General features: G+C 38.1%; 2 protein-coding genes across 2 annotated transcripts; both read right to left on the bottom strand.

Annotated features, from left to right (window-relative positions):
* Nucleotides 1-34,883: 34,883 nt before the first annotated feature.
* Nucleotides 34,884-59,553, bottom strand: CXXC4 (CXXC finger protein 4). Its single transcript, XM_055434974.2, has 2 exons — nucleotides 58,414-59,553; nucleotides 34,884-38,924 (listed from the first exon to the last, which is right to left on the bottom strand). Exons 1-2 carry the CDS (start codon nucleotides 59,482-59,484, stop codon nucleotides 38,880-38,882), a joined length of 1,116 nt encoding a protein of 371 aa, XP_055290949.2. The 5' UTR covers nucleotides 59,485-59,553; the 3' UTR covers nucleotides 34,884-38,879.
* Nucleotides 59,554-59,604: 51 nt separating this feature from the next.
* On the bottom strand, nucleotides 59,605-70,976 carry LOC129561710 (uncharacterized). Its single transcript, XM_088836119.1, has 4 exons — nucleotides 70,880-70,976; nucleotides 62,383-62,976; nucleotides 62,184-62,259; nucleotides 59,605-59,741 (listed from the first exon to the last, which is right to left on the bottom strand). Exons 1-4 carry the CDS (start codon nucleotides 70,974-70,976, stop codon nucleotides 59,660-59,662), a joined length of 849 nt encoding a protein of 282 aa, XP_088692245.1. The 3' UTR covers nucleotides 59,605-59,659.
* Nucleotides 70,977-72,089: the final 1,113 nt, after the last annotated feature.

Raw genomic sequence — 72,089 nt, 5'->3', positions numbered from 1 at the left:
CAGATCCTAATTGCTTAAAAAGTGTATTTTGAGTGAAAATTCATTGACGGATTATTCACATAGCTTTGCCTCTTATACAAAATGGACAGTAAAGAGTTACACAAATTCTCTGAAATAGCATTTCTGCCAGCTTTATACAGGATTATGTTGTGCAGCCACTTAGCTGCTTCAGCAGAGAAATGCTTTAAAGGGAAAGAACGGAAAGCATTGGAGAGAAAGGTTTTTGTCGTATTTCCTGGGGGAGAAATGTATTCCTGATGGTGTTAACCAGAAGGTGGTCCTTTCTGACTAAACGGTGATGCTTATGGAGGACAGATGGAAAAAGAAAAAATAGGAAGGCCTGCATATACCACTACAAATAAGCAGGTAGATATAGCAAGACGGATGTCTAAATGAGAATGCCCACAGCACAGGGATAAAGAGAAGTGAGTGGAGAGAAGCTGCAGCAGTATGGCTAGAAAGAAAGGAGACAATGGAGAAATAAAGTGAGATGATAAGGATTTACAGCAAGGGAAGCAAGCAGTAGTATCAGCAGGAAAATGAGATATCTGTGGAAGGAATCTGTAAATCTCCCATGAAACTCATAACAACTGTGAGAGCCTTGGAATATCACGTCGGCCAGCTTGGAAAGATTGTCCAAGAAATGACAGGCTGCTCAGCCAGCAGGATCTGAAAGAACAATGTAGGTTCTTAAGGAAGATGAGGAAATAAGACCAAAAGATGAGATGATCAGGACCCAAGCCCGTCTGGATAGAATGAATGCTTTCCCAACAATGAGAGATAGCTTTCACTAACTGTACGTGTAAAAATTAATTCTTTGCTAAGCTGATAATTTTTACACTCTGTGTATAAGGAACTACTTTCAAATGAATCATATAGTTGATTAAGGTTGGAATCATGTGGTGTCAAAATAGCCTAACCAGTCACTGTTTTTGAAAGAAATGAGTGACTTCATCAAGGATAGCAAGGAAAAATTATAGGAGGCCGTGTGACATTATGCTTAAGAGTGAGGACTCCACATCAGACATATGTTTGTGTCAATTGTTCTTCTATTAGGAAGTAGTTATGTTAACTTGGTTTCCATCTTAGTTCCTTTTTATGTAAAATGAGGATAATGTTAGTCCCTCATCAGAGGTTTCTTATGAGGATTAGAAGAGTTGTGCTTGTGTGCTAAGTCACTTCAGTCATGTCCAACTCTTAGAGACCCTATGTATTTTGGCCAGCAAGTTTCCTCTGTCCATGAGATTAGAAGAGTTAAGACATTTTAAATTTTACATAGTCAATGCACATTAACACAATGTCTCACATATATTATGTGCTCTAATCCTAAACTACTATTCCTTCCGATGGAGGCTACTTTTTTACTTGATTTGCATGAAGTTGAAAGAAAACTTTAAAAATTGTTATATTTTGAAGACTGCAAAATAGTGCACTGAAAGTAGCAATTTGTAACACATCAAAATGCCACACCTACACTGAATTGTTGCATCATCATACTGCATTATAATATCCCTTGTTATCCTTGGGGATTTGGTTTCAGGACTTGCTGCAGATACCAAAATCCAAGGATGTTCAAGTCCCATAGTTGGGTCTCAAGATCCACAGTTCAGCATGAATAGATTTAACCAACCACAGACTGTGTACTGCTGTATATTTATTGAAAAAAAGAAACAACACCTCAAATATAAATGGACCCACAAAGTTAAAACTCATGTTGTTCAAGGGTCAACTGTAATTATAGTGATGGATGAATGCAGAATATTATTTTATGAATTAACTATATGTTAGTCACTAAACTACAATGTCATAAGATGTCCCAGGTTTTAAATTACAATTTCTATTGAGTTACATAGTTTTAAAAAACAAAATAGAGCATAGCATCCTGTATTTGTATCATCTAAATCTTAGTTTCAAGAGTTATTTCACTTTACAAGTAAAGCAACAACCTTTGTTTAACACATAGTGGGTTTTCATGACCAAATAGGTAAGACTTCTTTTGATTAAAATTGTGGTATAAGTCAGGAATAAAACATGTGGAAAAAAATCTTAATGATTAATCACTTTTAGCTAAATGAAAATCTTTGTAAATGTGACTGATGAATCTAAGTGAAAAATGAAAAGGTTTTAAATACTTTGGAGCCAAGAAAACATTGCAACACACTCCACATTCCCCCATCACACTTTTCAACTACTTCCTCCAGCAAATGAAAACTACAGGTGAGCCAAAATCCATCCTTGCACAAAGTAATATTTATCATGTGGAACTTCTTTGCCATAACTTAAAAATTACGATTTTTGAATCAAAACATTGAAAAGTTTTCTGTTCATTTCTATTTTATCTTGAATCATCGTAGAAAAATGTTCAAAAATATATTTCCATCAGAAGAAAACAATGAAATGTGTTGGTTGTGGTGTACTTACTAGAAGTCACTGAGGCTTTGATATGTCCAGAATAAGTGTACCTTCTTGGTATTTTCCTAGTCCTGGGACCAACACAAATCGGTAAAATATGAAGAGACCTGACATCAGCTATTTCAACTATTTTAATCTAGAACTGTCTTGATTCTGAATCTAGAATGTCTATAAAATTAAGTTCAAAGTCATTCTTCAGTCCCAACATCCCGGAATAAAAGTCACAGTGCACTCTTCCCCTTCCCATAACAGTGATTGACTAAAGAGGTGACAGTACTTCTGAAATTGGGCGGAAGGAGGGAAGCCAAATAGATATGTGATTTTATTTATTTATTTATTTTGGTTGTACACTAAGATCTTTTATTTCATTTTATTTTTTTACTTTACAATACTGTAGTGGGTTTCGCCATACATTGACATGAATCTGCCCAGGGTGTACATATGTTCCCCATCCTGAACCCCCTCCTACTTCCCTCCCCATCCCATCCCTCTGGGTCATGCCAGTGCACCAGCCCCAAGCATCCTGTATCATGCATTGAACCTGGACTGGCGATTCGATTCACGTATGATAATATACAAATTTCAATGCCATTCTCCCAAATCATCCCACCCTTGCCCTCTCCCACAGAGTCCCAAAAACTATTCTATACATCCGTGTCTCTTTTGCTGTCTCGTATACAGGGAGACCCAGGTTCGATCCCCTGGAGAAGGAAACGGTAACCCACTCCAGTATTCTTGCCTGGAGAATCCCATGGACAGAGAAGCCTGGTAGGCTACAGTCCACAGGGTCACAAAGAGTCGGACACGACTGAGCGATGGAACAGAACAGATACAGGGTTATCGTTACCATCTTTCTAAATTCCATATATATGTGTTGGTATACTGTATGGGTGTTTTTCTTTCTGGCTTACCTCACTCTGTATAACAGAGTTTCATCCGCCTCATTAGAACTAATTCAAATGTATTCTTTTTAATGGCTGAGTAATATTCCATTGTGTATATGTACCAGAGCTTTCTTATTGATTTGCCTGCAGATGGACATCTAGGCTGCTTCCATGTCCTGGCTATTATAAACAGTGCTGCGATGAACATTGGAGTACATGTGTCTCTTTCAATTCTGGTTTCCTCAGTGTGTATGCCCAGCAATGGGATTACTGGGTCATATGGCAGTTCTCTTTCCAGTTTTTTAAGGAATCTCCACACTGTTCTCCATAGTGGCTGCACTAGTTTGCATTCCCACCAACAGTGTAAGGGGGTTCCCATTTCTCCACACCCTCTCCAGCATTTATTGCTTGTAGACTTTTGGATAGCAGCCATTCTGACTGGTGTGAAATGGTATCTCATTGTGGGTTTGATTTGCATTTCTCTGATAATGAGTGATGTTGAGCATCTTTTAATGTGTTTGTTAGCCATCTGTATCTCTTCTTTGGCAAAATGTCTGTTTAGTCCTTTGACCCATATTTTGATTGGGTCATTTATTTGTCTGGAATTGAGCTGCAGGAGCTGCTTGTATATTTTGGAGATTAATCCCTTATCAGTTGCTTTATTTGCTATTATTTTCTCCCATTCTGAAGGCTGTCTTTTCACCTTGCTTATAGTTCTTTTGCTGTGCAGAAGCTTTTAATTTTAATTAGGTCCCATTTGTTTATTTTTGCTTTTATTTCCAATATTCTGGGAGGTGGGTCATAGAGGATCCTGCTGTGATTTTTCAGAGAGTGTTTTGCCTATGTTCTCCTCTAGGAGTTTTATAGTTTCTGGTCTTACATTTAGATCTTTAATCCATTTTGAGTTTATTTTTGTGTATGGTGTTAGGGAGTGTTCTAGTTTCATTCTTTTACAAGTGGTTGACCAGTTTTCCCAGCACCACTTGTTAAAGAGTTTGTCTTTTCTCCATTTTATATTCTTGCCTCCTTTGTCAAAGATAAGGTGTCCATAGGTGCATGGATTTATCTCTGGGCATTCTATTTTGTTCCATTGATCTATATTTCTGTCTTTATTCCAGTACCGTACTGTCTTGATGACTGTGGCTTTGTAGTAGAGCCTGAAGTCAGGCAGGCTGATTCCCCCAGTTCCATTCTTCTTTCTCAAGATTGCTTTGGCTATGCAAGGTTTTTTGTATTTCCATACAAATTGTGAAATTATTTGTTCTAGCTCTGTGTAAAACACCGTTGGTAGCTTGATAGGGATTGCATTGAATCTATAAATTACTTTGGTTAGTATACTCATTTTCATTATATTGATTCTTCTGATCCATGAAAACGGCATATTTCTCCATCTATTAGTGTCCTCTTTGATTTCTTTCACCAGTGTTTTATATATATATAGAAAATGTTTTGTTTCTTTAGGTAGATATATTCCTATTTTACTATTTTCGTTGCAATCGTGAATGGAATTGTTTCCTTAATTTCTCTTTCCATTTTCTCATTATTAGTATATAGGAATGCAAGGGATTTCTGTGTGTTGATTTTATATCCTGCAACTTTACTATATTCATTGATTAGCTCCAGTAATTTTCTGGTGGAGTCTTTAGGGTTTTATATGTAGAGGATCATGTCATCTGCAAACAGTGAGAGTTTTACTTCTTTTCCAATTTGGATTCCTTTTATGCCTTTTTCTGCTCTGATTGCTGTGGCCAAAACTTCCAAAACTAAGTTGAATAGTAGTGGTGAGAGTGGGCACCCTTGTCTTGTTCCTGACTTTAGGGGAAACAGTTTCAATTTTTCACCATTGAGGATAATGTTTGCTGTGGGTTTGTCATATATAGCTTTTATTATGTTGAGGTATGTTCTATTCCCACCTTCTGGAGGGTTTTGATCATAAATGGATGTTGAATTTTGTCAAAGGTTTTCTCTGCATCTATTGAGATAATCATATGGTTTTTATTTTTCATTTTGTTAATGTAGTGTATTACATTGATTGATTTGTGGATATTAAAGAATCCTTGCATCCCTGGGATAAAGTCCACGTGGTCATGATGTAAAATCTTTTTAATGTGCTGTTGGATTCTGACTGCTAGAATTTTGTTAAGGATTTTTGCATCTATGTTCAACAGTGATATTGGCCTGTAGTTTTCTTTTTTTGTGGCATCTTTGTCAGGTTTAGGGATTAGGGTGATGGTGGCCTCATAGAATAAGTTTGGAAGTTAACCTTCCTCTGCAATTTTCTGGAAGAGTTTGAGTAGGATAGATGTTAGCTCTTCTCTAAATTTTTGGTAGAATTCAGCTGTGAAGCCATGTGAACTTGTACTTTTGTTTGCTGGAAGATTTCTGATTACAGTTTCAATTTCCATGCTTGTGATGGGTCTGTTAAGATTTTCTATTTCTTCCTGGTTCAATTTTGGAAAGTTGTACTTTTCTAAGAATTTGTCCATTTCCTGCAAGTTGTCCATTTTATTGGCATATACTTGCTGACAGTAGTCTCTTATGATCCTTTGTATTTCTGTGTTGTTGGTTGTGATCTCTCCATTTTCATTTCTAATTTTATTGATTTGGTTTTTCTCCCTTTGTTTCTTGATGAGTCTGGCTAATGGTTTATCAATTTTATTTATCCTCTCAAAGAACCAGCTTTGGCTTTGTTGATTTTTTCAATAGTCTCTTTTGTTTCTTTTGCATTTATTTCTGCCATAATTTTTAAGAATTCTTTCCTTCTACTAACCCTGGGGTACTTCATTTCTTCCTTTCCTAGTTGCTTTAGTTGTAGCTGCTGCTGCTGCTGCTAAGTCATTTCAGTAGTGTCCGACTCTGTGTGACCCCATAGATGGAAGCCCACCAGGCTCCCCCGTTCTCCAGGCAAGAACACTGGAGTGGGTTGCCATTTCCTTCTCCAATGTGTGAAAGTGAAAAGTGAAAGTGAAGTCACTCATTCATGTCTGACTCATAGCGACCCCATGGACTGGGGCCTACCAGGCTCCTCCGTCCATGGGATTTTTTAGGCAAGAGTACTGGAGTGGCTTGCCATTGCCTTCTCCGTTAGTTGTAGAGTTAGGTTATTTAGTTGACTTTTTTCTTGTTTCTTTTCTTTTTTTTTTTAATTTAATAAATGGTACAAAGCACAATGCCAAAAACATTAACAGTTAAAATTTCACCAAATAAAAAAATACTATAGAATACACAGTTGTAAAAAGCTACATTAAGTTATTTTACAACTGCCTCAAGCTGCAAAAAGAAAAAAAAAATCCAATACCATACCTAAGTTATCCCTCTCTCAAAATAATGCCACTTGTTATAAACCATGAGCATCCCATCAAAAGACGGGAACTGCTTTTGTTAATTTATATATATATATATATATATATATATATATAACTGTATCACTTTGCTATACACCTGAAACAAACACAACACTGTAAATAAAATATAAAAATAAGTAACAGACCTTTGGGGCTTTACACCGAGTTAGAGTTCCTATCAGAGGGATAACAGCACCACAGCGTACTGAATATACGTGAAGGAGACACATGAATGACTGGATTACAAGAGTTACAGGAATGAGAGCTGCTCACTTCCCAGAAACTACAGCTCACAGAAAACCAACAAAGGCACGAGATACAGACCATTTACTTATGAATGTGTAAAACTCAAGAAAGCCCACATTATTCCTACAACATGTTGAAAGTGCTTCAGAATTCACACAATACTAATTTTCTTATGGTTCTGGTTAAATTATATATACCAGTTTATAATAAATGGTAAAATCTGTAACTCTTTTCAAAGATTTAAAAGATAACTTAAGAATAGTTTCTTGTATTTTGTTGCCACCTTTATAGTTCTGGTTTCTCATTTCTTAATTAGTAAATTCAGCGTGCAGGTTCTATCCCGGGCTAACTGATACACTTCCAGAAGGAACGGGCTCTTAAATCCACAGTGTTGAGGTGGGGAACCCCCAACCACGTCAGATTCGTTTCATATATGATAATATACATGTTTCAATCCATTCTCCCAAATTATCCCACCCTCGCCCTCTTCCACAGAGTCCGAAAGATTGCTCCACACATCCGAGTCTAGGCTGTTGTCTCGTATACAGGGTTATCGTTGTCCTCTTGCTATATTCCATATATATGTGTTAATATACTGTATTGGTGTTTTTCTTTCTGGCTTAATTCACTCTGTATAATAGGCTCCAGTTTCATCCACCTCATTCGAACTGATTCAAATGTATTCTTTTTAATTGCTGAGTAGTACTCCACTGTGTAAATGTACCACAGGTTTCTTATCCATTCGTCTGCTGATGGACATCTAGGTTGCTTCCATGTCCTGGCTATTATAAACAGTGCTACAATGAACATTGGAGTACATGTGTCTGTTTCAATTCTTGTTTCCTCGGTGTGTATGCCCAAGAGTGGGATTGCTGGGACGGGGTAGCCTGGTGGGCTGCCGTCTATGGGGTCACACAGAGTCAGACACGACTGAAGTGACTTAGCAGCAGCAGCAGCAGGCAATTTTATATCCAGTTTTTTAAGGAATCTCCACACTGTTCTCTATAGTAGTTGTACTAGTTTGCATTCCCACCAACAGTGTAAGGGGGTTCCCTTTTCTCCACACCCTCTCCAGCATTTATTGCTTGTAGACTTTTGGATAGCAGCCATTCTGACTGGTGTGAAATGGTATCTCATTGTTGGTTTGATTTGCGTTTCTCTGATTGTGAGGGATGTTGAGCATTTTTTCATGTGTTTGTTAGCCATCTTTATGTCTTCTTTGGAGAAATGTCTGTTTAGTTCTTTGGCCCATTTTTTGATTGGGTCATTTATTTGTCTGGAATTGAGCTGCAGGAGCTGCTTGTATATTTTGGAGATTAATCCTTTATCAGTTGCTTCATTTGCTATTATTTTCTCCCATTCTGAAGGCTATCTTTTCACCTTGCTTATAGTTCTTTTGCTGTGCAGAAGCTTTTAATTTTAATTAGGTCCCATTTGTTTATTTTTGCTTTTATTTCCAATATTCTGGGAGGTGGGTCATAGAGGATCCTGCTGTGATTTTTCAGAAAGTGTTTTGCCTATGTTCTCCTCTAGGAGTTTTATAGTTTCTGGTCTTACATTTAGATCTTTAATCCATTTTGAGTTTATTTTTGTGTATGGTGTTAGGGAGTGTTCTAGTTTCATTCTTTTACAAGTGGTTGGCCAGTTTTCCCAGCACCACTTGTTAAAGAGTTTGTCTTTTCTCCATTTTATATTCTTGCCTCCCTTGTCAAAGATAAGGTGTCCATAGGTGCATGAATTTATCTCTGGGCATTCTATTTTGTTCCATTGATCTCTATTTCTGTCTTTATGCCAGTACCATACTGTCTTGATGACTGTGGCTTTGTAGCAGAGCCTGAAGTCTGGCAGGTTGATTTCCCCAGTTCCATTCTTCTTTCTCAAGATTGCTTTGGCTATGCGAGGTTTTTTGTATTTCCATACAAATTGTGAAATTATTTGTTCTAGCTCTGTGAAAAACACCATTGGTAGCTTGATAGGGATTGCATTGAACTTATAAATTACTTTGGGTAATATATTCATTTTCACAATATTTATTCTTCCAATCCATGAACATGGTATATTTCTCCATCTATTACTGTCCTCTCTGATTTCTTTCACCAATGTTTTATAGTTTTCTACATATAGGTCTTTTGTTCCTTTGGGTAGATATATTCCTAAGTATTTTATTCTTTTCATTGCAACTGTGAATAGAATTGTTTCCTTAATTTCTCTTTCTATTTTCTCATTACTGTATAGGAATGCAAGGGATTTCTGTGTGTTGATTTTATATCCTGCAACTTTACTATATTCATTGATTAGCTCTAGTAATTTTCTAGTAGAGTCTTTAGGGTTTTCTGTATAGAGGATCATGTTATCAGCGAACAGTGAGAGTTTTACTTCTTCTTTTCCAATTTGAATTCCTTTTATGTCTTTTTCTGCTCTGACTGCTGTGGTCAAAACTTCCAGAACTATGTTGAAGAGTAGTGGTGAGAGTGGGCACCCTTGTCTTGTTCCTGACTTTAGGGGAAACGCTTTCAGTTTTTCACCATTGAGGATAATGTTTGCTGTTGGTTTGTCATATATAGCTTTTATTATGTTTAGGAATGTTCCTTCTATTCCCGCCTTCTGGAGGGTTTTGATCATAAATGGATGTTGAATTTTGTCAAAGGCTTTCTCTGCATCTACTGAAATAATCATATGGTTTTTATTTTTCAATTTGTTAATGTGGTGTATTACATTGATTGATTGATTTGTGAATATTGAGGAATCCATGCATTCCTGGGACAAAGCCCACGTGGTCATGATGTATGATCTTTTTAATGTGTTGTTGGATTCTGTTTGCTAGAATTATGTTAAAGATTTTTGCATCTATGTTCATCAGTGATATTGGCCTGAAGTTCTCTTTTTTTGTGGCATCTTTGTCAGGTTTTGGTATTAGGGTAATGGTGGCCTCATAAAATGAGTTAGGAAGTTTACCTTCCTCTGCAATTTTCTGGAAGAGTTTGAGTAGGACAGGTGTTAGCTCTTCTCTAAATTTTTGGTAGAATTCAGCTGTGAAGCTGTCTGGACCTGGGCTTTTGTGTTCTGGAAGATTTCTGATTACAGTTTCAATTTCCATGCTTGTGATGGGTCTATTAAGATTTTCTATTTCTTCCTGGTTCAGTTTTGGAAAGTTATAATTTTCTAAGATTTGTCCATTTCTTGCAAGTTGTCCATTTTAATGGCATATAATTGCTGATAATAGTCTCTTATGATCCTTTGTATTTCTGTGTTGTTGGTTGTGATCTCTCCATTTTCATTTCTAATTTTATTGATTTGGGTTTCTCCCTTTGTTTCTTGATGAGTCTGGCTAGTGGTTTGTCAATTTTATTTACCCTCTCAAAGAACCAGCTTTTGGCTTTGTTGATTTTTGCTATGGTCTCTTTTGTTTCTTTTGTATTTATTTCTGCCCTAATTTTTAAGATCTTTTTCCTTCTAGTGACCCTAGGGTTCTTCATTTCTTCCTTTTCTAGTTTATATAGGTGTAGAGTTAGAATATTTAGTTGGCTTTTTTCTTGTTTCTTGAGGTATGCCTGTATTGCTATGAACTTTCCCCTTAGCACTGGTTTTACAGTGTCCCACAGGTTTTGGGTTGTTCTGTTTTCACTTTCATTCATTTCTATGCATATTTTGATTGATTTTTTGATTTCTTCTATGATTTGTTGGTTATTCAGCAGTGTGCTGTTCAGCCTCCATATGTTGGAATTTTTAATAGTTTTTCTCCTGTAATTGAGATCTAGTCTTACTGCATTGTGATCAGAAAAGATGCTTGGAATGATTTCAATATTTTGGATTTACTTAGGCTAGATTTATGGCCCAGGATGTGATCTATCCTGGAGAAGGTTCTGTGTTCGCTTGAGAAAAAGCTGAAATTCATTGTTTGGGGGTGAAATGTCCTGTAGATATCAATTAAGTCTAACTGGTCTATTGTATCATTAAACCTTTGTGTTTCCTTGTTAATTTTCTGTTTAGTTGATCTATCCATAGGTGTGAGAGGGATATTAAAGTCTCCCACTATTATTGTGTTATTGTTAATTTTCCCTTTCATACTTGTTAGTAATTGTCTTACATATTGCGGTGCTCCTATGTCGGTGCATATATATCTATAATTGTTATATCTTCTTCTTGGATTGATCCTTTGATCATTATGTAATTTCCTTCTTTGTCTCTTTTCACAGCCTTTGTTTTAAAGTCTATTTTATCTGATATGAGTATTGCTACTCCTGCTTTCTTTTGGTCTCTATTTGTGTGAAATATCTTTTTCCAGTCCTTCACTTTCATTCTGTATGTGTCCCTCGTTTTGAGGTGGGTCTCTTGTAGACGACATATATGGGGGTCTTGTTTTTGTATCCATTCAGCCAGTCTTTGTCTTTTGGTTGTGGGCATTCAACCCATTTACATTTAAGGTAATTATTGATAAGTATGATCCCATTGTCATTTACTTTATTGCTTTGGGTTCGAGTTTATACACCCTTTCTGTGTTTCCTATCTAAAGAAGGTCCTTTAGCATTTGTTGGAGAGCTGGTTTGGTGATGCTGAATTCTCTCAGCTTTTGCTTGTCTGTAAAGCTTTTGATTTCTCCTTCATATTTGAATGGGATTCTTGCTGGGTACAGTAACCTGGGCTGTATATTATTTTCTTTCATCACTTTCAGTATGCCCTGCCATTCCCTCCTGGCCTGAAGTGTTTCTATTAAAAGATCAGCTGTTATCCTTATGGGAATCCCCTTGTGTGTTATTTGTTGTTTTTCCCTTGCTGCTTTTAATATTTGTTCTTTGTGTTTGATCTTTGTTAATTTGATTAATATGTGTCTTGTGGTGTTTCACCTTGGGTTTTTCCTGTTTGGGACTCTCTGGGTTTCTTGGACTTGAGTGATTATTTCCTTCTCCATTTTAGGGAAGTTTTCAACTATTTTCTCCTCAAGTATTTTCTCATGGTCTTTCTGTCTTCTTCTTCTGGGACTTCTATGATTCAAATGTTGGGGCATTTAACATTGTCCCGGAGGTCTTTGAGATTGTCTTCATTTCTTTTAATTCTTTTTTCTTTTTTCTTCTCTGTTTCATTTATTTGTACCATTCTATCTTCTACCTCACTTATCCTATCTTCTACCTCACTTATCCTATCTTCTGCCTCTGTTATTCTACTGTTGGTTCCCTCCAGAGTGTTTTTGATCTCATTTATTGCATTTTTCATTATATATTGACTCTTTTTCATTTCTTCTAGGTCCTTGTGAAACCTTTCTTGCATCTTCTTGATCCTTGTCTCCAGGCTATTTATCTGTAACGCCATTTTGTTTTCAAGATTTTGGATCATTTTCACTATCATTATTTGGAATTCTTTATCAGGTAGATTCCCTATCACTTCCTCTTTTGTTTGGGTTGTTGGGCATTTATCCTGTTCCTTTACCTGCTGGGTGTTTCTCTGCCTCTTCATCTTGCTTATATTGCTGTGTTTGGGATGGCCTTTCCATATTCTGGCAGTTTGTGGAGTTCTCTTTATTGTGCAGTTTCCTCACTGTGGGTGGGTTTGGACAGGTGGCTTGTCAAGGATTCCTGGTTAGGAAAGCTTGTGTCGGTGTTCTGGTGGGTGGAGGTGGATTTCTTCTCTCTGGAGTGCAATGAAGTGTCCAGTAATCAGTTATGAGATGTCAGTGGGTTTGGAGTGACTTTGGGCAGCCTGTATATTGAAGTTCAGGGCTATGTTCCTGTGTTGCTGGAGAATTTGCATGGTATGTTTTGCTCTGGAACTTGTTGACCCTTGGGTGGTGCTTGGTTTCAGTGCAGGTCTGGTAGGTGTTTGATGAGCTCCTATAATGTTCCCTGGAGTCAGGTGTTCTCTGGTGTTCTCAGGATTTGGATTTAAGCCTCCTGCCTCTGTTTTTCAGTCTTATTCTTACAGTAACCTCAAGACTTCTCCATCTGTCACTTCCAAGGTGGTTCCCTCTGTTTTAGCTTCTTCTGTTCGCTGGTCTCTTCACTATCTAATTTCCACCCTGACTCAAGGGGGCGGTTGTGGACACTTTTTTAGGCTCACTTTTTCAGTCGTGCTGTGGGGAGGGAGGAACACTGCAAACAAATAACACTGGTGTCTGTGGGGAGCACTCAAAGTGTCTGAGACACATTGGGTTTGCCCCCATTCACAGTGTGTGTGCTTTCCCTGTCTACACTGCTTAGGCTTTAGGTTGCTCTGCTGGGAACTGTCTGAGGCCAGCCCTGGGTTGTATGCACTTCCCAGGTCTAAGCCGCTCAGGTTCAGGTACTTGGGTACTCCATAAAGGCGCAGACTCGGTTGGGCCTGCATTTGTGCCCTTCCCAGGTCTGAGCATTTCAGGTGACCAGGTGTTTGGCAAGCATGGTCGCTGTGACTTATCGCCTCCCCCATCCCTGATGCTCTGTTTTCTGGGTGTAGAACCGGTGCACCTTCTCAGGCTGATGTCAATTGTCCAGAATCCCAAGAATTCTTGGTTAGCAACGAAGCCTGCTTGCAGTTTGGTAGAGGATGCTTCTCTGGGGCCCCGATTGCCCCCTTCCAGCTCTGGCTGCCCTAGCCTGCCTGTATCCGATGGGGGATGGGAGATGGGCCATCCACAGCTGGCTATTTCTAGTCAGTCCTTTGTTCTGTGAGCGGGTCTGGCGGTGTCTTAGGTTAGGGCTTTTTGCAAGGTAGCTATCCCACAGTCTGGTTTGCTATCTCAGGTTAGGTCCCTCAGATTGAACCTCGGGACATTCAGGCCCTGTCCTTACTCTAAGCAATGCAGCCTGTGCTCCCTGCCCAGACCCATCTTGCTAGTGGCGGATGGGGGCAGTTGCGCTGCTTCTCCGCTGGGAGTTACCATTGGGCAGGTAATCTGTGGGTTTTAATTATTTATTTATTTTTCCTCCCGATTATGTTGCCCTCTGAGGTCCCAAGGCTCGCCACAGACTCACCAGTGAGTTTGTCCTAGTGTTTGGAAACCTCTCTTTTTTAAGCCTCCCTTCCCATGATGGATCTCCGTCCCTACCTCTTTTGTCTCTCTTTTTATCGTTTATGTTTTTTCCTACCTCCTTTTGAAGACAATGGGCTGCTTTTCTGGGTGCCTGATGTCCTCTGCCAGCATTCAGAAGTTCTTTTGTGGAATTTACTCAGCATTCAAATGTTCTTTTGATGAATTTGTGGGGGAGAAAGTGGTCTCCCCATCCTATTCCTCCGCCATCTTAGGTCTGCCCCCAGATATGTGATTTTAAATGACCGCACCCCAAAATTATTCTACTGAGTTTCCTAAGAGCATGGACCATTCTTCCTAGTGTCTCCCTATTGAGAATCTCTGGGCAGAAAACAAGGATCACAGTAATGGTAAACAGGAACTACTTCTAATGAAATGTTGCAAAAAAAGAAAATGATATTTAATCTTCATAAACTAAAATGTATCAAGCACTTTTTAGACACTTTTGAAGGTTTTAAATGTATTGCTTCATTTGAAGTTCATGATAACATTAAGAAGTACGATTTCCAAATAAGTGGGGTACCCAGGCAAAAGAGGGTAAAATATTTCACTAAGAGTAAAGAGCAAGTGATAAGTGATAGAACCAAGATTTGCACCTAGGCTGTCTGGCTCCACAGTCCACACTCTAAATCATAATCTTATGTTGCACAGGATGTATTTTTCTAAAATATAAACAAAACTGCTTTTTTTTTTTAACATAAAGGACATAATTTTGTTGCTTTACACCACCATATTCTTGCTTATACTGTCAAGTTTGTCTCTCAACTTTTGCTTTCTTTGTTGTTGTCCATCCTTTAAGACTCAACTTGGTCACAGTCTCCTTCAAGACTTCCTTGGAATAAACAAAAGTTATCTGCTCTGTGCTCTGAAGTAAAGCCATGATTAATTCCATCAGTTTGTTAATTTATTCCATCTCTAATAAAGTTCTCAGGTCTACCATGAGTCAGATATTGTACTAGGTTTGCATGCTTGGTCAGTTGCTAAGTCGTGTCTGACTCTTGTGATTCCATGGACTGTAGCCCAGTAGGTTTCTCTCTGTTCATGGGATTTTTCCAGGCAAGAATACTGGAGTGGGTTGCCATTTCCTCCTCCAGGGGATCTTTCCAACCCAGGGATCAAACCTGCGTCTCCTGCATTGGCAGGGGATTCTTTATTGCTGAGCCACTTGGGATATGTATCATTTAAATTGCTTGTTTTAAGAACCTCTAACTTGGATGGCAAGCCTTATTCAATTTTGCATCTTCCGAGTTTGGTAAAATGGCTGGCACATAGCGTGCTTAATGTTTTTTAACTGGAATAAAGATTAGTCATTGTATCTAGCTATGCTAAGGAACCGTTGACCAAAACCGCCACCTCTGGCCAGTCACGATAATAACCACTTGCCTGAGTTGTCTCACAATAAGAGGTCCTTATAAAGAACGCCATGCTGCTGCCAGAAAACTAGCCGGAGAATTCTGGAGAGGCCAAAACAAGGGAGGAGAGGTCAACCCATGAAGTGTCTCATAAAACTAACTGCAAAGAATTCTGGAGGGACCAGAAGAAGAAGAAGGAGACACCAGCCAATCCCTCCTGTCGATCTCCCAGAAACCCTCACGCTGAAATCTGCTTTGACTAAGAGATGCTCACACTGCCAGAAAGGGCCCTGAGTCAGACCAAACGTGGGGCAAGTAAGATGATTGGCCAGAGACAACCCGGAAACTAACCCCAATACCATAGAACCTGAGACTGCAAGCCACTTGGGCTAGCCCGGTGGCTCAGAGGTAAAGAATAGGCCTACAATGCAGGCGTTGTAAGAGACGAAGATCCCCTGGAAGAAGGCATGGCAACCCACTCCAGTATTCTTGCCCAGAGAATCCCATAGTCAGAGGAACCTGGCAGGCTATAGTCTATAGGGTCTCAAAGAGTAGGGTAAGACTGAAGCGACTTCGCATGGCACAGCACAGCGAGCCTTGTGGTAGAGCAGTTCTCCTGGCTTCCCTCACTCCTCTGCTCTCTGCCCAGTTGCCCTTTCCCAGTAAAGTCTTCTGCTTTGTTAGTATGCATTTCTCCTCCAATGATTCATATCCACCTGTCAGACAAGAGTTCACTCTCAGGCCCTGGAAGGGGTCCCCCTTCCTGCAACAGTTACATAGATATCAAGCCAGGATCCATAGCAACACACAGGCCTGTTCAAAACACCAAGAAAAGGTAGGTAGAAATTCAGAAAGAAATATAAGCCCTTGCATAAAATCTTCTTGTAATTTGTTTAATTGGGTTTCCCTGATGGCTAAGCAGACAAAGAATCCTGCAGTGCAGGAGACACTGGAGACTGGGGTTGGATCTCTGCATCCAGGAAGATCCCCTGGAGGACGAAATGGCAACCCACTCCCATATTCTTGCCTGAAAAATCCCAAAGGATCTCAAAGAGTCGGATGCGACTGAGTGACTAAGCAAGCAATTTGTTTAATTATTCGGTTGGCCAAATAGTTCCTTCGAACTTTTCTGTATGATGTGATGGAAAACCTCGAATGAACTTTTTGGCCAACCCACTATGTTCCCATTTTTAACTACCTCTATTTGTCAAGTTCAGCATGTTAGGTACTAGAGAGAATATAGGTATAAAAAAATGTATAGAGTTTATTCCTAAATTACATATAGTGTAGTGGGGGAAAATAGAATATGTACCAGGCCATTTCAAATTCATGTGGTAACGACTGCATTAATAAAATTAGAAAAAGAAAGCACTTTGGACTGGAGTGATGAAAGAGTGCTTCCAAGAAGAGGAGGCACTCAAATTGCGGCTTGAATATATAAAATTCTAATTGGTAGCAAAAAGGAATTTCAGGAATAGAGAAGAGCCTAAACATAAACATTGTAGAGGAATAATATTTTGAGATATTAACTGAGATTTGCCTCTTGTATTTCCTTTAACTCTTTGTACTGTATTCCTCCTCTCACATTGTGGGAAAGATAGACTACACAAAGAAAAATCTTTTGATTTTCAAAAACTAAAGCTTTTAAACCTCAAAAGTCAAGGCTTTTACACTGAAAGAAACTAAGCCCTGAACCATTCAAGGTATAACGTTTATGCCATAAACAGGGAATAAAGAACTATACCTCCCTACTCAGACTACATGAAGATTGCACAGACTGAGAAAAATGGGAGATAACGCAGGAGGAAGCTAGGGCTTACATGTTGTTAGATTCCTGAAAAGGACCCTGTACTGTGCCCTCCCTTACCTTTGGTAAGCATAATTAAACCCTTAGGATTGAGACACCAAAACTGGGATAGGCCCACATCAAACCCCAGAATAAGAACAATAAGGGCTAGCCGTGATCAAACACTGAATAGGGTCAGGCGTTATTCTGACCAAACCTTGAGTCATAATCAGATTATGAGGGTCTGACCGTTATAGTAACCCCATTTTAAAGGCCACACAACTAAGGGCTTCCCTGGTGATGCAGTGGTAAAGAATCAACCTGCCAATGCAGGAGACACAGGAGTTGTGGGTTCAATCCCTGGGTTAGGAAGATTCCCTGGAAGAAGAAATGGCAACCCACTCCAGTTTCGTGCCTATGAACTGCCATGGGCAGAGGAGCCTGATGGGCTACAGTCCATGGGGTCGCAAAGAGTTTGACACAACTGAAGGACTAAGCATGCACATGCACAACTATGTCACAGAGACTTTAAATAATATATCCAAAGTCATTCCATTAGAAATGGCAGACTTGGTCTTTGGATCCCCATTGTCTGATTCTAAATAGGGCTCACAGTCTTTTTGTGCAATCTAAGGAAGACACATTGTGCTACCTAAGATTTAGCTTCTAACACCGGCTAGGTTGAGGGATCAACATGAAAAACAAGTTCAGTTATAGAAAAAGAAAATGACTCTTTTTTTTTTTGCATGACTGAACTGTGGGCATAATCATCATAATAATGATAGCTCTTACATGAATGATCCATTTTAAATCTTCCAGTGGCTCTATGAGCATATTATTATCAATTTAAACGTGAAAAAATGAAAGATCACATATATTAACATGGCCAAGTCATCATAGTTAGTAGGTGGTCCAGCAGTATTTGAACTCAAGCAATCTGACTCCCAAATCTGTGTTCCCAGTCTATTCCATCATTTTTCAGGAAACAGCAACTGTGGTGTCCACACAAATACACTGCTTACATCTCCTCCAATGGGCAACTTGACTGATGCCCCAACATGACTATTGTCCCTTTAAGTCCACCTCTGCATTTATTCTAATACTATACCTCCTGCTAGTTGCTCCCATTCAATGACAGACCCTGAGGAGGATACATATGGACTCCTCCAAAGGGGATTTTGGCTCAAGGACTCCCATCATCCTCACCAAATCTTATGGGAACTGTGTTGTAATCAGTGATTCTACTTTATTCCCCTTGCTTGTTTCTCTCCTAACACAGCTGCCAAACCTATACCATGATCTGAAGCTTGCCCTCGCCTTCTGCTATTTCTTACTTCAATATATCTCTTGTATGTTGTCTAACCCTCTTTGGGCAACTGCTTCTCTGTGAACCCCAACTATTGCATGTGGTACTAAGAGTAAACAGAGAAAACAGTGGCAAGGTGTAATTATGTCTCACTAACCATCCACTTTGAGTGAAAGATGGGTCACAGAAACACCATGTCACAAAGCCCAATTGCTAAAGATTTCACTCTGGGTAATGATTTGCCTTTCAGGCATAATGGTTCAGACATTTAAAATAGGGTTGTGTTGGCTGGTTACTGCTATATTATACTGATATTGACATCCTACAGAGAATGGGACACTAAGGAGCATTATAAATAGTTAGCATAAGAGCTAAAGAGACTCTTGTGCATGCTCAGTTGCTCAGTCTTGTCCAACTCTTTGTGACCCCATCGATTGTAGCCCACCAGGCTCCTCTGTCCATGGAATTTTCCAGGCAAGAATACCAAAGTGGGTTATCTACTCTAGAGGATTGTCCCAATCCAGAGATGGAACCCGCAACTCTTGCATTTCCTGTATTGGAAGGTGGACTCTTTACCACTGTGCCAACTGGGAAGCCCAGGGAGATTCTTCAGTTCAGTTCAGTTCAATCGCTCAGTTGTGTCCGACTTTTTGCGATCCCGTGAATCACAGCACACCAGGCCTCCCTGTCCATCACCAACTCCCGGAGTTCACTCAAACTCACCTCCATTGAGCAGGTGATGCCATCCAGCCATCTCATTCTCTGTCGTCCCCTTCTCCTCCTGCCCCCAAAGCTACAAAAAGCCCTCATCTCCTTGAATGAAGCACAGATAAGCTAAGTAGCAGACCAAAGATCCAATAAGTCACAGAGTTCCAGAGACCTGAGAATGCTCAGAAGAGGAAGATATATTACACAAAACACAGGGGTCTGTTTGGGAAAACCTGACATCTTAAAATATAAGGTGGGGACATGAAGACAGTTGCCCCTGAAGGTGTTTGCTCTGCACTGACCCCTAAGAACTTGCACTGACCACACAGAAGTGGCCTATAGCTTCACCCCCATGGGTTAGAAGATGGGGCAAAAGTTACTATTCTGCATGGCAACTAATATCCCTTAAATCAGTGGTCCCCAAACTTTTTGGCATCAGGGTCCAATTTCATGTAAGAAATTTTTTCCATGGACCTGGGCAGGGGGGATGCTTTGGGGATGGTTCAATCACGTCATATTTATTGTGTACTTTATTTCTATTATTATTTCATCAGCTCCACTTCAGATCACTAGGCATTCGATCCCAGAGGCTGGGGACTCCTGCCTTAAAGGATCAACCTCCATCTCCTCTCCTGGCTTCCAGGACCTGCAGCTGCTGCTGTTGCTAAGTCGCTTCAGTCCTGTCCGACTCTTTGTGACCCCATAGATGGCAGCCCACCAGGCTCCCCCGTCCCTGGGATTCTCCAGGCAAGAATGCTGGAGTGGCTTGCCATTGCCTTCTCCGGGCTTCCAGGACCTAACTAAAGCTAAATCCCAGGATAACCCAGCTGATTGTTGGGCTTGATAAGGGAGGACGGAGACTCCATGTGAATATACTTGTGAGAATTAGCTCGCCTGTACCAGCAAGAGCCTGGAAAGTAGCCCAGGGTTTGCATTTAGAAAGTGCTTAATCAAGAGGGTTGGAATATAAGACTAGGTAAGGAAAACTTCATTGACTTGGATGAAAGGGGCAATTTCTCCAAATTTAGCTTCCTGACAAAAGCCCTCAGGGAGTGGGCAAGTTCACAACTTGATTGATCCGCCTAAGATCTTTTTTGAAAGAATTCGACATGACCACATTCATGCTACCCAAACTTCAATCCTGCATGCTCCTTCCACACAACTTTTCTGTTCTGAAAGTCCTCCCCTCCTTCTCCTAATCCTTCCCAGAATAAATTTCTTTCACCTCTAATCCTGTTTTATTTTCTGCTTCTAGGTGGACCTGTGTTGTTGTTGTTTAGTCGCTCAGTCATGTCGCCACCAGGCTCATCTGTCCATGGGGTTTCCCAGACAAGAACATTGGAGTGGATTGTTCTATACTGGCACAAGCACTAGAAGCAAGAAGAGAACACAAGATTGGAAACTAAGGTCTAGATCTGATAACACACCTTAAAATCGTATCTCCACCTGCCCAGTGAGGTGTTGTAGTGAGAAAACTGGTTATTTGTAGCAAGTAATTAACATAAACAAAGGTTGCTGGGAGTATCATAATTGGGGATTCAGGGTGAGAAAAAAGGGATTAGGAATCAAACAATTGAAAATCATTTTAACTTTTTAAAAACTTGATATAATAATGGATATATCCTTTATGTGGGTAGGTGATACAGTTATATTAAAATGACTAACCAAGGGCAAATAAGAGGAGGTCAGCAATTCTCTTTTTCAACTTGCCTTGTAGAAGTCTCCAGAACTCCAAGGCCCAGTTAGGAGGTCCTTCATTCACCATGAGCAGAGCTCTGGTGAAGTAAGAGAGGGACTAGGCATTCACGGAAGTTAAGAAAGTGTTACCTGATCAGATATGAAAGGTTAATACATTTATAAATGAATTAGTTCATTTAAAAATGAAACACCACAGTGTTGATGTCTGATAAAAAATCATTAATTAATAATTAAGAAGCAACTATTTGTCATCAGATGAAAGAGCACTTCCATGCCTGAAGGCAGGGCAAGAGAAAAGACCTCAACAGTGCAGGCTTCTTTCAAAGTTGCCTTTGTTTGGTGATTGCTTTTCAGTTATGTCCATTGCTTTACATGTGTTTTTGCTTCCAAAATAATAAAAAATATGGAAGGATATCAATCTTTCCTTTAAAAAAGCAATATAAATGAAAATTAATGTCATGCTGCTACAGACATTAAATATACGTGAAGCTTATTAAAATGTATGTTTGTTTGGAGTCTACTTTAAAGGGCTTCCCTGATAACTCAGCTGGTAAAGAATCCATCTGCAATGCGGGAGACCTGGCTTCAATCCCTGAGTTGGGAAGATCCCCTAGAGAAGGGAAAGGCTACACACTCCAGTATTCTGGCCTGGAGAATCCTCATGGACAGAGGAGCCTGGTGGGCTACAGTCCATGACTGAAGTGACTTAGCACACATGAATGTTTTAGTGGACGCTTTTGAGAAATATATAATATTCATATAATTATTTAAGTTTGTGAGCTATTTGTGATATTAATTCTGAAGAGCTATCTTTTTAGGAATGAACAGAGTACTGGATCCACTTAGGCAATTTCCTTATCCTAAAGAAGAGACCCACAAATAAATAACTGACCGTTTACTTTTGTGAAATGTTACAGAAAAAGTAGCAGTAATTATATTTCAATTATCTAATATCAAATTACATAAGAATCCTTTATGTCAGCTGTCATTTAGGCTTTTACATTGAATTTACAGTGAATTTATCAATATTATCAATGTTGTAAACATAAATGCCTTGTTTTTAGGATGACAACCATCTCTTTTTTTAAAAAAAAATCTAGTGTTAATATGTATGTGTATAATTCTATTGATGATTCAGGAATGACAAATAAATTGGAAATTCATAAATATGGATAGAGAGTCATTATTAAGTCTAACCATTTATTATAAATAAGGTATTCCATATAGATTGAAAGCATTCATCCTCATTAATAAAAGCAAGCATAATTATATTTCTGATAAGCATATTTAAATGTCATACTTAGATTTCACAACAGTTTCCCTGGATCAAACTTTTCATGTTGATATTTGTAGTAAAGGTCTATTTAAATTTAAAAATTTGCCTGTTAACTATGCAGATATAATGAGAATCTTAATTCAGGAGTTTACAAATTATTCTTTCTTAGCATTACCTATTTTAGGTGTTTTATTTTCATACAAATGTATTTTAATCTGATTCAGCTTCTCAAGATCTTGTACTCATCCCTGAATCACTGGTCTATACATTTATTAACCAAAATGGGCTCCCTCGTCCTCTTCAAAGTGAAGGATGTGAAATCAATCCACCTGAACTACGGGGACAGAGAGAAAAGGATGGTCTCTCTCATGTTGGCCACAGAAAGAGTATGGATTCAATTACTTACTGCCTTGTTTCTCCAACAGTATAACAGACTCCACTTCTTCCTTGCCTAGTAAGAGATTTAAGTGCTGGCAATGATGAGAGTGTCCATTTCCCCATGCAGTGGAAAATTACTGCATTTGCCTGCACTGCATCCACTCCCCCTTATTATGGTTTGACTCTGCTTTTCCTCCTACAATGATTCTCCACTCCTTTCAGTAGAGTTGAGGGTGGTACACTTTTGAGCTCCCTATATTCCTAAGTGAAAGTCTGGTGTACAGGATTTAGACTTTCCTTTCCACCAAAGAACCAATATTAAGCTATCACTTCTACCCACAGTTCAGCTTCTTCAATTGTACCATCTTTGTCTTCAGGCTAATCATTTAAGTCTTTTATTATATACACAGTTTTATCATTTGATAAAAATGATAATGATAAAAAATTTTATCATTTCCTAAGAATAGCAAATAAGAATTTTCTCATGAGCATAAAGTAATTGAGATCAAGATGAAAAAATTCAGTGTGCTGAAACTGGATAAATCCTTGGCTTCCATCATACTCATTGGGCTGAATCCAGTGAAATGAAGGTTCAACCATGAGGTAGCAAATACAAGTGAACAATCTGTGTGAAATGCATTAAAGTTGGTGGCGAAAATCTAGTCAGTATTTTGAGATTTTATGATGTTAGTTGCCTGAAACAAATCCTCTCGTGTATAATCCTACAGCTAATCTTCCTTATAACTAACATTTGTACACGTTTCTATAAAGTAATGGGTTAACTATAAGGAATGGAATTTTTCTGGTAAGTCTATCAAACTTGTTGTAAATTGTCTTCTTTATCCCAGAAATAGTGTTGTGCTCATGTAGATCCAATCAGAGACATAATGGCATTGTGTGCACCTGTGTGTTGTGTGTGTGTTTATGCATATACATGACTAATTAATAAAAATGGATCTTTCAAGTTAACCAAATAGAGTTATCATACAATTATACAGAAATTAATTATCCTATTAGAATTCCAGTGAAGATGTTTCTCTGCCTCCTCCCTCCTGCTGCTTCTTTGTCCATTAACCCTTCAATAAAACATGATGCAGTAGGTATTTATCATCATCTTCCCTTCCTTCTTTCTTCCCTCTTTCCCCTTCTCTTCCTCCCTTTCTTCCTTCTTTCCTTCTCTTCTCTCTTTTCTCTCTCTTACTTTCTCTCCTCCTTCTCTTTTCCCTTCTTCAATCTTTCCTTTCTTCCTCCCTTTCATTCATTCCTTTTTTCTGCCCTTGGTACCTATTTCCCTTTTTGTTTCTGATTACCCTGATTTTCCCTGGAGACTACCATTAATTCCTTCTCAGTAAATGTGGTAGGGAGACGCTGATGTCCACCCAGATCTTAAGGATGGGCTAAGATTAAACAGAATTTTTCATATTACATTTGTATAAGACAAACCAGCGCTTCACTCTTTACAGGTACTGGCTAAGTGTTGGGCACAAAATCCGGTATAGGCCAATTGGATCCACCAAGAATTAGCTCCAGGATTTTTTCTAAATTTATCAGGAAAGAAAAGTTTTTCCTTTACACAAATTCCTAGCAATGGAAGGTAAACATTTACAGGCAGCAGGGGCCAAAACATAAATCAATAAGGCCTCAAAATAAGACCAGCTTACAGTACTACAGGCAGAGAGGTCTGAGTCTTTCCTTAGGACTTTCGATTACCTGACATAATAAATTCCTTTCATTGTTTCCTTTCATTCCTACCATTGTGAGTAGTTACAGTTTTTACCTTAAAGTGACTTGCTGAAATAAACTCTCAACAGAATGGTTTTCATAGAAACCAGTACTTCATCTACTCTTCTAGAAAACAGGAAGCTAATTATATTGAATTTAACCATCTGATTTGTGGTTCCAACTTAGCAACTCAAGAAAAGTCTGAGAAATTTGGAAATATACTTATGGAGATATGGATACACTAGATTTTCTATCTGCTATTTATTTTTTCATCCTTTATACAACTCTGCAGTTGTAATTTGGCTAGGAGCATAAAGAGTGGGCTTCCCAGGTGGCACTAGTGGTAAAGAACCTGCCTGCCAATGCAGAAGACTTAAGGGATGTGGATTTGATCCCTGGGTCAGGAAGATTGCCTGGAGGAGGGCATGGCAACCCACTCCAGTATTCTTACCTGGAGAATCCCATGGAGAGAGGAGCCTGGCGGGCTACAGTCCATAGGGTCGCAAAGAGTCAAACATGACTGAAGGGACTTAGCACGGACACATAAAGAGTGACATACTTTACTTCCTTTTAAATGCTTTAGGACTTCTAGTGAAATGCCTTTTTCAAACTATAATCCATCATTTAAGGACCTATTTCCTCAGGAGTCTCTGAATAAACCAGTAAGTAATTTATTAAATAAGGCTCACCTAGGAGTCATTGTTTACTTAATTCTCTTTTTAAAGGTAAGTAGATGAGACAGTCACCTACAATATAAGTATCAAAATGATTGAAAAGGGCTATTCAGAGACACTCCAACAGCAGTGAATAGCCTCACTGTCTCAAAATTCACAAATACATATTAACTTTATGTCATGAATAAAATGCAAATTTATCTTCCAATTACAATTGATATTTTAGAGTTTACTATTGGTGGCAGCTGTAGGGACAATTAAAGAATTCTAATTAAAGCTACTTGAAACACATAAAACCTATGCCAGATTCCTCCATCTAAGGCAGTTTCTGTTAAAGATGGAAAAGGATCAACAGTGATTTTTAATTTAAATCAAGAACAGGTTTGTTTACCTATTACATGCTACTCCCACTAATAACATAAGGAATGCATACATAGATTATGTAATGAAGGATATAAATGTTCAACATTGGCAGAGTTGTGATGATTACGGACAAGAATTAATCAGCATTCCTCATGCCATACACAATGCAGTTAGAATAGAAACAGCAAATCTGTTCAAGTAATGCAAACAAGCTGCATAAAAGGCTAAACAAGTAAAAGTATATCATCAGCCATGACTCAAATTACATCTTCAAATTGTGTGCCAGCTTCCTCTAAATTAGCCATTTAAGAAAGTCTCTGACAGACTTTATAAAGCTGGAAAGTACTGCGTCTTCTCAGGTTTACAACTCTGTCATAGTATGGGAGTGCATTTAATAATTCAGGGTATAAATTAACTCTTACTTGATGCAACAGATAGAGTAGAAACTTATGTAATGTTTTTCTTAGTGATGAATCTGTCGATAACCATAGGGTTAAAGTTGCTCAAGTTGCCAAAGAATATATCAATTGTAGTTTTACCACTAAATTCTTTTCAGTTTTTTTATTCTTCACATTTCATATGTGTCTCAACATTTTCTGTCAAACTGTGAAATCAAGCATTTCAGTTTTTGTTGCAGTCATTGCTTGTTTTCTTATTTTGAAGATATTGAGGGTCCTTGAGATTTTAAAGGACTGAAATAATTACCATTTGTTTCTTTCAGATTTGGAACTACTCATTGTTTAAACATTGTTTAAAAGAAATGCAAAAAGGCAAAATGGTTGTCTGAGGAGACGTTACAAATAGTTGTGAAAAGAAGAGAGGCGAAAGGAGAAAAGGAAAGATAAACCCATTTGAATGCGGAGTTCCAAAGAATAGTAAGGAGAGATAAGTAAGCCTTTCTCAGTGATCGATGCAAAGAAATAGAGGAAAACAATACAATGGGAAACACTAGAGATCTATTCAAGAAAATTAGAGATACCAAGGGAACATTTTATGCACAGATGGGCACAATAAAGGACAGAAATAGTATGTACCTAATAGAAGCAGAATATGTTAAGAATAGGTGGCAAGAACACACAGAACTACACAAAAAAGATCTTCACGACCCAGATAACCACAATGGTGTGATCACGCACCTAGAGCCAGACATCTGAAATGTGAAGTCAAGTGGGCCTTCAGTACAGTTCAGTTCATTTCAGTCACTCAGTTGTGTCCAACTCTTTGCGACCCCATGAATCACAGCACACCAGGCCTCCCTGTCCATCACCAACTCCCGGAGTTCACTCAAACTCATGTCCATCGAGTCGGTGATGCCATCCAGCCATCTCATTCTCTGTCGTCCCCTTCTCCTCCCACCCCCAATTCCTCCCAGCATCAGAGTCCTTTCCAGTGAGTCAACTTTTCGCATGAGGCGGCCAAAGTATTGGAGTTTCAGCTTTAGCATCAGTCCTTCCAACGAACACCTAGGGCTGATCTCCCTTAGAACGGACTGGTTGGATCTCCTTGCAGTCCAAGGGACTCTCAAGAGTTTTCTCCAACACCACAGTTCAAAAGCACCAATTCTTCGGCAATCAGCTTTCTTCATAGTCCAACTCTCACATCCATACATGACCACTGGAAAAACCATAGCCTTGACTAGATGGACCTTTGTTTGCAAAGTAATGTCTCTGCTTTTTTATATGCTATCTAGGTTGGTCATAACTTTCCTTCCAAGGAGTAAGCGTCTTTTAATTTCCTGGCTGTAATCAGCATCTGCAGTGATTTTGGAGCCCAAAAAGATAAAGTCTGACACTGTTTCCACTGTTTCCCCATCTATCTCCCATGAAGTGATAGGACCAGATGCCATGATCTTCGTTTTCTAAATGTTGAGCTTCAAGCCAACTTTTTCACTCTCCTCTTTCACTTTCATCAAAAGGCTTTTTAGTTCCTCTTCACTTAGGAAGCATCAATAAGAAGAAAGCTAGTGAAGGTGATGGCATTCCAGTTGAGCTATTTCAAATCTTAAAAGATGATGATGTGAAAGTGCTGCACTCAGTATGTCAGCAAATTTGGAAAATTCCTCAGTGGCCACAGGACTGGAAAAGGTCAGTTTTCATTCCAATCCCAAAGAAAGGTAATGCCAAAGAATGTTCAAACTATTGCACAATTGTACTCATCTAACACGCTAGCAAAGTAATGCTCAAAATTCTCCAAGTCAGGCCTCAATAGTACGTGAAACAAGAACTTCCAGATATTCAAGGGGGATTTAGAAAGGGCAGAGGAACTAGAGATCAAATTGCCAACAACTCTTGGATCATTGAAGAAGCAAGAGAGTTCCAGAAAAACATCTACTTCTGCTTTATTGACAATGCCAAAGCCTTTGACTGTGTGGAGCACAACAAACTGAAGAAAATTCTTAAAGAGATGGGAATACCAGACCACCTGACCTGCCTCCTGAGAAATCTGTATGCAGGTCAAGAAGTAACAGTTAGAACTGGACATGGAACAACAGACTGGTTCCAGATCTGGAAAGAAGTACATCAAGGCTGCATAATGTCACCCTGCTTATTTAACTTATATGCAGAGTACATCATGCGAAATGCCAGGCTGGGTGAAGCACAAGCTGGAATCAAGTCTGCCAGGAGAAATATCAATAACCTCAGATATGCAGATGACGCCACCCTCATGGCAGAAAGTGAAGAAGAACTAAAAAGTCTCTTGATGAAAGTGAACGAAGAGAGTGAAAAAGTTGGCTTAAAGCTCAACATTCAGAAAACTAAGATCATTGCATCTGGTCCCATCATTTCATGGCAAATATATGGGGAAACAATGGAAACAGTGACAGACTTTATTTTTTGGGCTCCAAAATCACTGCAGATGGTGAGTGCAGCCATGAAATTAAAAGACTCTTGCTCCTTGGAAGGAAAGTTATGACCAACCTAGATAGCATATTAAAAAGCAGAGACATTACTTTGCCAACAAAGGTCCACCTATTCAAAGCTATAGTTTTTCCAGTGGTCATGTATGGATGTGAGAGTTGGACTATAAAGAAAGCTGAGTGCCGAAGAATTGATGCTTTTGAACTGTGGTGTTGGAGAAGACTCTTGTGAATCCCTTGGACTGAAAGGAGAGCCAACCAGTTCATCCTAAAGGAGATCAGTCCTGAAGCTGAAGCTCCAATACTTTAGCCACCTGATAGGAAGAACTGACTCATTTGAAAAGACCCTTTTGCTGGGAAAGATTGAAGGTTGGAGGAGAAGGGGATGACAGAGGATGCGATGGTTGGGTGGCATCACTGACTCAATGGACACGAGTTTGGGTAAACTCCGGGAGTTGGTGATGGACAGGGAGGCCTGGCGTGCTGCAGCCCATGGACTCGCAGAGTCAGATACGATGAGCAACTGAACTGAACTGATTGTTTAATCCTCAGAACTCTGGTGATAAGGATGCAGTGGGAAACCTGTGGTAAACAGAGATTTCTGTCAAATGGTGGGTTTGAAATGGAATCTCGGGTCTAAGGAAATTCTGGTGTAAAATGCTTTCTCTTGTATACAATAATGAAGGAACACTTCTAGTCACACTCTCTGAAGTGCATTTAGGCTATTAATGAAAATAGGCATGACTATCTCTGTAAAGGGAGAAGGAAATGGCAACCCACTCCAGTGTTCATGCCTGCAGAATCCCAGGGACGGGGGAGCCTAGTGGGCTGCCGTCTACGGGGTCGCACAGAGTCGGAGACGACTGAAGTGACTTAGCAGCAGCAGCATCTCTGTAAAGAATCAAGGGCAAAGAAGAAAAATAACAAATACTAAGAAATTTTCACTCTCATTTTTATAGTCATGAGCCAGCTTGCTCTGCATGAAGGGAAGTTTAGACAAGTTTGAAAACCTCATTCCTTTCTTGTGACTGGGAGTCAACTAAACAATCTTAATTTTCAATTTGTAGTTTTTAATATCTATCCACTTTCTGCTCAAACATTTAGGTTCCCAGAGATGTTAAATAAGAGAGAATGATTTTATATCCTTTGATGGAATTTCTAACAAAGAATATAAAAACAGATAAATTATATTATACTGAGTACAGAATTATGCTTAATTTTTTTAACGTACTAATTTTGGTCAGCATTAAACATTGAACTTCATGTATATGTGTTAGGAGAAAAGATTGTCATATATAATTATTGCACTAGAATGTTTGTGAATCAATACAAATAATGAATGTAAGTTTTTGCATGCAGTGGAGATGGGATAAATTGAGGGGGATGAATAATCAGTCACTTGTGGATGAAGGGTAAGCATTGAGGTAACAAAAGGTCAAAAGAATATGGGTCACTGGGAAGAGGGGAAAATGGAAGAATTCACCTGTAGAAGTTTTTCCTGGGTTTCCATTTCTTCTCTGGACTTCCCTGGTGGCTCAGACAGTAAGGAGTCTGCTTGCAATGTGGGAGACCTGGGTTCGATCCCTGGGTTGGGAATATCCCCTGGAGAAGGAAATGGCAACCTACGCCAGTATTCTTGCCTGGAAAATCCCATGGATGGAGGAGTCTGGTGGGGTACAGTCCACAAGGTCTCAAAGAGCTGGACATGACTGAGCGACTTCACTTTCCATTTCTTCTTTACTTTTGTCAGTATAGAAGAAGGGCACTAATCAAATAATGATTAGAATGAAGGTGAACATACAACTGTGGCAGGTGAGTCCCAGATCTCAGTCTTGGCCCTTCCTCTCTTTTATTTATCCACACTCGCTTTGATAATCTCATCCAGGCTCATTATTTTAAAATTTATATCACCAGCCTATAAATCTACCTTGAACTCCAAGTCCATGCTTGACATCTTGAATGTTTGCAAAGCAGCTCAAACTTAGCACATCTAAACCCAAAATTCAACCTTTGCTTCTCAGTTAAGGGAAGGGCAACTTCACTTTTCCAGTTATTCACATCAAAGGCCTTGGAGTTATTAGTAATTTCTCTTATTCTTACATACCTATAGCTCTACCTGTCTACACAAATTCTATTTCCTTTATTTCCAACTATGTGCTGAATTCAAGCTTTTTACAACCTCCAAGGAGGCTGCTCTAGTTCCACTACTTTCTTTCACTTGGATATGGCATGGTCTCCCCAGACTGGTCTCCTTTCTTCCATTCCTGACCTTCTCTAGTCTTTTTCTTAATCCAACCCAGTAGCCAAAGCAGTCCTTTTATAAGTTGGATCATGTCTCCCTCCAATTATGTCCCTTCTCACTCTGAGTAAAGGTCAAAGTCCTGAATGTGACACAGCACAGTCTTGTCTCTGTTCCTCCTCTAATATTGCCTACTATTCTCTTTTACCCGTTGCACCCCAGACACCATGACTTCTGGTCCTTGAAAACTGTGCTGGTCTTTGAAAACTCCAGGCCCTTTCTTGTCACAAGGTCTTGTTACTTGCTATTCCCTTTGCCAGGTAGGCTGTTTCCAAGATATCTACATTGCTTACTCACCTACTTAACTGCCTCCTTCAGCATGCATGCTAACTCACTTTTCATGCCTGACTCTTTGCAACCCTGTGGACTGTAGCCTGCCAGGTTCCTCTGTCCATGGGATTCTCCAGGCAAGAATACTGGAGTAGGTCACCATTTCCTTCTCCAGGGGATCTTCCCAACCCAGGAATCAAACCTATGACTCTTAGATCTCCTACATTGGTGGGCGGGTTCTTTACCACCAGCGCCACCTGGGAAGCCCCTTGCCTCCTTCAGGCCATACCTCAAGTGTTACCTTCTCTGTTAGGCTTTCCCTAACTACTCATTTAAAATTCCAACTATCTTCCACATCCTCTCACCCCATTTGGCATATCTAATCTCATTTTCTCTCATTTGTATTCAAATTATATATTACTATATGACATTTATATTTATTTCTTTGTTTATGACCTTTTCCTTTCCACTAGAATATGAATGATATGAGAGCAGAAATTTCTGTCCTATGTGCTTATGAACATATTCTAGCAGACTAGAAGAGAGAAGAGCACATGATAAATGTGTAATATCTCTTTACTGAATGAATTAATTCATTAATAAGGGCTGTGAAGAGGTACAAGTTACTTTAGAGCCTGTAATAGCTGAATTTATCAAAATCATAAAAGTTGAGAAGTTTCTTGTAAAAGTGAAGTATTAACTAATTTCTGAAGAATAAAGAGGCATTATCCAGGAAAATAGAGAAGAAACAAAAATTCCAGATATTAATAACAAAATGAACAAAATGTCCTGAGGTGAGAGGCAAAACCCATCTTGCAAGTGTGAGGACGGAAGAAAGTCTAAATGGCTGGAGCACTGAGAAAGGGACGACATGAAATGGGATGAGGCTGCAGAGCTAAACTGCAAGATCCTTGCAACCACATTTAGGATCTTATTCTAAGAGCAATGGGAGATCACTGACAATGAGCATGGAACCCCAAGAACTTTGTGTGTATGTGTTTTAAAAGAACTGCTTAGACTGCAACATAGAAAATGTTTGAAAATTGACAGGAATGAATGGAAAGAGAATACTATGGTAGTGATTCAAGTGGCCCCCATGAGAAATGACAGCAGCTCGGACTAGGACTCTGGCATGTCTCAGGTCTTTTGAACCTTCCTCTTTCTGTCTTCTGCCATTCCAGTCTCTTTGGCTCTCTACTTTCACCTCAGGTTTTACAGCCCCAGAGCATTTACTTGAGCCTTGCCCTCTTCTTTCAACAGGGAAAGATTTTAAATGAAAAAGCTTCACTCCACCATTTCTTGCCACGCATTCACGTGATGCCTGTTCCGTTCAACACAAACACTTTCCACTGATTTTGTTTATTCGGGTATTTATTTCAATCACTCGGTTGACTTTCATGATGATGGTAAATGTGTCAGGAGGAACGTTTATTTATTTTGATATCTCCAGTAGTTGGCACATTTAAGATCACAATAATTCTTATTTAATAAATGAAAAATTAAATCAATTGCTGGTTTGCAAACACAAAAATTATTCACAATGTTCTTGCTGCTGCTCCATAGACATCACAAATTTTAGAGGGATAGAGGTCTTTTCCTATGGTCAAAGTATACAAGCTACAGATTAGATAATCTATTAGTGTTTGCATGTGCACTTGAAGCTCAAATATACATATGTATAAGTAGACATCTCAATAATACATAAATATACCTAAAATGTCCAAATTATATGAAGAAAATAATATATTTGGGGAGTAATTTGTGTAAATAATTTTCAAAACAGTTCCAAATGATTGCAAGTGGGACACAATGAAATGTTAAATTATTAAAACACCCCTAAAAGGATTGGGGGCGGGAGGAGAAGGGGACGACAGATAATGAGATGGCTGGATGGCATCACCGACTCGATGGACATGAGTTGGAGTGAACTCCGAGAGTTGGTGATGGACAGGGAGGCCTGGTGTGCTGTGATTCATGGGGTTGCAAAGAGTCGGACATGACTGAGCGACTGAACTGAACTGAAAATGCTCAAAAGATTTCATGTAGACTTTCCCAAATTCCCTGATTCCCAGAGAAGATATGAAGTATTATAAGATGTTGAGTCATTAAATTCAATTGCAACTGTAATAGAATGGTGGCAGAATCTTTTACACAAAAGATGTTTAATAACCTACACTGACCCTTAGCTACTGGAAGCATGAATTGAATTGTGTCAGCTAAAAACAACACACACATATGCACACACAGATTAATCTATCTCCATCTCCCCCCACATTAATTCAATATTAATAAAACTGTAAATATTTATAAATAATTAAAGGTATGAATGAAATTACATGGTAATTCATGAAACATGAGAAAAGGTTTTGATGGGCATAATGAATAAGAATTTTCAGTTACATATGTTTCATGATGGTATCAAAGGTTAAACAGTACCATTTAAATGTTTTTTCTTTTCTAACCTCCCTTCCAACTGTGCAATTTTCCTGAAGCCATATAATTTTAAACAAAAGATCACTTTTCAGAAAAGTTGTAAGCAGAAGATCATAATTCAAACTAAGTGACCAGATTCTCCTAACATCTAATTATTAAAGAAGTCAGTAATTCAGTCCCAGATTAAGAATGCTTTACATGTAGTTTTGTACACGATTAGAATGGCTTTTAAAAGTACTGTTCTTGGAAAGAGACATGGACATTGCTTCCAATTTGTGAAATTACAACACCTGCTAACCAGAATGATTTTGTCATAAGAAACATATTGTAAACAAAGCACAGACTTAGAATGAAAAGACAGTTCAGTTGACATTCCATTTTACATAAATACATGGAAAATAAGAAATATTGACTTAAAAAATAGCCAAAAAATCTGAATTGCAAAGGACATAAAGATATATCTTAAACCAAGTTATTAAAAGATTAGAAACAAAACTTACAAATAAGCAAAAATGTCCTATATACCTATGATACTTATGATATGTATACAAATAAAATCTCAAATTTGTGTTCACTGTGTTTATTTCAAATAACATTGTTTTTCTCCATCAAAAAAAGAGTAGAAATAAAATGGGGAATAACTTCTACTAAAATGTGTCAACTAGAACAACTGATAGCAATAAAGACACTTAAAAATGTGTATTATTTTCCAGAAACCATATGAAAGTATCTCGTTCAATGTCTAAATAAGTTATAGAGTTCCCCTGTCTTCCCTTTTTGGTTAATTCAAGCTATTTTGAAGAATTCTCTTATCATTACATATAAATCTCAAAGCATTTGTATCCTTGAAGATGTCAAGTAAGGAAAGTATTATCATGAAAATCCGGTTTTGGCATATTGTTGCTTACACCAAAATATAATAAAGAAGCATAGAAACTCACCTGCAAAATTGCTGAATACCCAGAAACTCTCATGATTCCAGTTACCTGATTCATCTTTCTCACACTATATAATCCAATTCTGTTGCCATGGCCAAGATGTTTTATACTAGTGATATTATTTTAACAGAACACATCTTGAAATTTATAACAATGACAAAATCTTCTCATGTGGTCTTTTTTTCCTGTGAGCATGAACTCTTTCAACTGTCTAACACTCCATGTTTGGAACCATATTAATGATTTCCAAGATATTATACTGTGTTCTACATTTCTCGTAGTTTATGAAGCAGCAAAAAAATTAGATCTTTGTTCTGGGAATCAGCGAAGTAATAGTTAACTGCCTTCACCACCAAATAATAAGTAGGGTGGACCACAATATTCTACAATAAAAAAAAGTAACACAATAAAAAGGTAATCTCAGAGTATTGCTGGGAGTGGCTGAAGATAGAATTCCAGTGTTGTACATTTCTTCATGTACCTTAATGCTTTTAAGTATTATCACCAAGACTTTTCATTCACAGCACAAGGAGTTCATGGAAAGCTTTCTCGCGGCACTCTTATAATGAAGGAAGGAAGTTTGGATATTTCTTCCTCTATTTGGGGGAACTTTTAAAGCTTTCAACAAGAATATATCCTCTAGAAATATAAAAGGCATCATGTTCTTTCTTTCTTTTAAACATATAAGAAAGGCAAAAATATACGAAGAAAAAAGATGAAGAAACTGGAATATTTTATGAAAATTTTATATACAGTATTCATTCTGCTGACGTAGGAGCAAGTTTAGAACGAAAAATGTTTTTAACATAAAAAAAATTAGACTTTCAGGATCATATGCTGATTATTTAAAATCTCACAAATAAAAATTTGTTCATGGAAAAACAGATCTTTTGAATACTAAAGTCCTTTATTCAACAACACAGAAATTTCACAAAAACAACTTTACTGGGCAAATCGAATGTGTTTTTTTTAAGTTTTTTTTTTTTACAGTTTTGTACATGCCCCATAAGTAATTTTCTTTAATAAATACACCGTTTTCCAAAACTGCTTTTTTAATAATTGCACAAGCATACATACACCTTACACAAATATCTATTAGAAAATTTAATAGATAACTGCACAGTTCAGAATAGGAGAACACTGTGGAAGGAGTACATTTTGTGGCCCATGTTCCTGAAATATCTCTGACTTCCTTGCAATTGTGAAAATGAAATCCCTTCTAACAGAGTAACTGTCTTTTATTCACTAGGAATACAGAACTCAGTGTGAAACTGCCAAATTTAATAAAAACAAAATTTGAAACATTTAGCTGTTACATGAGAACCAACTGTGTGATATCACTGTGAATCTAGCCATGATCAAAGACCCACAACAGTCTTTTGCTGAACATATTTGACCCTGAATAGTGTGTTCATTTAACTGCTTTCTTTTTTTCATTATTTGATTACAGAGACTATCAGTTTAAAGGCTTTATATGCGTTAGTATTAATTGTACAACTTACATGCCAGGGGTTCTGAATAAAAGGAAGGGAATATTCCTTTCTTTTAGTGACTGCTTAATATTAATTCATAGGAAGTCTTCCATCTCTTGCTTCCTATGAATGTGTTTAGAAGAAGAAAGTTGGGTGTTGGGAATTAAACAACAGGAGATACTTTTATATATTCTTACCCTGGGGGAAGCCTATGACTGTTCTCCCTCCCAAGAATGCACACATTTCTATTTTGTAACTATGCCCTTGACTTGTGCACAGACAGGCGGAATCCATCAGAAAGCCACTTTGGGTTGAAGGCCTGGAAAGAGAGATGTGCACTCTGATGCTCTTGTGATATCAGGGTGCTGAGTGAGAGCTGGCAAAGGGATGGGTCCTATGCACTGCACGGCAAGAGCCCAGGTACTTTCTATAGTCTCCCCAATGCTGACACGTGATGGCATCTCCTCACCTACACCCAGAGAAGGCAAACTCTGAACGTGACCTCTCACACAAAGTTTTTTATTTGGCTTATCTGAGATGTAATTTTTAAGTTGTAAAGATAGCCCACATGACCTACAGCTGATTGCTATCTTCTGAATTTTCTTGATTCTGAATATGAAACATACAGCAAGGAATTTTTAAAAGTTACACTTCATTGGTATTTAAGAATCATGAAAAGTGTAAATATTTCAATCACTCCCTCAGTGCTGCCATGATACGCTTTACAAGTTCTCAGTACATGAACTTACAAGGGAGAAAACTGAGGGGAGGCCAGAGGAGTGATACATTTCTTCAGCATCACCAAAGCAAACCTTATGTGCACCCTCCATTACATAAATAGCTTAACCCAAAACATTAAAAAATGGGTAGTTTAAAAAAGAACAACATCAGGAATAAAAACATATAAGGAATTCAAGAAAAGCTGCACTTCTCCATATCAATAATTAACAGAGTATTTCATTAAAAAATTGAATTCACATGTAAAAAATCACATTTTACAATATACAAATTCATTAATTCTTTAAGAAAACAAACAGAAACACATCAAGACATGCAATACTAGCATGTATTTTAGACTCACAGTACACTGCGATGAGATCTTCATATGTTATCGTATGCCTAATGCAGCCCGAATAAAAGTTTGTATCAATTCTGTAATAATAATGATCATTTTCCAAAAAGCAAGGCAAGCTTACCATTCAAGTGTGAAAGTAAGTTCTCACTTACTCGTAATTCATTAGCAAATTGGTTAAAAAAAGTCAAATAAAATTAGAAATGGAACAAGAAAGAACTCATATAGCTCTTATTGGTCCCATAGCAGAAATAGAAATTCTAACCAGAAGCTTCAAAGGAATATACATTACATAGAAAGCTATCTCAAAATTAATATACAGCACGTTTTAATTTGCGATCATATTAATTTTCTTCTCTAAACATGGATAAGTGTAATATATACTGACTTTTCTTCAAAAAGGCTATTTGACAGTAACTGTAGACCTTGTGTCCATACTCTAGGCAAATTAAGTCACATTGTTTTTCACATTGGCATTTGTAAGTACCTTCTCCCCCCCTTGCCAGCACTCTAGCAATGAAGTGCTCCTTCTGCTTTTAAAAAAACCTCCTGTCTGTAATTTTTCCCATTCAAAACTACAACTAGCCTTTTAAAATTATTCATCCACTAGGCTTTCTAAAACTTTACAGTTCCTTTCATCACCCTCTCTCTTCTCGTTATTTTTCTTCACCTGATCCATGTTGCTAAGTTTTCAGCAGGTCAATGGATGTCACAGGCTAAAATAGCTGGCTAGTGTCTAGAGAACAAAAAGATACAGTAATATGGCAACTTGCATACTCTATGTGTTTTTGCTAAACTCTATCTTATTTCTGAAGCTGAAAACAGTCTTTATAATCTGGGGGGAATAAAAGAGAGAGGAGAACTAAAACTCTTAGGGATCGATCATGCCATCACAAACATTTGTCCTAATGGGCCAGCCTAAAGAACACTGACTGCAGAAGAAAACCAAACATTATGAGGAAAGGTAGCTCAGGTCCTATGAAGCATTAGCTCCTTTTGTTTGGGGGCTGTTTGCATTTATCCCACAGACTGTGACCCTGCCTTCTCAGGAATGGAAGCATCCAGTGATGGTGACAAGAATGGGAATGGGAACCATGGAACATTCCACTGAGGGCCTAGGAGAAGGCCACGGTTTTAACTGGGAGGCTGTGAGAAAGGAAGATCAAAAGAGATTTATCAGCCTCACTTCCATGAATGTGTTTCACTCTTTTGAACTTAAAAATGAACCCAGCCATGTCTCGATGCAGGAGGGCTTTATGTAATCAAATTTTAAAACAAAGCTACACTTGTAATATTATACATGGAATTTAAACAATTGGATATGTTTTATTAAGTGTTTATTTTTTTCTACCAAAAAAGAAGTAGAAAAATAGGCAAATAAAAAAATACATACAAACAGAAAAAGCCCATGTTGAGCTGGGGGGAAAATAAGTCAGTCATAAATTTCTCCCCTAAGATATGATACTCTAGCCTGTATCCTAGAAAACACTGTTTAAAGAAAGAAAAAAAAAAAAGTTATACAACAGATTCTGCCTGTTTCAACTACTCTGAGTACTCCATCTTACAGTGCCACCCAAGACAAGTCAACTACACTAAGGATCTGGGAGGTATACCCTTCTGTACAGCTCGTTTGTAAGCAATGCAAGTGCATAACCACTACTCTAATATAGTGCTCAAAAGATTAATTGAAACTTCCCTAATATCTTCCCCTCTTAGAACAATACAACTGAAGGTAACTGCTGGATGCATCATCATCTTTTAGTCTTATAAAACTTGGCATCAAGTCTCTACGGAAAGATGCATGGCAAAACACGCCACTGCTGTTGCTGCTCCTAGAAACAACTGGCAAAAAAAATATTTAAAGCTAAAATTTATTGCTCCAGATTTAACTCGCAGAACCGGAGTGTTGTGAACAAACTGTTAATCTCCATAGATGCTCAGACATGATTGTCTTCTTGTGTCTAAACACACAAAATACAAGCTGCTATCTGTACAGTTTACAGTACTGAAACACATATATTTGAAAATGAAGTATAGATATGTACTTTGCAAAGATACATGATTTTACAGCAGGGGTTTACCCAACTTATTTTTTACAGCCACTTTCAAAATAGACAACAACTTCACTAGGATAGCTAAATTACATCAAAGAAAGAATCAGTGTATTGAAAGTAAATAGACTGGCCAATTCCCCAAGCTCCCAGATTATTTTTATACGTCTTTTTTCTTTTCTCCACCCCCCCTTTTTTTTTTTTGAAGAAACCCCTATACATAAAATGAAAATAATATCTGGATATTTTCTTCAGTGGTGGACTAAGCAGTTTCTTAAAACAAGACATTAGTTTGCCCTTCACTTCCAAATGCCTTGAAAATAAGATATACTACTGCTTTAAAAGAACCATCGGAATGCTTCAGCGCTGGGAACAGGTGTTCTCTATAAAAAAAGAGCAAGAAAACAAGTTAGGCTTTCTTTATATGCCAATATAAAATTAGATTTTCTCCTTTACACTTCAGCAATATTTCTAGTCAGCAATACACAAATAATAACTTGCATATTTCAACACTTAATAAAAAAAGTGTTTAATCTTAGAATATTACAAAAATTAGAATATTGATCTTAATGCTAATTTAATAAGTATAATGATTAAAGCACACTGATCTAAATAGAAGAAACACAGCTTTGAACATGGATGGCAATCAGAAGAAAGGGGAATGTACAAACTACTAACCAATAGTAGGAAGATCAGCCAGCAAGAGTACTTAAAATTTGTATCTGCTGCATACATAGCCTATGTAAGGCTGATGTTTCAAAGTTAGTGAAATAATTTCTTCATTCTGGAGAATTTCTTTTATGACAGGACAACAACAAATGTAACATCAGTAATACTTCTATATTTAATTAGTAATGCTAAACATTCCTACATTAATCAAATATAAGCTATACTGAAAAAGATACCTCTATTTTAAAATGTCTGTATTTGCAACAAATTAGTGTCATATACGCAAAACAAACCTATAACTAACCAATGATACTCAATAGAGCAAAAGTATCTTTTTGCACCAGAAAAATACTATAGTTTTCCAATGGAGTAATAGGCAACACTAAACATATGAGCAATTATTTTAACAAGAAGTTTACAGTTACTATGGGGATTTTGCTAGACAAACAGTAGTTAAGCTGTCAAATTTTTCTTTATATATTAACATTACAGTAATTCATCATTCCATACCCTTCTTTATAAAACAGAATCACATGAGTATACATTGAAGGTATATGAGGAACAACTAGCTAAGAGTAAATCTTGAGATGGGGCAAATAAAAAACTTCCTTTTCTTCCTTAGACCTGTCCAACAAACCTGTGGAGCCTATAAGATAGCTGCTCAAGATGATAAGTATATAAATTGGAAAGTTGAATATTACCAACATATCTAGGAGGTATAAAAGAATGCACTCATACACACACACACTCCTCATAAACACATCTTAAGACAGTGTTAACAGCACCTGCATTTTCAGAAAATATATAAAAATTATATTACAAATACTCTTTAATAATCGAAGTTAGCTTTTATTTACTTTTTCATATACGACTCATTAGGTTGACACAATCCTACCATAGAAATGTCATCTAAAAATTAAACTGTTATTAATTGATTAAGATTCAAATGAAATTTAAATGAATAAAATAACCATGCTGGCTATCTGCACTAAAAAGGATTTTAAAAAACTGTTCTCATAATCAACACCATATACTTCACAATGAATGTGTTAAGAACAAACTAACACTATCTAATTCAAATTTGCATATAAGTATACAAAAAATATTTAGCTTGTGAAGTATTTTCTAAAAGCACAAACAAAAAGGTCCAGGTGTGCAGAAAAGGGAAACCTCTTACACTGTTGGTGGGAATGCAAACTAGTACAGCCACTATGGAAAACAGTGTGGAGATTCCTCAAAAAACTGGAAATAGAACTGCCATATGACCTAGCAACCCCACTGCTGGGCATGCACACCGAGGAAACCAGAATTGAAAGAGACACGTGTACCCCAATGTTCATCACAGTACTGTTTATAATAGCCAGGACATGGAAGCAACCTAGATGTCCATCTGCAGATGAATGGATAAAAAGGCTGTGGTTCCTAGACACAATGGAATATTATTCAGCCATTAAAAAGAAAACAATTGAATCAGTTCTAATGAGGTGGATAAAACTGGAGTCTATTATACAGAGTGAAGTAAGTCAGAAAGAAAAACACCAATACAGTATACTAACACATATATATGGCATTTAGAAAGATGGTAACAGTGACCCTATACGCAAGACAGCAAAAGAGACACAGATGTATAGAATAGTCTTTTGGACTCTGCGGGAGAGGGCGAGGGTGGGATGATTTGGGAGAATGGCATTGAAACATGTATATTATCATATGTGAAACGAATCACCAGTCCAGGTTTGATGCATGAGACAGGGTGCTCGGGGCTGGTGCACTGGGATGACCCAGAGGGATGGTATGGGGAGGGAGGTGGGAGGGGGGTTCAGGATTGCACCTAGGGCAGATTCATGTCAATGTATGGCACAAACCACTACATTATTGTAATTAGCCTCCAATTAAAATAAATAAATGTTTTAAAAAAGGTCCATTAGTCCCATAAAAATAGTACTTATTAATATTGTAATCCTTACTCCTCATAGTTTAATATGTCTTCCTCTTTGCAGTTCATTATGCATACCTGGATTCCATCATTTGACTTGGCTGAGGAGAAAAACCCCTTTACTACTTTTCACAATTACCTTTTAAATGATAAATGTAATTATATGTTCCCATGACACATATTTAATCATTATTAGAGGTACTTATGAAATTATAAGAAAACATATTCATTCATCCTAATATTCATAATTTACAACACACATATATAAGCAGTAAATGAAAACTTAGTTTACACCAGATGCTAACTTGCTGCCCCATGCCAACTAAGAATACATTTTATATAAGTATGCATACTTACATAAATGTAGTCATTTTTAACAAGTTAGGTCCAAGCATATCCATGCATTGCAGAATCACATATGAAAAATAAACATGTGCATATATATTCATATATATTCACATCTATGTGTACAGTATATGACATAGAGATGCCAACTTGCTCGCAGATGCCAACTGGAAACAAGACTCTAAGTATATACTTATATATCTTTTATCGTGATAAACATATATGTTTATGAAGATAAACAGAAGAAATATATATGGAGCACATTTTTTAAATAAGTTGAACTCCTTATGCCTTAGTTTCATTTTTAAATCCTTCTTCCAACTCTTGGCTCTTCCTGTGCCCCTCTCCACCACTCAATTTTATTTGCAATATTTAGAAAAAGCAAGCTTTATAAAATGCCACCTGCAATCAAAGGTCGTGGTTGTAAAGAAAAAAATAATCATTTCTCAATGCTTGTTAGCACTAAAAATTAGATAACGCAAATGTGAGAAGGGCTTTCCAGGTGGCACAGTGGTAAAGAATCTGCCTGCCAATGCAGGAGACTCAAGAGATGTGGGTTCTATCTCTGGGTCAGGAGTAAGAAATGGCAACTCACTCCAGTATTCTTGTTTGGAAAATTCCACGGTCAGGGGAGCCTGGAGGGTTACAGTCCATAGGGTCTCAAAGAGTTGGACACGACTGAGCACGCACGCATGCTCCCTGACAGGCAACTATGAGAGAAGCAGAGAGATTGTTTTCTTTACTATCATTACCTGTCACAAAATTGCACACTGATGTGTATATTAGTATGTATACAATTTTGAGACTGGTATGTATCTCCAAAACAAACAATTCGTTGTTAAAGAGGAAGGGAAAAGGTAAGCAGAGATGGTTCTTTTAAAAATTATTTCTCCCTTATGTTAAAATATTTGAGGTTGAACCCTAAAAATGATTAGTTGGGAAATCACCTAAAATGTTTGAGAAAATTTAGGAAAACCACAGGTGCATTAATTGGAATAAATCTTCAAGGCATTCACCAGAAACTCGAGGTGAGGCTTCTCTATTTTATTTCAGGGTTAAAAAGGTAACAAAACTCTTCAGCATGCCACAGGTCATGCAAAAAGACTGGATGTATAACCAGCCTCCTACCCAATCTTCACTGGGATCATTGGAAAATTCCTTATGGCCTGGGCTGAATTTTTTTCAGCCAGGACGGGGTAGTAAACTGTTTTCACAGATAAAATATTGGGTTTAACTATGGGTTCTGATGAAGTCTGTCCTAATTTGGGGCCATAATGAGGTCATCTTTGTAAAAGGACTTCTATTTTAAATGACTGGGGAACTCAGCACAGCAATGTGGGGGATTAAGTACCCTGACCAGCTCCCATCGGGTTATATAAATTCAAGAGTCCCAGCTGGGGAGTCACACTGTTGATGAGATTACAGTGACTCTGGATCTCAGTGATGCTTGCAGGAAATCGTTATCCCTTATCGGGAGTAACAGAGAAGCCAGATTCCCCAGGAAGAGAAAGGAGCAGAGAAGTAAAGAATAGAATTGAGTTGATCAGCATTGTTTAAAGCAGCCTTCACGGCTCACGCAGGTGCCAACCCTGACAAACAGCAGCCTTGCTCCCAGGAGGCCTGGGGAGAAACCTGCAGTCCCTAGTTCTCCATCTGGGACTGCTGTGAAGTATGTCGGGGGATTCATCCCTACATGCGCCAGACCAGAATGACCTTCAGGTTTAAAGGAAAGATGGTAACGATGACCCTATATGCGAGATAGCAAAAGAGACAGAGATGTATAGAACAGTCTTTTGGACTCTGTGGGAGAAGGCGAGAGTGGGATGATTTGAGAGGGTAGCGTTGAAACGTGTATATTATCATACGTGAAGAGGATAGCCAGTCCAGGTTTGATGCATGAGACAGGGTGCTCAGGGCTGGTGCACTGGGATGACCCTGAGGGATGGGATGGGGAGGGAGGTGGGAGGGGGGTTCAGGATGGGGGATACATACGTACCTGTGGCTGATTCATGTCAGTGTATGGCAAAAACCACTACAATATTATAAAGTAATTAGCCTCCAATTAAAATAAATGAATTAATTTTTTAAAAAAACAAAAAGATGCTTATCACTAATCATCGGGGAAATTTTAAAAAAAAGGAATGCCTTCTGTTCTCCTTCTAAATAACTTTAAAAAGCAAACTGTTGAATAGCATAACTGTGTGATCCACGCCTAAGTACATTTTACATTTACTTCTTTTAAAAAACTGTATACAAAAAATTATCAATATGTCTCTGGCAGAAATGTATTTCAGTTTGATTCTCATTAAATCAGCAATGAAGAAACTATTAAATGACCTAAAAACCAATAGACATCCCCAAATCTGCTACCTTAAGAATTTGAGCAGAATTTTCTTTTTTGGTGCTTGCAAGGCAGTCACGTGAACTGTGGTGTCTTTAGGTTGGGCACACATCTATGTACAAGGAAGCGTGTGAGGTTGCTTCAGGTGTATCGACTCTGTGCGGCCCTATGGACTGTAGCTTGCCAGGCTCCTCTGTCCATGGGATTCTCCAGTCAGGAATACTGAAGTAGGTTGCCATGCCCTCCTCCAGGGGATCTTCCCCACCCAGGGATTGAACCCTTGTCTCTGGCATCTACCTGCATTAGCAGGTGGGTTCTTTACCACTACGCCACCTGGGAAGCCCCACACATCTACATACTCTTGTTTAAAATATGTTCAGTCTAATAAACTCATCTCCTAAAAGCTGAAATTAAGTATCCATATCTTCATACATGAGTTTATATGGGATTGGCTATTCATGTCTAGCCAGATACATATGTAAAATTTGTTGCAGTATTCAGGACACCAAACAAAACTAATCATTTTTAATAAAGCTAGACACAAGTTTTCAAAGACCATATACAAGACAACTCGATGTTGAAATTTGCTTCAGAATGCATGAAAGTTATAAACTGAAATATAATTAGCATTAGCAAATTCTATAACTTAAATATATCTTTCCAATATGTATTCATGTAGTTTCTGATCAAGAGTCAGTGGTTCACCCAGGCCTTCAAAACTCTACTGTGAAACAGGATGGTTTTAATATAATACATTCTAAGCTGAAGTCAGTATTTTGGGGTACCATTACTCATATTCATCAAAAATTTCCTATTTCCCCATTTATTATTAATTGAAGAAGCAAATATCATCCAATCATTTTCTGATCCCCGTATAAAAATGGGAAGTATGTTTTTTCCACCCAAAAACAAAGCAATTTCAAACTGCAGTTAGCCAACACAGCCTCTTCTAAACTCTTTCGAAGTGTCGTTTTCACTGTGAGAAGCCCCACTATAAGTTTATTAAACTTCTGAGCATCTAAGTCCTTGAAACTGGAGCCTCTTACTAGTTTCGATTTATCTCTTTGCAATAGAACTTGAAAACCTTAATGAATCACTGAAATTTTGCAATAGGAAATATATAAATAAATATGATAAAGAATACTAAGGCTCATTGTTTGCCTTTAGATATTTGATTATATTTTGTTTTAACTTCATATGAAACAAACTTCGGAATGTTGTGGATGAACAAAAGGAAAAGAAATCCTGATGGTAAAAAAAAAAAAGAAAAACCACTACTTTTTCTGATTTGATTCACAGAGAGAATGCTAAAATATCGAATTATATAGGTTCTTAATTTTTGTGCTGACAAAATTTCAAAACCTAATTGGAGAAATGGAAAATTGTTTATATATACTGTACAATATTGTGAATGTGAAAACACATGCACACACACTTGATTACAAATTTGGATGATTAGTAAATATGGTCTAAAATTATACCTAGTAAATGTTAGAGACTTTCAAATATTTTAGGCAAAAATATTATTCTATATCCTATTTATAAATAGTATATTTTAAAAATCATAATCCAATAACTATAAGAATTATTAGCAAGCACAAGTATAGCATAGGTCAGTTAGTTTGAGAGAACAAGTAATTTATGATAAATGATAAGCTCACAGTCCAGTAACTCACTGTTATTGTAATAAAAGCAACTTTATATTTTAATAATAATAGCAATATTTCAATAATAATTCCAAAATTTTAAGATACATGGACTAATATAAGTATACAATGTTTCCATTTTTTAAAGTACACCTTCATTACTCTTTTTCTCCTGTTATAAAATGTATATGATATCTATCAGATTAATTTTTCTTATAATTCAGATTCACTTATAACTGTATAAATCTTTGGTATACTCACACCTTATCTTGGCCATGATCCAGATATAAATTAAACACCTATCAAATGCTGCTACTGCTAAGTCACTTCAGTCATGTCCGACTCTGTGTGGCCCCATAGACGGAAGCCCACCAGGCTCCCCCGTCCCTGGGATTCTCCAGGCAAGAACACTGGAGTGGGTTGCCATTTCCTTCTCCAATGTGTGCAAGTGAAAAGTGAAAGTGCTGTCGCTCAGTCGTGTCCGACCCATAGCGACCCCACAGACTGCAGCCTACCAGGCTCCTCCATCCATGGGATTTTCTAGGCAAGAGTATCAAATGCTACTAACTGGAATATTAGACCCCTCTTTAAAAGGGAGAAAAGCACCAAATAAGTAACTGCATAACTTTTATGACCCAAATTTTTGGAGGTCTTAATCATGATTATAAGGAACAATCCACGTTTGTGGTTTCCAAATTGACATCTGTGGCTAGGATTTCTCTGATTAATGGTGGAACCCAGAGATGGCTTTTTCATTAGTATTGATTCTGTGTGGTCTATTGCTCCTGCTACTCCCTATGCCTGGTAAATGTGAGGGCTCTTCCTTTGCCCTCCTTCTACAAGACCATCACCACCGTCCCCATCACCACTGCAATGGCATGACTTTAAACTTAGCTAACTTTTGTAAATGGAAAGGTGAGATTGTATACCAGGTTGGAAAAGTGCTAAATCAAATCAACCTGGTAGTTAAACCATAAGAAAGACAAGTGTCCAAAGGGAGATGTGTATGGGAAAAGAGTTGGTAGGAAGAAAAGTAAGAGTTTGACACCAAGATTCAAACTGGCCTGCTGCTGCTGCTGAGTCACTTCAGTCGTGTCCGACTCTGTGTGACCCCATAGACGGAAGCCCACCAGGCTCCCCCGTCCCTGGGATTCTCCAGGCAAGAACACTGGAGTGGATCGCCATTTCTCTCTCCAATGTGTGAAAGTGAAAAGTGAAAGTGAAGTCACTCAGTCGTGTCCGACCCTTAGCGACCCCACGGACTGCAGCCTATCAGGCCCCTCCATCCATGGGATTTTCTAGGCAAGAGCACTGGAGTGGCTTGCCATTGGCCAAAAATGCACCTACTTTTGGTCCTAGTATCTAACGTAACTAGTTCAGGCAAGTGTCTTGATTAAAGCTGTAAAGGATCATATTTCAATTACTTTTGATAAAAACACTTCAAACCACATCCTCCCAATAATAAGTAAATTATTGTATTACACATAGGTAGTTTAGTGATTAAAATATCCTTGGATTTATAAAAATAAAATATAACAGGATGGTAACAGGATAAGCAGAAAGAGGCACTGTTGTCAACAATCCAAAAATTTTAAAGATGTTTTTGAAAATTTATTTTAGATACTATTTTTCACTTACATATAGGAGGAAGTATGAAAGGAAATGAAAATAAAATTGATATTTAAAAAGTGAAAATTAGGTTAATAAAATTAATATTGTCAAGAATGACACATCTTAATGAAAAATACATATCCAAATAGATATGGTTATATAATAAATGAATCTGAATATACATATGAATATATGAATTCATATATATGGCAAAGCCACAAGTTAAATGATTCTATCTGCCCTCAAAATCACTCTATTGATTACTGTTGACTGCAACAATACCTTTAGGTGAGACCACTGCTAATTAGTTATTGAAAAACCACCAATATTCTCTTCATGATCAAATTGTTGGACAATTTTTTTAACTTTTATTTTTCTTTTTAAAGCATACAGTGAACTGTCTCCTCATACTGAAAAGAAGAAATAGTCATGTGAAATGTGAAGAAATGAGAGGTCACTTAAAAAATTAAGAGGTGATTTTTAAAATTCAAAAGTTATGATTTGGACAGCCTCTAACTTACATTCAAGTAATATACAACAGTTATACCTAAACTCTATAAAGAATTCAAATTATAATTCCTCTCTTTGATTATTATAGATCTCAGAATTTGAGAAATATTATTTTTTCTATATTACATAAAATCCAAAAAGAAGTTTAATAGGAATTTTCACTTAGACTAAATACTTAGTGTTTTGAATATAGCCACTTAACTTCACTTGGTTCAGAATCCTCTATGACAAAAACCCAGCTCCTGAGATAGACCCAGCCTAGAAATCAAAGCAGGTTTTATGTCCATTAATTACTTGGAGGAATTTAGGGAAAATGCCAAACATTTCACAGTCGTGAGATGTTATCATAAAAAAAAAAAATGTACTTGGCTAAAACTATACTTCTGAGAATCACATGGTGCTTTTGGAGTCTTCTTTTTAAAAAAGTTTTTTTTTTTAATAACTGCAGCTGATATTACATCAGATATTTAAATTTCACAATCACTTTGATGTTTTGGTTTCTTTCCTTAATTTTCTTTTTAAATAATAAAATTAAGAGGTACATATTCAACAATTATAATTTAATCAATTTATTACATGTAACCTCTTTGGAAATGCATTTTAGTTAATCTCCATCATTAAGAGGACACACACTCTTAAGCATCCTCTACTAACAGGGTATCAGCATATCTCATGCTGAGCAAGTCCTTAAAAGTCAAATTTCTCCTCAGGGAATTTCCATGTACTACTTCTTTTTCTATGTGTATTATGTATGCTCCATCTTCCTGCAAACATAGTCACAATTACATAGTTAACTAACTAGCAGAGTAAATTAAAAAGCCTATCATTTTTCAGGCATAGGATTGATAAGACATAATTAATATTCTTTCATCAATTTTCTGGAGTCTTTTCCATATGTGCAATTCTGTATTTTCCAGGAAGTTCTCTGAATTATCACTTAAAAATTACCCTGACAATTTGAACAGTTAGTTGTTTATAGATGCTGAATGGCCTCCATCTCCCTAAACTCCATCATCAATTTGAGCATTTGTTTTCCCATCTTGTCATTTCAATGTTTCCAATTGCAGACTTGAACAAGTTACTCTTAAAGAAAAATTAGAAGGAAAAAAAAATCTAGTCAGTTTACAGGAAACTAATTTTTCCACTAAGGTAAATGAAAAGAAATGATGCTGAGTGTTTCTAGTGAATCTAAGCCAAACTCATGGCATCTTTCAAAAAAGTTTGAGGCATTAACCATTTCTACTAATTTCTTATTTAAACCAGACTCAAGAAGATGACCTTGAACATGACAGTCCTTTCTGCCAGAATGCTCCTTTCTTAGCTCCGTTTAATCTGTAACACTACAGTCTGCCTGCCTCCCTCCCTTCCTTCTTTTCTTCCTTCCTTTACTTCTTCCTTTCAATATGGTCCTTTCCCTTATTCAGGTCATACAAAGGTTTCCAGTACTCTACAAAATACACTTGAAATAACAAGTCATACTGTAGATTCTCACTGTGTTCAAATATTCAAGGCAAGTATTTCTTTTCTTATTCCTTGAAAAAGTCTGGAGTACTAATAGAATACAATACTATACCACATAACCACATGAGGTAGCTAAGTAGAAATCACGACTGCAGTATGTGTTTCTTATCAAGATCTGGGAAGAACTAAGCCAAGGATGAATCAAAGAAATCCACAGCTTTTAAATAGGTGTGAGATTGCATTCAGAGTTTTCTAAAATTAGAGTCATATCATTTTGTGGACTGAGAATAAAGAATGTAATTAGGAAGCTAAGTGTCTTGGATGAAAGAGTGAGATGTAGAGTTATGGAGTTACATGGGTATTTTAAGAAGGTAATTAGAAATAAAGAAAAGTTTGAGTTCTTTAAGCCAAGGTGTATATATGTGTATGTGTTTCACAGCGCTTGCTTACAAATCTTAGAAAATAATAGTTCCTCAGTTCAGTTCAGTCACTCAGTCATGTCCGACTCTTTGCGACCCCATGGACTATAGCACGCCAGGCTTCCCTGTCCATCACCGATTCCCAGAGCTTGCTCAAACTCATGTCCATCGAGTTGGTGATGCCATCCAACAATCTCATCCTACCTAAAGATATTTTGAAAGGAACTTACCAAGGGTTTACCATACGTTAAGTATACACCATGAATTTATAGATCTACTTCATATGTACAGACCTGCCTGAGAGAAGACGCACTACTTGTAGAAACACACTTAAATTTTACTCTTTATCTTGTTAACATCATTCCATTTACAAATATAATTTCTTTCCTCACTCCGTATCTGTTCAGTAGAGTTGTTGCTGTCACTAAACTAGTGTTTTTCAAACTTTTTTGACTGCAACCAAGTTAGAAATACATTTCACACAGCAACCTAGAACATGCACACACATTTATGCGTACATACATAATTAAAACAGAAGCTTAACAATATGTGCTCTTACTACATGTGATGCACTCAGACATTTTCTCCTTGTTCTCTATTTTGCTTTTCAGGAAAAATTAGAGCATACAACATATTTAGGGTTTGTTAGAAGATTCCACATCTCACTTCGCATCCATCTATGTAGAATTGAGAATTTTAACTCTTTTACTTGTTCTTGGCTCCATTAAAACCAACCTTGATCTCATTTAACCTATAAATAAGACATTTACCATAGAGAAGTCTTCCCCCAGCACAGTTATTTTTCTGCCACTGATTCATGGTCACTCATAAATCATCATTTCCACACAATTAAACTTACAGAGTCTATTATTCTTTAAAAAATTCATTTCATCTCCTTTAACTCTGTAAAGTTTTGGAGAAAATGTATCTTCTCTGGAATTTGCCAGATTTGCTGAACTATACAGAAATGCCCATGACTCTTCCTGATCTATAAATTTATCCCTTTCTTCTCTCATCTTACTTGATCTCTATCCTTTTGATACAATCAATCATTCAGAGGTTTTTGGGTTTTGGTTTTTTTTTCCTAAGTCCTTGAGCAAGAAACAGCACTTTCAGCCCAGTTTCCCCGATAGTTTGACACTTTTGTTCATTTGCTCCAGAATGTCCTCTGAAACATGAATTTAGATGAAAATGAGACCCAAATAGGATCCCATTTTCCACCCATCTTGGATGTCTTCTTTTACTTACACTCTGAAATTATTCTACCAAATGTTTCAAAGGCATAAGTAAATATAATAACATCATCTAAAACACAATCTGTTTTTCCTTGTCTCTGAGTCAGCTGCCACTCCACTGAACTTGAGACTTAGCTCTGACTTCCAAACCAAATGTACTAAGTATGAAAACATTATCTTCCCCTCTTTATAGTTTCCATTCTCGGCAAAACTTCTATAACTGCTGAAACAAAGCAGACATCCATATCCTGTCTTTACAAAACTCCTTCTAGATACTGCATTGCAGCCTGCTTGCATATTCCTTTCTCCCTTGTTTGTAAAGCTTTCTTGGTTAGTATTTCAAATATTTTAGGACTTAACATTACTTTTTCCCAGAAAACCACCAGCCTTTTCTATTACTGCTCACTTTCTTCATTTCATAAACGCTCTCTTCTTAATAAGAGAAAAAGCTCTACATAGTTCATTTTTTAATCTCAAAATGTTTTTCTACCTGTTTAATTTCCTACACTCACACACATACATACACACACACACCCCTATCTTCTGAAACAAGGGTAACTCTACAGATTTTCAGTATTTGTTAAATATATTCTCCAATCAGAATTTGTGATAAGCATTTAACCATTTCTTACAATGATTATCCTAAACTCACTAATGCACATTTAGAACAACTCCCTGTGTCCGCCCAAATATAGAAAATAATAGCTAAACAAAGGTACTGATTTGGTAACGTGAAACACACTCACACAATCTTATTAAAAGATATAGAAATTAATGGTAGTAGTGTGCCTTTGGTGAGGAAGGAGGAAGAGCACTAAATTATCTAAATTGGCTCACCATGGTGACAAAGGTCACTAGGTAACCTGTGCAGATTTCCCAGGCTTTTGACAATACAGGTACAAGAACAAGGGAAACTTGTTTATCAGGTTTATACCCTTCCAAGTGAAATCAAGCCAGAGCTTTGGTAAACTGTATGATTAAAACAAATATTCAGAAAACTCAAAACCACAAAATAATCTATCTAGGCTTTAATTCCTGATAACTACAAATAACTTGCTGGTGTACGGAATTATCTATAAATATAATCATCTTCTCTACTTTTTATTGATGACTTTAAATTAGGAATGAGAAATCATATAGCATCTTTCAGGATGCAGAGAATATGAACCTACATACAGTATCAAAGAGTTGTAATGAAGGCTGATATTGTTATGTCCATTTCACAGTTGAGGAAATGTTCAGAGAAGTTATGCTGATGGAGCTAACATTGTTCCACTGGTAAGTTACCTGAAACTTGTAGCTCCTCCTACCAGCTATCATCTAAATGTGGCCATGTGACCCCAATACAAATTTATTTATAAAAGAAATGAAAAGCCAAGAAACTAGTAGTATATTTTCTAAATAGAATTTATATTCGGTTTTATATCAGCCAAAGAAATTCATCTTTAGTCATTAGTTCTCTGAAAAAGCAGTTCTTTGCTTTGCCACTGTCTTTTGAGTAAGAAACACACCATGGAATAAAGAGGTTAAATACCAAAAAACAGAAACAGAGATTTCACAGGCTCACTCTCATATCTGGCTTTGGATTCTCATGTTCTTGAAATAAATTAAGAGAAAGCCCTAAAGTTTCACAGAGGAAAAAATATTTTTCCTAATGTTTTAGAGTAGAAGTTAACAAGCCTGCTGGGATCCTTTTAGCCCCTGCAGAGCTAAGTCTTCAACATTATTAAATGGCTGTCGCATCTGAAGTATGGTGCAACATAACTCAATAAACAACAGAAAACATATGATGCCGGATGGAGGGAGGCTTTTCGATCACCCTGCAGAATAATTCAATTTCAGGACAGGTGTTTGCATGTGATGGAACAAGATGTGACTGAGGGATAAAACCACCCGTGTGCCCCTCCTCCAATAATTTGAAACTGCTAAGGATAACAGCATAAATGCTCAATGAGAAAAGTATGTTAAGAATAAACAGAAGCACTGCAGGACAAATAAAGAAATTAAATGATATACGCACAAAATCCTCACAATTTATACCAATCTCACCAAAAAAGTACTTTCTTGAAAACAAGTGTTGTAAAAAAAAAAAAGACTTTTTCTAGAGTGCTCTACTTCCCCAGCCAAGATCATCTGACATTCTAATCAGTGACTGAAAAATCACACATAAAATGATTTTACCATTACTTTGGGTTCATTATTACTTTTTAAAAACTAATCTAAAGATAAGAGGAAAACTAAAAGAGAAGCAGTCCTTTCTCCAACTTGCATATTTACATGGGCCTTTCTTGAATAAATCTTGAATTTAATCTATTAAGTAGTGATTTTTATATATGGTAAATGAATTTATTTTAAATATTTTGTATAATTTGAACAAAAATAAACATAAGAAATTGAGCATATCCATGCTTGTGAAATGTTTGGATAGCAGGACATTTTGTTATGTATTTCCAAAAGCAAAAATAAAAATTTAATTGTTTTCTAGTAAAAGTAAACTAATGTAAGACCAATCTGACTAACTCAGATTGAACAGCAAGTTCTAGGAGCACCAACTACTTCAGAAGAGTTTTTTTAAAGACACACTAAAACCTATTCCTGGGGAAAACTCCAATAATGTTTTATGTTTATATCCAGAAGGAATATTCTACCAGCGTCTTCACAGACACCCCGACATACATCTCCAATCTCCAACTGTGTACTCTAGAGCAAATATGGATGAAACACCCATCACTTTTGACACACCTTTCAATTTTCAGTCTTACAGACTACTTTATAAATTGTCCTGTATTTGTCAATCTGTAAGTCTGAACTGTGCAAAAGTCTTAACTATTCACACAGAAAAACAGTTGACTAACAAAAATATGCAACAATGCTTCAGTAATCAATTAATTAAAAAGTTTAAAAATCAAGTAATTTTTATCTACTTCTGGATACATTTTCCATTCTTGTTTAAAATATCCAAATATTTTTATATGATTAAAGTCTAAAGTTTGTTTTTGTTCTTAACGGCTTCTGATTTTTTAAAAATTTTGCTTGGTGATGACTGAATTTAAACATTCTTATAGGATAATTTACAAATACTTTTAATTTTTTTCATTTTACTATTCCTAATTGCCATCCAAAAGATTGCTTAGAATTTACATGATGTTTGGATAGGAAAGGGAATTATTTTCATTTAGGAATTATTTTAAAACATGTGATTCTTTTAAAAACAACTTTGACTACCTTGTACTAAATCTAGTGATGGAAAGATAATCTCATTGGACTTGTGTAACACTTTGCTGCCTTGGCTACAAATCTATTTTCTGACTTCAGCCAAAGCTGAACTTTTCTGTGCTTTTTTCTTAACATTTATGAACTTCTGGATCTTTTCTCTATGTTTATCATTTTACTTGAATTTATTGAAAAATTTCCTCTTTCCTTTTAATAGCTATATATTTACATTTTCCAATCAAAAAAAATGTTTTTATACTGGCATGGCTCTGACTCTTCAATCTGAAAATCCATTTTTGAGTTATGATATAAAATGATAAACTACTATATATCACAATTTAAGATATGAAACATTCATATTTTACCTCTAGGTTTTTTTTGGTCACCAACTTCAAGAACTTATATAACATGTCTAATTGGTGACCAGTTTCACTATTTAAACAGATTCTGAATCTGAGTGACACAACTATTTCATGTGGGTGTCTACAGGCCTGGCGTGTTGCAGTTCATGGGGTCGCAAAGAGTTGGACACGACTGAGCGACTGAACTGAACTGAACAAATGCATTTCTTTGGGTAGTATGTGTTACCTTCCTGCACAAACTGCATTCAATGCTCTGTTCAGACTCTTACAATTGCCATTTGTGTGGTTGGGGCTCTGAGAACTTAACATCCTCCTTTAAAAGACTCTTCTAAATCCAGTTATCAAGTGCAGGACAATACCTGGATGTTTTTCACCAGACCCCTTAGAAGCTTTACCTAACTTATGGAAAATAATTTAGGGCCTGTACATTCAGCAGATAATTTAAAATAGAGAAAAGAAAAGAGAGGGAAAAAAGACTGTCTTTCTCCTGACTTTCCAGTGTCTCGGCCTCTTCACTCTAACATGCCTCTTCTAAGTCCCTTGTCCAGCTCAGGGAGAGCACTGGTGGCGATGGCAGTGGCGTTGTGTACCCAGCAGCAGAGAGCCAGGAGTGGGGGCAGGGAACACTCCCGAGGCGCTGCTGACTAATGTAATTCCGTAAATCAGCTAATGGGAGAGAAACCAGATCTGTGTGGTCTCTAATGCTGTCCCACAGAGATCAATCATGTCACCTGAACAATGTTCAGGGACTAAGAGAGGCTGGGGTGGCCCATGGGACGACTTTCTCCCTTGAGTAAGATTAGGTTGAGAGATTTTTAAAAGTTAGATCTTAGTGTAAGAAATGTAACTGCTGTGAATATAAAAACTAAAGGAATACTTTTGTATGAGACAAAGGTCTATCATAGAATTTATCATGATATATGATAAGTTTCTTAAAATATTTGAGAACTTAATATTAACTATTTAGGATACAAGTTTTTAAGATAAGTTTTGTCACACAAGGACATACAGCATGACTGCTTCAAATAATCAGTGATAATTTTTTAGTACAGCGATTGATTGAACAAATAGTGTTATATGCAACTATACAGTACATGATAACACCAAAAAGTTAAATGTATTTCATGTGTATTTTTATCATATGAAATACTATAAAGTGGTGATTTTGTAAATAAATTTTTAAGGAATTAAGATGCTCTTCACATGAGATTTATCAGGAAAATGAGGAAATAAGTAAAGCAATTTTAAAAAGAATGCCAGAGGGGAGGCTTTAAAAAATGTGGGCAAGAGGCCCAACACACCCATGTGAGTCTGCCTTAATTTCAGTTTACTCACCCTGAAAATCTGATTATGCCTCCAGTCCTTGGCATGAGAATAAGTCAAAGGAAAGAAGAGCACGTGGGACTTGAAGTGATAAATACTAGTATCAGCAATGACTATAATCCAGATATTAATTTAAAGCCAATAAATATTAGCTACTGAACTTACACCTGAAATCCACAGGTAATATCCATAATGAATCTCCAAATTACTATCCTCAGCTCCAGAGTCTATCTGACATCTAAAACATCTCCACAGATGACGATAAGTTACAGAAACCAAATTAGAGAGGGAGGCAGGTCAGCAGGGAGACTTTGCACCATCCTGCAACCACTGTTTCAGCTCTGGTTCAGTCATGTAAACCCTGTCACTCTGACATGTGTCCAGCTGGTTTCCTACAACCATAACTGTGTGGTTACACATGTGCTTAAGGCAATCATGCTGTCTTTCCTTTTAAAAATGACCTAGACAGAATCTTAGCCAATTAATTTTTTTTTCCTTTCGTTCTGCCAAATTGCATTCCATCTTAGCCTTGAACCAAGAACAATTCTCTGGTAGGAAAGGGTATATAGTTGGGAGAACATCTTCAGAAAGCTCTACAAAGAGAGAAATATGTTTCCCCTCTCATCTACATCCCACTTTCCGAAGATCAATAGAACTTTCTGCATGTGAATTTTTAAAAAGAAGAAAAAGTAATACCATGGAATTTTGTGATTTAAAAAAAACCTAGGGAACTTAAAGATCACAAGAAGTTTTTGGGAAAACTACCAAAAGGAAGAAAAAAGAAACTTATGAAGTTTGTTTAGACTAATAAACCAATATAGAAATTTGTGCAGAAAACCTACTGGTATTCACATTAAACTTGTTCAGAGAGGTTGCTTACTAAATAAATCAGAATTATTCAGTGGTCCTATCTACTACATACAATAAATTGGAATGCAGGCAGTACATAGGTCTAGCTAAAGATGAAGTCCACTTAACCACAGCAAATCTATAATTCTAGATTCTATAATTCTAGATGCTATAGTTTAAGGGTAAAAAAATTAAAGCCAGGTAGTGCTAATCGACTAAGCATTAACAGAAGATTTAAGTATGAACTGAATTTTAATTTCCCATGGGCCTTAGAGACCTTAAGTAGTTATAATAAATTAATCCAGAGATCATTCAAAGCTAAAAACAAATTTTTGCCACCTAAGAAAACACATGATCTATGTCTTTATGATTGCTATTATCTTTGTTTAAGAGTTGCCAAGGGGAATGTAATAAACCACCCTAGAATAAAGTCAAACTTTCAGCAGACATGGGTTCTCTTATAAGGAGGAATAAATGCAATATTTTGATGGAATTGATCATAATCAATGATGATATCAACATAATATTTGTTTGAGGAGAATTACAAAGTGCTATATTTATATTAATAAAACTTAAAAACAATCTGTATCTTATTTACATCCAAACCTGGAAAGATCTTTAACTCTTCTCCTTTCAAAGGCCAGTCCTTCTTGGAGAAAACTCCTTTAAGCAATGTTCACAATTTTTAAAAAGAATATGCAGGTTTCCCTCTGATGAGAACTTGTGAGAACCACTCTCAGCCTATAGTCCAGCCCATAGAATATTCCCTAATGCTAAATCCATCACCTATACATGAGCATTTAGCCATCTACTCCGTACATTATATCAATAGGCTAAATATGATTATCTGTCCATATTTCACTACTAGGTATATCACCAAAGCCATTTACTTCTGATTTTCCGTTTTCCCCCTTTGGTTGTGATCAGGTCACTGTATGAAATTTCCACCAAACACATCAATCTTTCTGTTTAACATAATAGAAAGCCTAATTTAACAAGTACTTTAGTGATAATCTGTACATTGTTTAAAGCACACATAGGAAAAAGAAACTGTCATTGACCATATAGTGTATCAACCAAAACAGTGTTTGATGTATAGAACGATTTTGTGACCACATAGTGGTTACTTTGTTAAACACAGAACCTCAAGTTTATATTTTTTGTAACTGAGTTTTAGGAATCCTTAGTTTCTAAACTATGTAAATAAGATAATTCTTAAATAAAATTACCATCTCACCTGCTACAAATTGTCATCTCTCCTTAAAAAAACTGCAAGTGGTGTTTTCAGTTTTCTCTACTATTTCCCCTTTCTGAAAAGATACCAACTATGCAGAAAATAAAATGGAAAACAGAAAAATGTTGTCATGGTAAAGGAAAAAAATTAGAAGAGTGTAGAAAATCCCCTTTTGAATTCATGCATGTTAGTTTCAGTGATCACTCTGTGTATGTGTGTGAGTGTAAAAGGGAATGTAGGCTTGTGTGCCACAAACTGTGTCCTCACAGTTACAACTGGGTCACTGATAGGTCTCTCTTGCCCAGTATAAGTGTATAGAATGTGATGTATTTGACCCTTTGGGCAGAGATGCTTTTAAAAATAATAAGGGAAGGGGGCATTTTAAACCACCGAGAGAAATTTCTGACCATATTGAATGTGAAACTTCTGATTTTTCAAACCAATTACATTCGTTTTCCTTAAAGAGCTAAAAAAAAATAAAAAAAAGGAGGAGCGCCCTCCCGCATCTGGAGGGCGGTTCCAGGCGAAGTGAAGGTAGGGAGGGGGCGAGGAGAGGCCATGCCCTCCGCAAACCACCAACTGTATCTTACAACCTGAATGAAGCTTCAGGAAAAGGGTACTGCATCTTGAAGCCAGACAAGAAGCCCTGGAGGGGAGAGGAGAGGGGAGTGAGGAGGGAAGGGGAGAGACTGGGAAACAAGAAATCATCTCCTCTGACCTCTAGCGAAGTGCCAGGTTTTTTCTTTAGCTCTTCACATTTCCTAAATTTGCAGATCTGGTGTCCCGTTTTGCGGTTCCTGCAACTGCTGCAGACGCCACAGTTGATGAGCCTCTTGCAGGGCACGCAGACCCCACACCTTTTCCTCTTCTTCTTGGCCGGGTTGGCTCCGCCAGCTCCCCCTGAGGAGGACGAGGAGGAGGAGGAATGGTTCTGCGGGCAGTCTGCCAGGTTGGCAATTTGAAACGCACTGTCTGTGACGGCTGCTGAGGCTGCTGCGGGGGAGTGAAGGGCTGTCATGACGATGACCCCTGGAGGTAATGAGATGCCCCCTAAAGCCGGGATAGCGGAAAAAGTCCCCACGCGCTCGGGGAGATTCATTATCTCTGCTTCAGCAGCGCCGCATTTGAGCTTGTTCATGCATTCCCCCGCCAAAGGTCTGCAGTGTTCAGGGGATAAGGTGGAGAGGAAATTAGTATTTGCCATTTGCAACGATGGCTCTGGCGGGCAGCCAGCTTTCCCCAGCCTCTGGGAGTCGTTTCGGTGGTGCATGCTGGTCCTGCCGCCGCCACCGCCGCCGCCGCCGCCACCACCGCCGCCACCGCCGCCGCCGGCACCACCGCCACCGCCGCCGCCGCCGCCGCCGCCGCCGGCGGGGAGGATCGCCGAGGAGGAGGCGGAGGAGGAGGCGGCGGCGGCGGAGGATTTCCTGCCGCCCCCGCCGCCGCCGCCGCCGCCCCCGCCCCCGCCGCTGCCCCAGAGCATGGCGGTGGCGGCGGCGGCGGTGGCCGCGTTGTCGCAGTTCCAGGGGGACATGCCGATGCGCGCGGCGGCCGCGGCGGCGGCGGCGCTGCTGGGGAAGATGGGGGTGGTGATGCGCGCGATCTTGGCCGCCTGCGGGAAGGCGCCCCCGTTGGTCTTGTAGAAGGAGGTGGCAAAGGAGCGGTAGCGCTCCATCTCCGAGTTGTAATCCACAAGGCTGTTGAGGGACCCCTCGGGCAGGTGGCTGTCCTTGGGCAAGCCCGGGGCCTCCGGGCTCGGCCCGGGCTCCACGCAGACATTGGTGTTCATGGTGCAAGGGGGAAAGAAGGGGTGCAGGGTGGAAGTGGGGACCGTCTGGTCCGACACCTGGGTGGGAAAGGGGGGGAGGTGGGGGGGAGGGAAGGGGGTGATGGTGATGTTGGGGTGGGGGCCGAGGCGGGAGGGGAAAGTGGGTCCGGGTGGGGAGAGCAAGGTGAGGACTGCTTTATTCCTCTCTGGGGCGCATTTCCACAGACGGTGAATTCCCAGGCAGCGTCTTCCTTTGCATTATCCTCCAACTGTTACAACTAAAATAAAGAAAGTCATTCCAACGAGCTGCACGAGGAAAAAGATGAAAAAATAAACAGCCTCCCTCGCTACCCCACCGCAGACACAGAAAACTCCCACATTCCTCGTCAGGTCGTTTGCATAACAATCATCAAGACGTGACACCCCCCCCACCCCCGCCATTCCCATCCTTCCCCCACGCTCCCAACCCCGATCCCTCCCTCCCCAGAGCACACCACAGCTCCTCCCCCCTATTCTTATAACCCTCCTGAGAAAATGTATTAATAGCCAGGATACCCAGGGTAGAGGAAAGACGGGGGTGACAAATGCCGAGGGAAAAGGGCAATTGGAGTGCTAAAGACATGCAAATCAGGGGTGGGAGGGCGATACTACCTATAAGCAGAGGGCATTTAAACACTATGAAATGTGTGAACAAGTGCTGCCTGGGCATGCAAATGCTCTAAAGTAGAAAACAGCTATGGCCCTATGAGGAAAATGAACAGGAAATTAGCAAATGAAGTACTGAGAAAGTCTACAATACATCCGAGTATAAACTGTAAGCAAACACAATACAACTGAGAGCTAAGAGACTGCCCACATACAATCTGAACTAAAGAGGCAGGGAAAAAAGAACTACCAGCTGCCACAGTGTCCTTCTGTGTCTGCGGTCATTAGTTTGAATCCCAGCACAGCTGGCTCTGTTAGGGTCTTAATTCAATGGACCAAGGACAGGTCTCAATTGTACAAGCCATTTGGTGGTGGGGCTTGGAGGGGGTACGAGGGTGGTGTTCTACTTGTTTAAAAGAAAGAAAGAAAAGAAAGATTGACTAGATTTTAAAAAAATTTTAATAATGCAAATCGTGTCATAGGTTTTAAACCAAGTGCCTGTAGTCACTTTAAGAATATTCCCAGTAATTCCTAATGGAGATTCCAGCCTCTTCCCAAGACAAGAGGAAAGCATGGACTTTAAGGCTTTCTCCAGTCACTGATTTTTACATTGAGTAAAACTATGGGGACATCATTTAAGGTGTTCCATGAAGAAATAGTCATAAGATGATTTTTTTTCTTTAGCTCTGTTTAAGAGGAAAGTTTAAATATTAACTGGGTATTTGCATTCATCTCTTTGCTTACAGGGCATTATTATGCTTAGGCAGAGGTATTTTAGTTGTTTATTACAGGGGGAGAGGTGCATCAGAGCCTTTTAAGAAGTAAAGCAAAAATATAAAGTGTATATTAACCTAAAAAACCAGTTTCTTTGTTTCCAGATTTTTTTGGGGGGAGACAGATATCTTTTTGTGACATCTTCTGAAAGCCACATACTGGTCTAGAATGTGGAGTTCAGGGAATTTCAAATGGGGGCCCAGCAGTCTCAGTCTCAAATATTCTGCTCAAAATGGATATCAATTATAGCAATTATGCTTATAATTAGATTAATGAGCCATTTATGCCCAAACTCCAAGTGCAAAAACTTCAAGTCCTGATGAGAAGGCGCCCTATAAAAAAGAGAGGTTTATGTAAACAAATCCCTATTAGGCAAAGTAAATCAAGATAAGGAACCTCACCCCAGGCTGGATTAGAAGCTAGCAGGCATCTTTCAATCACAGCAAGTCCCTAATCACTCAGGAACCACCTCTGTGGTTTCGCATTAGGGAAAACTGCTCCCTTCAGAGGTCTGAAGGCAATACAAAGGGTGCCCCCAAAATGCTCCTGGCTAAATATTCTTGATGCTGGGAAGGCGATGGGGGAAGACACAGCAAGAATATGCATATAGCTTCAGTTTCTGCGAATCACATTGTAACTGCAAGACCATAATAACTGCTACTCAGTAAGAACTAGTTATGCCAACCATGCATTAGCTACCAGCGCATTGAGTGGAGGGAAAAATTTCAACATTTTAGTCTTTTGACCTTGTTCCAAATAAAGAAATAATTTAATGTCCCTTTTTCGGAGTATTAGAGTGGTGTCTCCAAACAGAAGCTTTCCTTATTACCATCACCTCCCCCTTCCTCCCTCAAGGTTTAATGCCACCAGAAACTGTAGAAAATGATTGTGCCCAGTATCCAGGTCATTATTGTTTAATCAATGCATCTCTGGAGCATGAAAAAGGTACCTAAACCACAGCTATTGTTTGGATTTTCTTTAAAAAACAAAATAAAACACACACAAATAACTACAGTCCTATTCCAAAGCTAAATTAGACATCATACTTCATGATCCTGTTTTGCCTTTAAACAATGTGACTGTACATGCCTAATATTGTATGTCTGGTCTACCAGAGACACAGAGATCAAAGGTCATATTTAACATTCAGGAGGAGGGGCGGGTGCAGATTAATTAATAAATTAATACAGCGACGCCTTTCATCGCTGGAGTCCAGTATTAATAATCTACTTTTACAATCCCAACGGACAGCAAACATTTAAGAGCAAAAAGCCAGAGAAAGAGAAAGAACAATCACTTACCAGTCTCTTTTTATTTGGGGAGCCTTAGAATTTGCAGACGCTGCCAGTCTGCCTTTAATTAGTTGCACATCACCCCCTAACACAAAGAAACACAAATCCAGATGTGTCTTGGCAGCTCCCAATTACAACTTTAATACTTGTAAACAAACTGTTGGGGAGGGGGGGATAAATAAATATGCGGATCAAAAAAAATATATACCTGTAAATGGCTTTTTTTTTTTCTTGTTGCAGAGAGAAGGAGGAGGAGATGGTGTTAGTGGTGGGGGTGGAAGGAGGAGGAGGTGGCGGGGGGGGGGGGAGGAAAGAGCCGAGTGTGAGTGTATGTGTGAGAGCGCGGGGCTGTTCTCGGTGGTCTCTCCTCTCCCAGCGCGTTGCTCTCCGTCCGTCTCCAGTCGCTGTGTGCGAGGGAGGGAGGGAGCCGGGGAGTCTCTGCTCTCTCCCCCTCTCTCTCTCGCTCCGCTCAGTCTCTCCCCGCTCCGTCTCCCCCCTTCGCTCTGTTTGTGTGTGTGCCTGCGCGCGGCCGCGGGGGAGGGGAGCGCGAGAGAAAGGCGAGGGAGGCGGCGGGGGCGGGGGCGGGGCGGGGGCGGGCGGCGCCGCGGTGCGGAGGACGCGCGGACGCGGGCACCTCCTGATGATTGGCTGCAAATTGCCCGGGGAGCGAGAGGCGCACGCGGGCCGGCGCGCCCCTTCACAAATCCTCTCCCCGCCGGCGGAGCCACGTTTCCCGGCTCGCCTGCTGCTCGCCCTTCCTCCTCGCGCCTGGCTCTCCGGCTCAGCCGCCCAGCGCAGAGGGCTGTTGATTATTTTCTTTTACTCTCGGAGATAATTGTTTGGAAGGGACGGAAAGAGGGCGTTTCCGCCACTCTCTCTCACTCTGCGTGTGTGTGGGGGGTGTGTGTGTGTATGTGCGGGTGTGTGTGTGTAAATAAACTTGTCTGGGTTTTCTGGTTGGGTAGAGAAAGCAGTACAAGAAACAGAAAAGGTCGTGTTTGTTTGAAAAATACTCTTATTTCACACTCTACCGCATGGCTTTTAAATAATACTACTGATGTACCCAAGAAGACTTTAAAAATCATGATCATTTAAATCTTTAAGGGAAACGGATCGGTGTTCTGGTTGTCCAGCTCTTCTAAATATTAGTATGCCAGAATGTTTAAAAAAAAAAAAAAATGAGTGAGCTTGACCGAGCTCAAAATCAATCTCTATTTCTCTCCTCATCCCCCCACGTTCTTTTACTGTTCATCTGACTGTTCCAATGATTAAATCTGATTTGTAACTTACCCTATTTTTAATTCCAAACTTTACTTAAACAAAAACTACTTTTATAGCTACATTAATCTATTTTATACTAGTATGACTTCTTGACACTTGGGAAAAATAGTTTAGTAATTGAAAGATAAATCTTTTTACCACAGGTCAAAAATAAAACTCACTCATAAATGCAGCTGTGAATTAACTTCTTCACTGCTGCCTTAAAGCACGTGAGATATTCCTGGCTACATGCTATCCCGCTATTGAAGTATGTTCATATTTATATGAAACATATAAAATATGAATCTTTTGGATAGTTTTAAAGAAAAAATGGTTAATAATAAGCTACAAAAGTAGGAAAGAAAAAAGTTCAGATTATTTAAATTGATCTTATAAAGTTCTCTGTTAAAATTGTACTCTAGAATACAATAATATAGTTTCAAAGAAAGAAGTATGATAATGAGCTGTTTCTTTTATAATAACAAAATGCTGAAAAGATATTTTAAAGCACTTTGTGTTTGCATTTTCAAGACTGACCTTGACCATATCAAGATTCTGCCAACTCTGGAAGACTGATTATTGATATGTTAGCAACTGTGGTGTATATAAATGAAGGTGCTGTACCAAGAGTGGACAACTATTGAAATAGGGGCAGCTTGTTTTCTGACTCAATAACAAGTATGCTTTGTAATTTGAAAAGATAGAATAAATTTGGCTATAAAATCAATCAAACCAGTGACTTGGTATTTATAGACAAAATAACTAGATGATTATTAGTAATTACTATTTAAGTTCATTGACATTTTTATATTTTATTGATGCTTTGTAAAAGCAGAGAATTTTGCATTTTATTTATTTATTTATTTATTAACTGAACATCATGGTAAGTATATCAGCAAAATGCAGGCATTTTTTAATGAGTGCCGATGCTGGGAGGGATTGGGGGCAGAAGGAGAAGGGGACGACAAAGGATGAGATGGCTGGATGGCATCACCTACTCGATGGACATGAGGTTGTGTGAATTCTGGGAGTTAGTGATGGACAGGGAGGCCTGGCATGCTGCAATTCATGGGGTCACAAAGAGTCGGACAGGACTGAGTGACTGAACTGAAATGAACTGAATACTTATTATACTGGAAAGATGATAGATTCTTGGACATGTTTTCAAAATATTTAAAATATCCATGTTTTGAAGTTTGTAAATAAACGATTTTTAAAATCAAAGATTCCATATATATGCATTAATATCCTATATTTGCATGTATATGGAATCTAGAAAAATGGTATTGATGAACCTATTTGCAGGGAAGGAATGGAGACAAGATACAAAGAATGGACTTTTGGACACAGTGGGAGAGTGGGACGAATGGAGAAAGTAGCATCAACATACATACAGTGTCACGTGTTTAAGATGGCCAGCTGGTGAGAAGTTGCTGTATGTTACACGGAGCTCAGTCTGGTGCTCTGTGATGACCTGGAGAGATGTGGGTGGGGAGGGAGGCTCCAGAGGCAGAGGATATATGTATAATGATGGCTGATTCCATTGTTTAATGGCAGAAACCAACACAGAATTATAAAAATCAAAAATAAAAAAAATCAAATAAAGATATCATGCTTTCTTATGCCAAACTTGCTTTCCTTTTCAGAATGCCTCAAGCTCTCTTTCAAAATGAAACTTTAAACAAATGAGAGAAAATAAGGTCTAAATTCCAAAGAATTTTACTTTCTAGATTATAATGGGAAAACTCATAACGTTTAGCCTTAATCATTAATAAAAGTGACTATTAATGACCCATCTGTGTCAGACACTATAGGGAGTAACTTGCAGACAGTTTACTTTGTCCTTGAAATAACCCTATGAGGTAGTTATTATTATTTCCAGTGGAAATAATAAGACTGTACATATCAGATAACTCAGGTCAAAAGGTTAGTATGTCCATGCAGTCACAAAGAGTTGGACACAACTTGGTGACTGAACAACAACAAGGCTGAAATTGGTACCTAATCCTGTATCTCCAAAGCTTTGTGCTTATAACCTCCGCTCTAGCCTCACTATTAACAATTAATTAACCAATAGCCCTCTCTGCATCCTAGAACCTTAGCTTTAATTATGATCACAAGCACCTCATTTATATGACATACGGAATATATTTTAAACAGTGCATCTCCTAGCTCTGATACAACATCCATTTCCTTCCTACTAGGGAATCGATAATGTGCATGTGTGTGCTCAGTCGCTTCAGTCAAGCCTGACTCCTTGCAACCCCATGGACTGTAGTCCACCAGGCTCCTCTTTCTGTGGGATTCTCCAGGCAAGACAACTGGAGTGGCTTGCCATGCTCTCCTTCAGGGGATCTTCCTGATCCAGGGATAAACCTGTGTTTCCTGTATTGCAGGCTGATCCTTTACTGCTGAGCCATCAGGGATGCATTGAGGGAATTGATGACATCCTTAGCCAAATGTCCACCTGCCATGTGGGATCTGGGTTTGATCCCTGGGTTGGAAAGATCCCCTGGAAGGGAAAGGCTACCCACCCCAGTATTCTGGCCTGGAGAATTCCATGGACTGTATAGTCCATGGGGTCTCAAAGAGTCAGACATGACTGAGTGACTTTAGCCAAATGTGATAAAGGACAACATTTCTCTTCTGGTCTAGGATTTCTTATAACCTTTATTTTTTATATACACTAGTTTTAGCACTTGCATATCTGCCATTTCTCACATTACTCCACATTCTTTGTTGTATTCTTCAGAATAATGTGTCAGAGTTTTTAGGTAAATTGTTGAGAACACAGTCCTCTATTAACTTTTCTTCGGAACTCACAGTTCTATAAAGTACTAAAATTTCATGTCCTTCTCTATGCAAAATGTCTGCTACAGCTTCCAGTTTCCTGGAAGTGGTTTGTACGTTTACTCCGCTTTGTATGTTTTGTGATCTGCAGTAGGAGTATGGGTGTTTCATTGATATCTTCATAGGAAAAAATTAACTTTCATATCACCTGAAAAAGTGTCCTATACTCTGCAGAAATTTTGTGCTGTGCTATGAAATATTTTTAAAGCATGGCTACTTTCATCATGGTCAATATTGTCATCATAATCCAGAATCTCTAAAAAGGTAATCTGTTGTAACAGACAGACTTCAAAATGTGTCAGTGCAAAAGCCATAGATGTATATTTGTTGTTTAAGTCACAATCCAGGGTGGGAATTGCAGATCAGGGGATGGCTCTCCTCTATGACTGATTCATGGATCTAGTTTCCTTCCATCACAGGACCTTGCCATCCCTGACGGACTACTAATCAACTACATCCAATGAACAGAAGGGCAAGAATGGGGCATGATCCCTTCTTAAACACTTCATCTTGAAGTAACCCACAGCACCATGGCTCACTGACAATTGTCAAGAACCAGTCACATGCTGCAGCTAGCTGCAAAGATGGGCAGGGCAGTCACTTCCTAGATGCAACCCTATTTCTGTGGAGTAGAAAAACAGTTTTGGTGGACAGCTGGCAGTTTCCCAGAAGAGTAACACTGGAAGGAGAATAACCCACCAGAGAGGTTAAGTTGGCCCACACAACCCTCAGTCGACCATGAGAGTTCTCCCTTGAGAGCATTTTTACTGATTAGCATCCTTAGAGATTACCACTAAAAGCAGTCTTAATGATTTTGGGGAAAGTTTGGCAACTATGAACAAACTATGTTTTCTTAAATACCTGTAGGACAGCCAAGCTATGGATAAAATAGTCAAACAAAAATTTACTAAAGAAACAGAAGTAACACAAGCAGAGGAAATACCATAAATCTAAAATAAACTGACTTAGAGATAAATCTTAGTCATTAGCAGCTTGTCTACTGGTATTTTCCAAACCAAGAGGTAAGCTTAATCCCTCCACCAATAATGTGTTCCTTGTTAGTCACTGTTCAGGTTAGGTAAAGTGTGTGGAACTCTCTCACTCATCTTAGAACCCAGCTTCCCAATCCCTGTTCATACAGTCTCTGAGGACTGCCTCTTTCCATAGTAATTAATACTGCAAATAATAATACAATAACCACCACGTTCACAGGAGGACTATGCCAATAAAATAATAGGGAATAATGTCTTTAATTCTTCTCTGACTATAGCTACCTTGGATTTTTATTGACCCGTCTTCTTTGCCAGAAATGGAGATCCTTGACATCAGTGATTGTGTCTGATGTCACAATCAGTTTTGTGTTCCTTCTCATATATCACCTGGCCCACAGAAGGTTCTAACATTCTGTGCCAAGCACATTGAAGAAAGTAGCATACAAAATATGTATGTTCTCCCATGATCTGTAGGATAAAAATGCAAAATTAATAAACTGGCATCCAAAACCCTTCTTTAATTTGTCCCATGGTTTGAATTTCATCTCATGTTACACATGGCAAGAACTATCTACTCTAGCAGATCCACTTCTCCCAGAAAATGTCCATCACCTTACCATTATCATCAGAACTCTTTGATAAAAAACCATAAACTAAGATGAAGTTATTATTATTTATATGTGACATTTTACTTATAATGAACTATTCTATGATAATGAAATAGTGCTTTTAAATCTCTTAATGAACTAAAATTTTCTGAGATTTTCTTGGTGACTCAACAAAGTGGAACTTGAAATTAATCCTTAAAATTAATATTCTGCACACTTGTTATTTTCTTTCATTTTTAATTAAATATCTATACATCATCATCATGGTGTTGACCTTCATATCTGTAGCTGGCACTCTTAACCTGCCAACCACAGGTCATGTGCTTTGAGCTGTTTTCCAGCAATAATAAATTTGTCTTAAGCCATCGACACTCTGTTGCCCTGTCCTCCTAATGACTAACAGGATGCATTTATGGAATGGCTGACCACTATTAGGGATAAAATCTGTGACTGTTGAGGATAATGAAAATAATGGGTTCACAGGGTTATACACATTACCTTGGCCTCATTAGCAGCATATTCTAATCAACTCCGCTAATCAGGACACACATTCACTTATTTTTACATACAATTTGGACAGTCTGTACCAAACACTAACTTGGGCGTTAATTTTTAGAATTGTTCTGTGCAAAACTTAATTTGGTCTAGGCCATTTCTTTTTTTTTCATGTCACTCCTTCTCATTATATAAATTCTCATTTCTATAAAATTATTGGGCTTCCCTGGTGGCTCAACTGGTAAAGAATCTGCCCGCAATGTGGGAAACCTGGGTTCAATCCCTGGGTTCGGAAGATCCCCTGGAGAAAGGAACAGCTACCCACTCCAGGATTCTGGCCTGGAGAATTCCATGGACTATATAGACCATGGGGTTGATACTGCATGGCGGGATAATAGGAGTTGTCCCTAAATGCAAAAACCCACACAGATGACATAACAATAGGCTAAAAATTAAAATCTCCAGAAGAACATTTCTTCCATAAGGCTCCTTAATTTGGCTTGATCTTTGTAATATATGAGCTTCCTTGTATTTTACCATAAATATTTGGTATGTTTTATCCATTGGAATATTAGAAAACCCAAGCAATAACATTCCAGATTTTTTTTCAAAGGAAATAGTGATTCAATTTTGGTTTAAAAAAGACAAAAAACAAGTCACAGTGCGTAGCTTCCAGACACTCAAAGATATAAACACAAATTTGCAATTTGAGCCCTAACTTCCTTCTTGGGGGTTCTCTCTTTCCTCTGCCTGGCAGTATCAAGGCACCCTTCACTGACCTTTCTCCTGGGAAAATTTGTCTTAGGCGTGGAGCCATCTGTATGCTTTCTTAAAATTTATTAGTATTTCTTAAAGTAGATAAGAGATTATTATTTCCAATAATTTAGGAACCTGATGAAATTGGCAGTTATGAGTTGACCAAAAAACACTTCCTATAGCCCCGTCAACGAGCGCTGCCACAGTGGCCTTGTTTCCCAGAGAGCAGTCCAGAATGCGGCAGCGGCATTCCATGTGCTTTCAGCCATTCTCTCTGCACACAAGTGTGATCTGACAGAACACTGGAAAGCCAGTGACAGAATCTCCTCTCTCAGTCCCTCTCTTACTCTCAGTAAAAATCTCAAACCCAGTAACTCAGGTAATCACTGTTCTGAGCTCAAAGAACTCAGAATTCATATGCAGAAACTAGGCATCTTATAAACAGGCTTCTGAATCTTCAGATTAACAGATAGGACTTTCCCAGTTATTCAAAACAAACAAAAAACTCGAAGAATTTTAATAATGAAGTTCATTCTAAAATTGACTTTTTTGAGACATAAAATGAGGCTTATAAAATCATACTTTTTTAGCTCTGTCAAACAAGTTGGAAATTAAATTTATTGTAAACTATTCTCTATTAAATAATGTTAATGGAAGTTTTTTGATTTGCCATTTTAAATAAAATGTGATTTTTATTTTTTTCTCCTGAACTTGAGATATTTAACTTCCAGTGTAACCGGAATGACCCTATTTGCAAAATCACAAGTTTCTGACATTGCTCTCAAGATTTCAAATCTAAACCAATTTTTTTATGCTTGGTTTTTAAAAATGTAGGTTTCCATTGTTTGGTTTATCTTCAATTAACTATTCTCAACATAAGGGATTATTATCTTTCTCTGTTGGGAGGAAAAATTCAGGATAATATCCCTGAGTTATTAATGTTCAATCCAGGAAGGTTTGTTGTTTTGTATTGTTTTTTATTTTCCCCAGTGCTGACCTTTGTTATGCTGTAGTTATAGCAACAAGAAGAGTTCCTTCTGTCTGTCTGTTGTATTCTCTTTCCAAACTAATGACAGTCTTTTCTAAACTAAAGATAACTTTACATGAATTGATGTCTTGATTTATTGATGCATTTAGCTAAACCAGCAATTTAAATGGAAATATTTTAAACAAATGCAATTAATTGGAATTTGCAAATTATAAATGTTTAGAACTATGAATTGTTCACTCATCTAGACTTTTTTTTTCATATTGTCCTTAAGCTTCCCTGATCAACTTGCAGGTTTAACTTCTCAGTGATCAAGTTTATTTATCCTATCATTATATCTTCTTAACCCAAACAGGGAGAAAGAGAGAGAGAGATTGAAAGAGAGAGCTAGAAAAGTCCTTTCCAGGAAAGTAATACATTATAAGAATATGCAGGTTGTCTGCCAAACTGGGCCACACAATCTCACTATGACCTTGGGCATTCTAAGTCTCATTTTACTGATCTGGAATATCAGTTTAATTATAGTAATTATGTATCTCAAGGGTTTGTGAGGTTTAATTAATGTTAGCAACGTGTTGGAGCTATTTAGTAGGACAGTACTATAAAAAGCAAACTACCTGAAAATCACAACTCCCCCCTCCCCATATAGTACTTAATTTTATATACTCCTTTCTTCTTCAGAGTTAATATCACATGTATTACCTTTTCCCCTGCCCTTCATATCTATATCTATGACCTCTGCTACCTGAATCTTACCTTGGATGACAAATAGCCTCTGTCCCACATCACTCACTTGCACCATCACCTCCAAGAGCTCACACATTCCCAAGTCCAACAGGATCAGGATAACCATGGAATCTGAGTAAGCAGCTGTGCTGATGCACTTAAATCAGAGTCACAAGCATCTAGTCCATAATTCCAATTTGGGCCTCACACACCTTTTGCTTGGGTCCATTGTGTTAAATAAACTGAATTAGACTTCCAGCCTCTTTCAAAACTTGGGAGGTCTGAAAACACTGTGTCTACTTTCCCTCCTGTAAACAGTAGCTGGAGCTATGATTAGAAATGGGGTCTCTAGTCTGCCCATTCTCTGCACTCCTTATTATCTAACGCTTGTCCGCCTAAACATTGGAATTTGCAACCCAGGGCCCCTGAGTACGTTTGTGCTGGCTGTTCACCACACAACAATTCCTGGCCAAATGGACAAGTAGGGACTGGAATCCAGCCCGTTGCTCTGCTTGCCAAGCCATGTCCTGGTCTCATTTGCATAAAGGCATTCTAGGGAGCAGAAATGGCCTGGTCAGTATCCCAGCTATAAGTCAATTAAATAGACCAGTGAATGTCATAGCCACTTTAATTAGCATTAAAATCTGGCATCTGATCTTTGAAATTATATCCTATAACACTATATCTAAACTTAAAATCATGTTCAAGTTTATCCTTACCCCCTTTTTGTGGTCCCATTTTGGTCCTAAAACACATTCTAATATAAACTATTTTCCAAATAGGATGAAAATAATATGAAAATTTTAATTGTGTTAACTCATTGCAACAGAAAACAGGAGCTATATTTAATTGAAAATTAACAAAATGACTCAAACAGTCATGTATATTGGACAGTCATAATAATGTTATATTTCCTTCTTTGGGAAAACCTACTCTTTATAAGAGGAGGCCACTGTTCACACCCTAGTCTCTTTCTGCTAGCTGCTAACACTTTGAAATGGGTTGAACTGCTAGGAAGAGCAGTTTTTTTTTTTTTAATCTATTTGTAATTTAGCTCTTTTAAAATGCATGATGATTTGATGGCATTTCCTTTTGAGTGTTTCTATTTTTAAAGCTATTCTATTCCTGTAATGTTGGCTACCTTATATTAGGGAAAACGAAATAATTCTGTTACCCAATGGCAGCAGTAATTGATTACACTTCTTTCCTTACCAAATTTCAAGTGTCCGAAACTTGAACA

Source organism: Moschus berezovskii, chromosome 5 (genome assembly GCF_049115385.1).
Source record: "Moschus berezovskii isolate FMDL1 chromosome 5, NW_MosBer_1.0, whole genome shotgun sequence".
NCBI classification, from domain to species: Eukaryota; Metazoa; Chordata; class Mammalia; order Artiodactyla; family Moschidae; genus Moschus; species Moschus berezovskii.
Note: the sequence above shows the minus strand (reverse complement) of the source record. Positions and strands in the feature narration are given on the sequence as shown.

Bases quoted from the DNA above. Each gene is read 5' to 3' on its own strand.
- CXXC4 (XM_055434974.2), bottom strand. From the start codon at position 59,484: ATGAACACCAATGTCTGCGTGGAGCCCGGGCCGAGCCCGGAGGCCCCG. The intron at 38,925-58,413 runs GTCAGAGGAGAT...CTTTTTTTATAG, and splicing joins AACCTGGCACTTCGCTAGAG to AGAACACCTGTTCCCAGCGC.
- LOC129561710 (XM_088836119.1), bottom strand. From the start codon at position 70,976: ATGGTTATCCTGATCCTGTTGGACTTGGGAATGTGTGAGCTCTTGGAG. The intron at 62,977-70,879 runs GTAAGATTCAGG...AATAATCAACAG, and splicing joins GAGGCTATTTGTCATCCAAG to CCCTCTGCGCTGGGCGGCTG. The intron at 62,260-62,382 runs GTATATATTTTT...TCTTTGTGTTAG, and splicing joins AAAAAAAAAGCCATTTACAG to GGGGTGATGTGCAACTAATT.